Below are 72,089 nucleotides of genomic sequence, written 5' to 3'. Positions count from 1 at the left end.
ATCATGAACTCCTCAAGTAAATGCATAAAACTGGAAAATATATTGAGTGAGGGATCCCAGATCCAGAGGCTACTAGCTCTGAATCTTCAGATGTGAGTGCATATCCTGCAGTAACTGCAGGAAGTGAAAAGGGATCATTGCCAGGTTAGGGAGGTTAGTGGCCAACAGAGAGGGGAAGAGCAGGGTACAAGTGAGAAGTGAGGGTATGCTGAGGGTGTCTCCAAAGAGCCTCTGCCGCTGACTTCACCGGAAGTACAGCCGTGTTTTCTTTTCTTTTCTTTTCTTTTCTTTTCTTTTTATGTTTTGAAGGAACAGAGAAATTTCTTCTGACCAAATTCTAGATGATTAGACAGCCAAAATTATTTTTGTCCAAATCACTTTCTACCTGGAAAAACACAAGGGGTCGATGAGGTAGCCACACCTCAGTGTGTCCACTCCACATGCCGTCCCTTTATGTCACTCTCACGCAGCTGGGTGGGCCCAGTTCTTCAACACCACATTCCACTTACTGTTTTTTTGTTTGTTTGTTTGTTTTTTGTCATCTTCTGTCACAGGCATTTTTATATCCCTTATGTCGTTTTATTCTATCAATGATCAAAATTACAATGATTTCGTTAAGTCATTCATTGACCTTGCCTTTCATTCTAGAATTGGGCAACACTGCGATACATAAAATAGAAGGAGTGTTCCAACAATTCATTCATGGTTTCATACACAGAGAAATGCAGAAGGAAGCAGAAATGAAGAAGCAGGTTGGTCATTGCACATGACTTCCCTTATGCAGGGTCGGAGGAACAGCAATAGTTGGCTAGCATCAGCTCACTCCCGGTCACTCTCAGTGATGAGCAAAGGACATGAAGACTAGGGCAGAGCTATTGCATTACCATGCCCAGGGACGCTGCTCTATTTATGAAGTTCGCTTGTGTTCATTCATTTCTTCTCATTGTGGGAGATTCAGACCACCACTTAGACTCGGTTCCATGGTGCTGACCTAGAGCATAGGTGACTCCATTTTGATTTTTCATAACTGATCTGTTGAGCCAGTGCAGGAGCCTAATCTAACATCATAGCTTCCTATACGTTTTATGTTAAATCTCCACAGTAAGTTAAGTACAATGTGGTACAGTAATCCCATTTTATAAAAGAGTCAATTGATACTCAGAGATTAAAGAGTGACTCCAGACACATAGCTATGAAAAGGCAGTTCCAATGTTGTAACTCATGTTTTCCTGGCTTTCCCACTCTTATGGGGCCTCATGACTAAGGCTTGGACTTGCACCCAGATTATTCTCTGCTCAGTCTCAGCTAAAAGACCATTGCCTCTGATGAGAAAGCCGCCCCCAAGAGCACCTCCGAGCTTCTCTAGTATTCCCCATTAGCTGTGATGTATCGGAAAGAGTCTGGTCTCTCCCAGTAAGGAAGCAGAATAAATTCCCTGTGCTGTCCCAGGATCTATGTATGCTTTAGTGGTCAAAAGATAGAAACAGCCTAGAAAGTCTCACAAATGCTTCCAGTTGTTTCCCACCGACTCCTGACCTGTTTTGAGTGTTTGTAACTTGTCTACCATTGGTGGGCAAAGGATGTTTGCAATGAGAAGTCCCTTTGCAGTGGCACCTTTTGCTCTAACTTGGATTCTTTGTTGTAAAAATCAACCAGCCATCTAAGTTCCACACGGAGTGGTGAGATAGTTCATTGAGGTGTGGAATCCAGGTAACATCGCTACCATGGGTAGCCTCCATCATCCTCTGATGCTGGTAGAGAGGCTGGCTTAAGGGAGGACCTGTCTGTTCTGTGGTGTTCTTTCATTCAGTGCTCCAAGTTGACATGACCCCAATGCTCTAAGAGACCCCATGGGTGAAAACAACCCACCATCTGACTTGCAGGCCAGAAGCTGGAGGCTTGGTGAAGCAAGTTTGGGGTCACAGACTGAATACAATCAGAAAGAGATCCAAAGCCTGAAATTAAACCTCAGATGTTTGGGTGTGCAGACCGGAATACCTCCCCAAGCCCAAGATAGGCTCTGGTGAGGGCCCCTCTCAGATAAGAGAGGATCCCAATGTCCCCAGCCTCACTCCCAGCTGGCATTCAACACCAAGGAGAGGGAACCCACTCACAAGGATGTAAACACAACAGATTCAGAATTTTGAAATGTAGCCTTGTAGGAGATCCTCTTACAAGAAGCAGTAGGGAAACCACCTGCAGTTAGAAGCCGGAACCCCCTGACCACACCACTGTCCTTAGCCCACCTGTTTATAGGTTGGCACTGACATAAAGCTGGGAGCCAGCTCCCGCCAAACTTCCAGTAAATGCTGCAGGGACAGGATGAGGCTGCCTTGTAGTCACAAAGCACAGAACTTCAAAGACCTTTTTGGAAGGGGAAAACTGATAATGCACATTTGAAGGGAGGTCAATGTCACTTGAAAGAAGGTCAAAGGACAATTGAAAACACAAGAGAGACTGTTTGTTCCTAAGCGGACAGGGGTGTGATGGCCTGGAAGATCTGAAGAAAGATACTGACCTGCGGTTGAGGGGAGAAAAGGTGTCAGATCTTAATTTCAGGGGAGGTCTAAACTTCAGGGTGTGTGAGGGAGAGTTCTGTTGATAACAGAGTCCTGGATTCCTAAAGACCTGAGGAAAAATCCCAAATTGATCTGGATGTAAAGGCATCCAAGACTGTAAAAATCAAGAACTCACAGTCTTAGACTCAAGCTATTGAGAGCCGCTTTAGTGACTCAGAGGACTCCTCAGTCTCCCCACCAGGGTCAGAGACTGCCCCCCACCCAAAGGGAGATAGCGTGTATGGAATCATTGTAAGGCTTTCAATATTCAAGGCATTAGATTATTTATTTTTCTCCCAGTCGTCGGGTTTTTGGGTTTTTTTGGTTTTGTTTTATTGGGTTTTTTGTTTTGTTTTGTTTTGTTTTGTTTTGTCTTCAAAATGTCACAGAAAGGTGAATTTCACCTAACACCATTCAAGAATTCTCTGCACAATTCTAAGAAAGTGAAGGTGACTTGTTTCGGTGTTGAGGGGATTTCTTTAGCAGAATGACAGCCCCATGATGCCAATCCCCTCTTTTCTAAAGAGGAAAAGCAGGCACCTAACTCAGAGTTTGTATAAAAAAACCTTCACCAGAAGGCACGGTGGCAAGTGTGTCAATGGATGCCAAGGACAGCAGGTCCGAAGTCCACGGGAGCTCTCAAGGATGAGTTTGAAGCTTCTCGTTCCAATCTGGTTTTCTACTTTGGATTCTTTTCCACAGTGGCAAACACCTGAACATTCCTCTTTGTAATGCATTGCCTTCCAGAAAGTCAAGCATGGGAGAGACAAACATAATCCCAATGACTACTCCCTGCTGAGTGGCCATCGGGACTACACCAGAGCATCCTTCTGGCTACTAACAAACAGTGAGAAGGCTGTGACACCGAGACAAACCCACACTGTTGGAGCTGTAGAATGAAAGGGGACATGCCACCCCAGCCTTGTCAATCTGATGTGAACATCTCCTTGGCTTTAGGGACTAGTTGTCCAGAGAGGAACACAGGATGTGGGCTGGGTTCCTTTAGCCAGACATACAGGGAGGCTTTTCTGTTCTTCTGTGGTTTGCTGTGAAAATATTACTTGAGCAGCCACGACCAATGTGCCTACCATTTGAAGAGAACCTGCCAGAAAGACGCTCAGATGCGACCTCCTAATGACCCTGAACCTAGACATGCCTGAATTCTGTTCTACTTATGAATCTCCCACTCCAGCTGAAGTGAGTTGTCACTAAAATAAAAATGTCACCAATATAGATACTCAGTTATGAGGGATGGAGTTGTGTAAAAATTTACAATTTTATTCCTCTGCATAGTCTGACTCTGAAAAAAAGTACAAAAAAATTATCTAAATGAAAACCATACAAAATTTTGAAATATGACTTTTTTTAAATCTGTTAATAAGAAAAGTTACCTGTTCTATGGATCTAAATCTGAAGTCAATCTTTGACAAAACAATCAAACCAGAGGCTTTACAAAGTTTTTATCTTCTGGGTTAAATATTATCCAAAGGAAACATCCCCAAAGGAAAGAATGCTCAGTCCAGCACAGCACCTTCAGCGCAAGGAGAGACCAGTTGTGCTGTGGTATTGAGAAACCACAAAAGAAGCTGAAGGCCAATATTCTCTGGAAAGTGACTTGGGGCCCCTGAGCCCTGACCTAGATTCCCAAGCCATTTTCATCTTAATTTGAAGCAGCAAGAAGGAGCCAAGGCTGTGGGGTGCTGGCTGCAGCACAGCACTGTGAGCCAGATGTAATGGGTAATAATAGCCCCGTCCTGCAGAGAAAGACCCAGAGATGCAGCTGACTTCCGTGCCCACAGTCAGAGCTACTCAGTGAAGGAGATGGGGTGACAGCTCTTCACTCCGTATTCTGTCTGATTTCCTGGGACTGTCACCTGGAGAGAGAGGGTGTAGGAGAGCCATGCAGCAGGTGTCAGGCCTCTGTTTTCTGGTCTCTGCACTCTTAGAATAGACTCAATCCTGAGACTCACCCTACACCGAGATTCTATCACGTGCTTTGGGCTTTGTAAGGACTGCTTAGGAGAACTCTCATTTCACAAAACAAAACTGGAGGCCTGGAGAGTGAAGGTGATGTGTCCGAGGTCACAAAGGTACTATCTGGTGGCAGAGCTCAGACTGGGGGGGGGGCTGCCCCTATTTTTCCCCCAAGGTACTCTTGAGCAGGGAGAAGTGAGAAATATTTAGATAGACTATAGAGAAGAGAGACAGATAGAAACACAGGATAGCCTCGGGAGGGCCTGGGTCAAAACCCACCAGCCCCTTCTGTCTCTGCTAAAGGGATTTTAAAGGAAAGCCAAGGGTGGGACAAAAGACCTCCCCCCAGCACAGCCAAGTGCGAACATTCCAAACACCTGGTACCCATGCACATGGTCAATCCATCCCCTTATGCAGCCCTGCTGTGCAAAGCAAGCTCAGATCTCACTAGGAAACCTCTGTGGACCCCAACAAGACTGGACCTGACCATGCCCTGCAGAGCAAGTTGCCTCTGAACTTTCTAATCTTTCCAACTCCTTCTCTAAGCCTAGTGCTCGATTTTGTCAGGACACCCGCGTGGGGTGCTGCAGATGGCAGCTGTATGGATTCAATGGCAATGGGCAAGACAGGGCTTTGCCTCACCCCAGCTTCCCCAAATTTTTAGACACTCATTGTAAATGTAACATCTAGATTCTCCTGGCAACACCAGAGATCAGAGAGCTTTCTTTGCACATGCTTGGTAAGCGCTCTACCACTGAGCTACATCCCTGGCCTTCTATTTCTGTTGGTTTCACAAGTTGGTTTAAAGTTTTTGGTAAATACTGCTATATAGATCATTTCTACAGCTTAAGTTGCCATTTTATTCATGTTTGCACATAAATAAGAATATATATGTTATGTATATATATGTAAACACACATACCCACATATACATGCACAGACTCTTTGAAGGGAAAAGGCAAAAAAGATCATATCATATCGTAGGAAATAATAGCTTGATCCTGTCCTTTTCTGCAGTTGGTTCTGTCCCTCCCTGTTAAACCCTGCTCACATCCCTTTCCCTGACTCATACTGAAGACAAGGCAATCTTCCCTCTGTGTGATTGTTTGTGATGGTTTCCATATAGTGAATCCCTCAAAACTTTGAAACCTGTGGTGGTATTGGTTGATTTGGAAACTTTAGAAGGCAGGGCCTGGTGGGAAGTCTTTTAAGAACTAACTGGTTCTCCTTTGTTGGTCTCAAGGTCTCAAACTGTTGCTCTAGAAACCCAAACCTGACTCTGTCTGGCTCTCTGTCTTCTCAGCTGGGATGCCATCCCTCATCCCCATGTCTTCCCACCATTTCCTCCCAACATGGAGTAACAAGGCTGTGGTGGAAGCGCCTGCCAGGGCCTGAGCCATGTTATCTGGACTTTCAGCTTCTAGAACTGTTAACTAAATAGACCTCTTTTCTTTACAAGATTAGCCTGCCTCTGGCATTTCGTGGCGATGATGAAAAACCGAGACCGTCCTGGATGTCTCTAGAGGAAGAGCAATGGTGCTGTCTCTCAGAGAGTGAGCACAGACCAGCCAAGCCTGAAAATTCCCTTCCAGAATTTCCACCCACTAGCAGAAACTTTTAAGTAAGTTTCTTAATAAAAGTTTCTTATAAAAAAAAAAAACTTATAATTTGAATGGGGGCAGGGGTGGGGAGGGGAGGCTGAATAAGAAGAGAAACCAAGAATGCCTCAGGGTTTCACGAGAAAAATCAAAGAAGTCGGAATTGGAGAACGAACTCAACTGGCCAACAGCAATTTGTGCCTGCTGTGGTCTGAGTGTTAAATGCCACCCACAGGCTCGTGCATCTGAACACTTGGTCCCCAGGTGGTGGTCCTGTTTTGGAAGGTTATAGAGGTCTACCTTCCCTGGAACGAGTGAGGTGTTGAGGAAGCCCCACTTCCTGTCTATCCTTTACTTCCTGGTCGCCCATGGAGTGTGACCATGTGACCTGCGTGTTCCTGCGACCATATCTTCCCACCATGGGGGACATGTGAGCCAAAAAGAAGTCCTCCCCTCCTTACGGTGCTTCTGTCACGCACTGCCTCAGTAAAGGAGAGTAACTAATACAGTCCCCATAGGAAGGGAGGTAAAGCGCAAGAAGTGACTGGCCTTACTTAGCATCAAGGAGCAAGGAGAAACGAAACTCTAATCACCGTGGGATGTAGGTTCTTATTTACAGTCTGCTGAAGCAGATGGAGAAGACAGAACAATCCTGAAGGTCTGAGCTATATATTGAGATCTCTCTACCCAAAGGTCCAAGGATCCTTCCTCATCCGGCTCCTCAAAATTCTCCAGAAGAGTCTCACGGAGCCCTCCATCAAATCAGCTGTTTCTCCACTAAAGAGGTTAGGCAAGTCTAGAGGTGCCTCTCAGAATGGTGTTTGCATATGTGTCTGGCCAGAGTAGGTCGCCAAAAGACCTGTCCTCTTGTCCCCGTCACAATCTACAGATGAGAGTTGGAGTATGCAACCGCCCCTGAGGCCAAATCAGGTGCTCTGAGTTGCAGACTAGAAAGGCTTAAATGAGAGAGTGTTGAGAGAGGCTTGTGGTTGGTTGTTCAAGACCTCAAGATGGAGCTGGAGAGATAGCTCAGCAGTTAAGAGCACCAGCTGCTCTTATAGAGGACCTAAGTTCCAATTCCAGCACTCACACAACGGCTCACAACCATAGGTAACTCCAATCCTGGGGGGTCTGATAGCCTTTTCTGGCCTCTGCATGTGGGACACAGACATGCATGCAAGCAAGACACCCATAAACCTAAGTAAAAATGAAATAAAAGGCCTCACACTCCAGACGCCGTTAACAGTGAACCTTGTGATGACCCATATTAATAAGAACATTAATCCCTCTCTCTTGTCTCCTCTGTTTTAAATAGTTTATTTACTCTCCCTTTCAGATGCCTCGAACATTTCTTTTCATTTTTTTCTAAATAATAATTGTTCTGGAGAAGTAACAGTACAATGATAGACACAAGGAGCAAGCCTTAAAAACTGCCTCCTTTTGTAGACGGAAAAGCGGAGTAAAGTCATGAACACTGAAGTTTCCATCCAGTTCAAAGCGGGTGGGGGTGGGGAGTGTGTGGCTTCGTGTGTCCATGTCGCTGCTGCATGCACAGACAGACACACAAATTATCACTTCACCAAATCATCTCTTCTCGCTCAGAGACTACACAGTTGGCCTGTCAATCACAGCAGCTCCATAAAGCCCATGTCATAGCAGACTCATTTGAAAAATTAGTAACCCCTGCCCCCCAAGAGTTGACAGCACTGATAAGAAGACATTAAAGGCGATGGCCCTGGAGTCTCCTGTCTTCGCCCTTGCTTTAGTGGCTTCGCTGGCAGCTTGCTCTGAATGGATTCAGTGGAATGCCCAGCCACCACCCCTGACCTCTGTAAATCTAGCCCTCCTCACTCAGTGTCACTTCCAACCAGAGAACAGCCACGTTTGCATTGCCACTTGGTTCCCTGTCCCCAATTCTGTGTGGAGCTTTACAAAGTGGAACCTCTCTCTCTAGGGACCATGTGCCATGGTGAGAATTGATGCTTGGCACTCAGCACTGAATGCTGCCTAATGAACATCCTAGGGAGTGCGTGGCTCTAGCATTTCTCTTAATCAAGCCACTGAATGTCGCCAGAGGGCTGACGTTCCTGAGTATTTACTTCTGCTTTATAGACTTTTCTTCATTAACTCAATGGACCATTCATATACCTGTCACCCTATCTGCTTCCAGCAGCTACTGAGTGTTTTAAAAGAGATGGTTTTGATTATCGCTGTATCGGGAATTGGGATGAATGAGCATCAGAGGATAAATAGGCTCCTTGCAAGAGGCCCTGACAGTTCTTCCTTTGTGAAGAAACCCAAGAAGAGAGGTATACTGGGTAGGTCCTCTGTGTGTTTTCAGACTCCTTCTTCCTGGGTTCTTCAAACCACAATCCTGCTGTGCTGGTTGGCTGGTTTTTGTTTTACTTTCCAACTTGACACTAGCCACAGTTATCTGGGAAGAGGAAACTTCCACTGAAAAAATGTCTCCACCACATTGGCCTACAGGAAAATCTATGAGGAAATTTTCTTGATGAATGATTAATATGGGAGATTCCAGCTCCATGTGGGGGTGCCACTCCTGGGAAGGTGGTCCTAAGTTGTATAAAAGCAAACTAATGGGCTGGAGAGATGGTCCAGCCATTAAAGGCTAGGCTCACAGCCAGAAATATAAGAAAACAAGCTAAGCAAGCCACAGAGACCAAGCTAATAATCAATATTCCTCTGTGGCGTCTTCAGGAGTTACTGACTCCAGGTTCCTGTCTTGACTTCCCTTCATGATGGAGTTGATGCTGTAAGATGTGTCTCTTTTTTTTCCTGAGGTTTTTTGGTCATAGTGTTTATTGAGGCAATAGGAAAACAAACCAGGACACCTAGGAAGCCTGGACTTTGAGCACACACAGCCACAGTAAGGACAGCACTCCCTGTACTGACCCAGTTTGATCTGTTTCCCCCTGCTGGATGTTGACAACAACCCCTGACACATTCGATTCCTCCTAAGGGAAATGGCAAACCTGTTGAGCTTCTCTGCTTTGGTAACATGTGAATCTTTCTATCCTAAAGTGTTTTCTAGAGAAGGCAAACCAGTCAGCCATCCACACTGCATCTCAGAGTTCCGGCTGCTGCCAACTTCCAGTAAGAGGAGAGCTTCTAGTTGGTAGAAGATTGAATCATGTTCCACGTGTCCTGATCAAACAAGCTGCTAACTTCTATCAGCTGCTTTCCTGAACCTCAGCTTTTGGCTTGACTTAAAAGGCCCTGTGGTTTCACTTGTCACCTCAGGAGATCTGTCACATATATCTGTTGTCTCCGGAAGTGTTGTGCTGGCTTCCCACTTTGCCTGATATCAACAACAATGATGTGTGACTGACCCTCCGAATGCTGGTTGTGTTAGCTACAGGGAAACAGACTTTCCCAGGGCCAAGAGGCATTTGGCAGCTGACTTTGCTAATGTAAGCATCTCAGATGGGAGACAGTCAAAAAGACAAACAAGCATCTTAGGGTGTTTTAATCTTGAAAAAGTCATCCTGAGAAGCTACAAAAGATGTTTAAAAGGTCTCTAACTGAAATCACCGCTGTGTAAGTCAGAAACATGACATTCAGCCAGGTTAAGTTATATGTGACTAAGGTTACATAGAATCCCTAACAGAACAAGAGGAATCTAGTCCATTCATCTAACTGGAAAAGAAATGCATGCAGTTGATTAAAACTCAGTGGAGTGTATTACTGGTACCCAACCCAGAAACCTTGCTATTCTAGTCTCATTTATGTTGTTCTGATAATTACCATGACAAAGAGCTACTTAGAGAGAAAAGAGTTACAATTTCAGATTACAGTCTACCATAGCAGGGATATGAGTAGCAGGAGCTTGAAGCATCTGGTCACAGGACATCCATAGTTCAGAGCAGAAAGGAAAGAAATGAATGCATACAAGTTCACTTGCCAACTTCCTTATGCTTAGCTTGAATTCTTCACTCTTACAGAGTTCAAGATTTCCTGCCTAGGGAGTGGTACCACCTGCAGCGGGCTGAGCTGTGGTTACACATCAAGATTCATGGCGACTGTTAAAGTAATACTCCGCTTAAGTTTGTCTCTGTATTTGGGTGATAAAACTTGACCCAAAACTACTTAGGTACTAAATAAGTACGGCCTAACTTGGTATATAAATAAGCTGTAAAGCAATTTAAACATATAATATTACAAAAGACAGCTGAATCTCAGTCAATAACAGCACCAGAGTCAATAACAGTTTGTCAGCCCACCAGACTACTCCCATATAAGGCAAATGGTGACTACAACCAAGCAGCTGATTTTCCTGTCTGTTCTTTTTCTCTGGCTCTATCTATAGCTTAGATGTATGGTAAAGAGAGGCATTCCAGACCTACTTTTTGCCCAGAATGCTGCAAAATTCTAGAACTTTTTCCTCATTCCGGTAAACTTTATAAAACTTTAACTGGTGTCTGATTTTCTTTTGTGAGCCCCAGAGTGCTGTCACGGATGTACCTAACTGATTTAAGAAGCCCTTCTTGTGACACACACTCATTCTATACCACATTCAGTCTCCAGAGTAACCATGTAAGACAGGCAGCCTCCTGTGGGGTTTAAGGGACCCATTCACTGTCAGGTCCTAAGGTCTGAGCTGGCATTTGAACCTGGCCATCCTGGTGCTAATCAGTCACATTACCACATCACTTCTTATCTGATGCATTCCATTTGGAAAAGTGACTAGATGCCTGGAGGTGAAGACTGAGCTAAAGTTGTTGCTACTTTTTTTTTTTCCCAGAAAGATAAAATGAGTTTTAAATAGAGGAAACAGGTCACTGGGGCAAATGACACCCTTGAGTCCTCTAGCATGCCTTTTTATAGACATACCAATTAACCACCTCCATTAAGTGTTGGTTATGGTTAAGTTTAGTTACTATTTTAATCATTTTTACACACAAATTTTAACTGTGTTCCGTACTTATCCCTCCTGTCTGAATTTTTTTCACCTTTTATTAAAAAACTCCAGATCCTGATAACTCCTTTCTAGGGACTCTGGCCACTTTCATTCTCTTTTCTTTGCTCAATTCAAATTAATGAATGGATTCTCCATATAAATGAGATCATGTAATATTAGTCTCTTTGTTTCTGGCTTATGTCTCATACCATAATGTCATCCATTCTGTCACAATGGCAAAACCCCTTCTTTTTAAGTAGCATTTCATTACATTCAGATACTATATTTTCTTTCTCCATTTACCCATGAATGGGCATCTAAATTGGTTCCACATCTTGGCTCTTGTGAGGAACATGAGAGAACAGATGTTGATTTTTCTTCCTTCAGATGTATACCAGCTGTTATGAATGACTACATCATGTGTTGCTGTAATTTGATGCTATCCAGTGAAAACAAGCCCCTAATTCCAATAAGTGATTCCTTATTCATGAATTGCCTGTGACTAACTCAGACCCCAAGTGACACTTTGGTACCTGACAATACACTACCTCATTATGAATGACTCTCATATACTTCCTTAATAATGAAATCCACTGGTGAGGCGGTGGCAGCACATGCCTTTAATCCCAGCACAAGGGAGGCAGAGGCAGGTGGATCTCTATGAGTTCAAGGCCAGCCTGGGCTACAGAGTGAGTTCCAGGACAGGCACCAAAACTACACAGAGAAACTCTGTATCAAAAACTAAAAAAAAAAAAAAAAAAGAAAGAAAGAAAGAAAAGAAAAGAAAGAAAGAGAAAAGAAAATCCACTTTATTTTCTTGATCAATGTCAGAGTTTGTGGGTTTGTAATATATAAATCTGATTTAAATGCCTCATGATTATACATATTTATGATATGCATATCCTCGGTTCTGATTTGCCTGAGAAGAAAATCCTAGATCTTGATAAGCTACCCTTATGTGGAAACCATCACCCCCTGCCCCAAACTCAAATTCTAATCCTACTTCAGAGTTACTTCCATTCTAGCCTGATGAACCAAGAGAAATGCAGACATCTAGTAAGTCTAGACAGGAAGTTTGGGAGCCAACACAACCTCCAACATAAATGAATATTTCTCCATGGTCTACTGAAAGAGTGCACAGGGAACTCTGACCTGCAGATGACTCTCATCCCTCAGATAACGTGATGCCAGGTCGATAAGCTTTGGGGAAAGATCCAACAATGTAATAAACAGTTGGGAGGAAATGGCAGCTACACTTCTCGGAGAGTGTATTTTCTGGTTATAGTTTTCCCTTAAAATTTCTTCCAGAAAAGTCATCGGCACTATTTTTATAAGATAAAGTTCTCCACCCTACTCATTACGGTGCTGAAAACAGACCTGGAGGTCACCGTCGTGGTTTCATGGCAACGTCCCTCCAACTCCCCACTCTTGTTGTCTCATCAGAGTCAAGAGGCTGCAGAAGCCACTGTCCGAAACACACCCAAGTCACCATCCTGTGTTTCCAGACCCAGCTTTGGCCATATTTGGAAAGCTGCATGACCACATCTAAAAAAAAAAAGTCATGATGAGGCTGAAGGAAGTTCTCAGAAGCATGGTGAAAGATTGTGGGGTGTTACCCAGAGAGGAAACGCCAGAAGATAGGAGACAAGGGGAGACTATGAGAACACCGGCCCTGAGTGAGACTCCTCGGCCTCAGTTCCCTCCTGAGCCAAGAGGACCGCCACGGGTGACAGGCAGTCCCGGAGAGGCTCTTCATGGAGGCTGGTCTACAGAGCGGGGGCTCAGGAGAGTTGGGGATGGGGTGAAGTGCTTCTTCTGGGTGGCACAACACGAGAAGGTGGAGACCCTTCAGCCAGAACAAGTTAAGACACTGATGACATTAACATTACCATCAAAGACAGGGAACAATGGCGTCTGTGACCAGTCGCCCCAAGAGGACATAGAAAAACCAACCCAAGCCCTCCTCCACCTTCACATAGCCAGTACTCGGCAGGAAGGATGGATTGTCTCCAGAACCGATCAAGGCAAGATGGCGGAGTCACAGTGGTCAGTAGCATGAGGGCAGCAGCCAGGCTTGAGACCGTCATCCACGCAGCAGCTTCTTTCTCCTTCTCTCCTACAGCCCCAGCCACCCCAGGGCTGTGCGCTATGGGAGAGAGGCTAGAAAGCCAAACACATGCCGCAGATGCACTGTGACAAATAAACGAGACCTCATCCAGAGTCACACCTGAGTGGGAGGCTCTAGGACCCTGGCTTCCCCAGCCAGCGGCCCGTGCCTGCTGGATCTCAGAGCATGGATAGTTGGAAATATGCAGACACTCTGCCCTCTAACTAAGCCCATGATCAGAGACAGGGGCAGCCTCAAGTCCCAGAACACTCATTAGATAAGACTTTGTGTCTTGATCAGTAAGGATGAGGAGTTTGGAAAAGCAGCCACCCTAGAAGAATGGAAGATTGCAACTCTCCGGAGCACCAGCCTATGGGAGGGAGAGGGAGGAGTTTCTCACACTTGGAGACTTCAAAAACTACTGTCTTGTACCAAATCAACACATCAGCCATTTTGTCTTTGTTTTTTTGTGTGCTAATGTCCTTTTCTGAAGAATGTCATATTAAAGTGTGTGTGCGCGCACACACAATTTAAATGAAGTTATGGCACTTGGACTGACTGACAATGCTCCCCCCCCAAGAGCCATATACTGTCTAACAAAAATCTCAATACCAGGCATGAGAAACTCCCATTTAAGTCCTAAAACCATAAAGACTATTGCTTTTGTTCTTGATTACCTCCCAGAGGCGGAGCATAAGTCTCTATTGCTGAAGCTACCATCCACTTTGGACACAGGACCCGGAGAATCAGAGCTGGATTTGGGTCAGACCTCCCTGAGGACTAGCTTTCTGGTACCAGAATATGCTAAGCAAGTTTCCAAGGGAGGGAAGCAAGCAGCAGTTCTACCCAGTTGTGACGTCTCTAAACCACGTCAATGACCAGCACAGCACGATATCCTAGAAGTACTGCACTGGTACTCATATCTTGGGGGTACCCACCAGCTGTCTAATTAGACTTAAGAGCAGCTCAACAGGAGGGAAGTCATGCTGGGTACTGAAAAGCTAGCCAGCTACCATAGGCTGGTGAGGTCATGAATCTAAAAGGAGAAGCTACTACTGCCAATTTACTAAAATAGCACAATTCCGAACGGAATTTTAAATACTTAACCTTATAGTCACATCTAAGAGTAGCTCTCACCCTTTACCAAAGAAAAAGCTTCTCTTGGCAGCAGACAGAGACCATTACAGAAAACCATGACTGGTCAACATAAAAAAGATCCACAGATTTTTTAGGGTGTCTAGCCCCAGTGGACATACAAATCCTGCATCTAAGGTTCAGAGAACACTGAGGACCTTGTTGAAGAAAGATTTTAAGAGTCAGAAGACTTGGAAATTTGTCTCCTAGAATTGACAGGGAAACTTCATCCATGATATCTCAACAATATGGCTACCTAAACAAGACCTGAACAGAAACAAAACCAACAGGTGCGCTAATGTGGAAGAGGTAAATTCTCACAGGGCTCTATCCCTAGACCCAGATCTACAGGCAGCTAAGGAACACTGAGAATGGGAGACTTAGTCTTCCCCAGGGATGGGCCCCTAATTGGTTATCTAATAACAGGTAGTGAGCCATGAAATCATATACACACAAGCAATACTAAGTGGACTCGTGTGTGTGTGTGTGTGTGTGTGTGTGTGTGTGTGTGTGTGTGTGTGTATAACAATCACAGTTAAAGAAAAAGAGTCCATGGATTTGAGAGGAAGTGGGATATGGGAAGGGTTGCATGGAGGAAAGCAAAGAGAAAAATGATGTAATTATATTTTAACTAATAAAATAAAAATTAAAAATCTTTTGCTTTTGTTAGCCCCAGTCTCTTGAGTGTGGTGCCGCAGAGCAAGGGTCTTGTTTCTCACATTCACAAGCACGCAGCAGTAAGTGAAAAGGAAGGACTGAACCATGTGACTAAGATGTTAAGATAAATGGGACAGTCTGAAAATCAGACAGTTCTGATAAGCCAGCATGACTGAAAAGTGAAAAGTCACAAAAGCAGATCAAAGAGGCTTGTGGGAGATCCCCACCCAGATAAAGAACTCGGCACAAGAGGGTGACTAGAAATGATCCAAGTCATATCTGTGCCCCCGAAGTGGTATGTTACTTCACTAAATCAGGGTAACCAATGAAAGCAATGTCCCCCTACCCCCCTACTACAGTACATACATGACTACCCAAAGTTGTTGCTGAGGTCACAGGGAACTCAAGTGAGGGTACCTGAAAAGTGAGGGGCCATGATCTCATCTTCACTCCCGTCTCTGTCCCTTGGACCTCTGCCTACACAGGACACCAATGCCTCCTCTAGAGACCTTCCTCCTCCAGTCTCCATGTGAGCTCTGCCTTCTTCACTGTGAGAGTCCCCTCAAGTTTTATTCTGTTTTCTGCTTTACTTTTTGGAAAACACACCTATCTGCTTTCCTTACCAAGAGCTCAGGGGAAGCTGCTCTCAACAGGGACAGATTCGATGGCTCTACGCGCTTGCATTTAAAAGTGGACTTTAAGAAGTGCAGCCACGGGGCTAGCCTGGTCTACAGAGCAAGGTCCAGGACAGGCACCAAAACTACACACAGAAACCCTGTCTCAAAAAAACAAAACAAAAAAAAAAAAACAAAACACAAAAAAACAACCCACAAGAAGTGCAGCCACCAACTAAAGCTCAAAGATAAGAATGGAGTGTGTCTCCACCCACCTATGTGGGTGGGGGGCAGGTGGTTCAGGCCCCTGATCCAGGAATGGTACTAGTTATAGAATGCATGCCTTGAGTGCATGCTGCCCTAAATGAAGTCCTCGTCCTCGGCACAGCAAAAGAGTAAATGAGTAAGTAAGTAAATAAATCCAGACACCGTTTAGAGAGAAGTCCAACCCCCCCCCCCACACACACACACACCCGCAGTGGTTATTAAATATCTGATCATCAGAACTTAGTCCAAACAGTGGTATCTACCCAGCACTTGGCATAAATGAAGAGATGGTCTGTACTGTCCTAAAAAGCGTGCTATGACAGTGAGTAAAGGAAACAGAAAGTGAGGCCATGTTGTCTTTACCTACTGTTAAATAACCACCATGGAGCGTGAAGGCTTACCATAACAAGGGTGATGTTAACCTCTCATTTCTCTGGGTCAGTAATTGGGCAGGTCTCAGCCTGCTTGATTCATCCATTCTGTGTAGCATCAACAGTGGTTACTTGGTGGCACTCAGCTAGAAGGGGCCCATGGTAGGTGTTTCAAGGGCATTTCACTGTTTCTTTGTCCATTTCTTTGAAAAAAAAAATTCCGGGAGTCCCTCAATTATCCCTGAGTATTTGAGACTTGCTCAACAGTCACTATGCCATGGACTAGACATCAAAATCCCCAGCTGCCTGAGCGTCCTCTACAGAATGGCTTGTGTGCAGACAACCTACAGGCACAAGATTCATCTCAAGATTACTAACTGTAACACCTAGCTCCTGTGCATGTTACAATTATCACTTTGTAGAGTTTGGAGAACAATGACGACAATAAACACTGCACGTGCTCAGTATATGTCATACATGGATGGTCCCACCTATGTTTTTCTCTGTCCTTGCTTGAGTCTATGATGTGGTGGGTGTGGTGATGGTCTTTGTGTCTACGAATCTATGATGACTGTGGTTTTCTGCACTGTCCAGAAAATGCCAGCAGACAAGAGCTTCACTGCCATGGTCAAGAACCGTCATCCATCACCCTTCATCATCCTCCATTCAGGCCCATTCATCTGTCTTCCTTTCTTCTGCTTCCTGAAATTGCTGCTTTCATGACTACCAAGCGTCCAAGTCTCAGGATCTGCTCTCAGGAGAACTAGAGCTAAGGGAACCTTAGCTTACAGGATTGCCTTAGCAAACCTTACAGGATTACTCAAAGCGTAAGAGAAGTCCAAATATGAAACATAACTGGCACAGAGCCTCATGCCGCAGGCAGTTATCCCAATCTGTTTATTCTCTCCCTCCCTCCCTCCCTCCCTCCCTCCCTCCCTCCCTCTCTCTCTCTCTCTCTCTCTCTCTCTCTCTCTCTCTCTCTCTCTCTCTCTCTCTCTCTCCTCTTATACATTACATCCCGACCACAGTTCCCTTCCCTCCACTCCTCCCAAACCCCACACACACCCACTCTCCCCCAGATCCATTCCTCAATTTCCCTTTAAAAAAGAAAAAGAAAAAGGAGTATGCCTCCCAGGGATATCACTTTCAGATATCCAGGGCATTTGCCTTTCCCATACCCTGTCAGCTCTTCCCAGAAGTCCTGTGCACTGCTCAGCCTGTCCTTTCTAATCGAAATCTTCCCCTCCTACCCTATGCAGATGTCTCACTCATCTTTGAACACCCTCTGACCTCCAGAGGACGTGAAGTCCTTGATTATACCCAATGTGCGCCGTATTCTCCTCCCTCACATTTTCCATCTCAGGCTCATTCTGTTATCATTGTCCTCGGGGAGACATAGGCAGAACACAGGACAGACCCCTTCTGTAGGGCAGGGAGCCAAGGAAGAAAACTTTTATATTTGATGAATGAGTGAATGAATGAATAAGTGAATGGACAGTGAACAAGATGTTCTTTCTTCTGTGATACATGCACTGGCCTCATCTTCTCACTCGCCTCCCTCCACCTCTGAGTCACTCCTCCCTGCTCTGCCTCATTTCACACTGTGCTGACCTCATTTGTTGTGTGTGTGTGTGTGCGTGTGTGTCTGTCTGTCTGTGTCTGTGTTTCTTCTTTGATTTCCTTGTTTCTCTCATTCTTCTCTCTTATCTTTCACTTCCCTTCTCTTCCCCTCCCTTCCCTTCTCCTGCTTTGCTCCTTCCTTCCTAATAACAGGAATTCCAGGGTGTCTGTGTCACCCCATTGCCGTCACATTCTTGAGTCCCCTGAAGTTGATGAGCTGCTCACAGGTCTGACAGCTAGCCTTGCCCAGATTCACCACTCCCCCAAATCAGGAAGCACAGGACACCCCATAACCTTCAAATTAATGGCCTCATAGGAAAAGAAGTTGCTCCAAGAGAAAGAATGTCAGCCTGGGTACCAGGCGGGGGATGCTCAACCGAATAGTGAGAGCAGAGGGACACATTGGGAGCCATATGGTTCATGTACCACCTGCTATCTTCATATACAGCCCCGGGGAGCTTTTCCACATTACAGTCATCTCTGGATTATCATAACACCCAACACATATACATGCTATGGAAATAGTTGTTACAGTACATTACATTGGGAATAATGACAGGCTAACAAAACATAGCACCTATCCATTGTAGATGGCCCTAAATAGATTACTAATCTGTGCTTGGAAACTAAAAAGCCGAGCGTGTAAATAGCTGAAAACCAATGGCCTTCAGAAAAGAAGGTAGGGAGAAAAAAATGAACATGAGAGACTGAAATATGACTTTCCGACCCTTCCTTGGAGGAAGTGGATCCTGAGAGAGAGTTCTAATCAGCAGTACCTAAGCACAAGTCTGTTGGGAGCTGAGGGACAGAGAGGCCTTTAGAAATAGTAAGAGTAGTAGTTCCATTTCCTCGTAACTTGTCTACAGTGTAGATACCATGACACCCCAACAGTCCCTCTGTGGCCTGGAGGAAAAGACCAAAATTGAGAGCGGCCACAGCCCTGACATTGTTAAGCTGCTAAATGCCCAGGGGTGGGAGAGAAATCAGCAGGACTGACTTTTAAGTGAATCTATTCCATGTCCTGTTACCTGCTGCCAAACCAGTCCCCAACTGCTACAGACCTTGACCTAAAGAAAATTTCAGCTGCCATTCATGCAGCCTCGGAGAAAGAACATGCCTCCTGTGGGGCTCTCCTGCCCACTCCTGGTTGCAGGGAAACCACAAGGTTCACAGACACGCTTCCTTCCAAGCCCTTGGCAAACATGGCCTCCCCCTCACAATGGTGCCCATTCTGCTTCAAGGCAGGAAGAAACAGAGAATTCGCTTTGGTTATTGGAGGGGGTGAAATGCGATTTAAGCAATCTCCATGTCAGAGTGGTTACCTGTGGTCAAGAAGGTCACTCCCATGTCACTTCCAGCCTACTACCACATGATCTGGATTTAGGGGGCAGTAGGACACAGAGAGGTGATGGAAAATTCCTTTGTGGATTTCCTCCTGACAAGTTGACATTTCCAGCATGTTGCTGGAAACTTCTATTTAAAATGTTAAATGAGGAGGCCAAGCCACACAAACAGATAGCAGCAGGACCATGGGCTGTCTTGTCGGGTCCGTTATCTCCAGGAGATGTCTGAAATCGACTCCCACTTTAGACTTTGAAGATCAGTGTCCCGAATTTCCTCAGGATGGGCATGCTGAGTAGGAGCTGACTCAGAAAGATGGGCAAGTCCAAGTGTTTACCGAGAAAAATGTGCTCGCACTTGGCATGACGCCCAAAGGAGTCTCCTAAAAAACATTTTCATTAGTGTCTGAAGGACTCAACCGGAGACTGTATTTAGCCAGAGCTCAGCAAGTACTCTGTGCCCAACTGTGATACTCCCTCAGACCTTTTTTCAACAGGAAACCCTGAGTCCAGAGAACAAAAAACACTCAGAACCATGCCAGAGGTGGCTGGGAAAGGCTACCCACCCTGCTTAGAGCAGACTCCCCGGCGTCCCCTACTCCACTGAGAGATAAGTTCAGCCTGAAACCAAAGGGAAGATTTGGAATTTCCTTTTACAATGCCATGAAGGACTTACAGGTAGCAAAGGCTGGAGCTGAAGGAGCGAGAAACTGATTTCTGAGGAGCAGCAGTTGCCTGAAAGAGGACCCACATCTCTATCACAGGTAGCTCTCTAAATTTAACACCCCCCCATGGCTACCATGTTTCATTCATTCATTCATTCATTCATTCATTCACGTGTATACACATCTTTGACGTTATGAAACCTGTAACACTCCCCTTTCCATATGGAGATAATGGGCCATTTGACAGGGGACCTACAATATAGACACCCCAACTAGTGCTGAGCATCCTGCATGGACAGGGAGGTAGAAGACGGGGCTTTTACCCTTCCACCCAGAACCTTCCACAACCCTCTGCTTGTTCATTGGCTCATATCTGTTGAGTGCTTAGAACACACGAAAGATAGTCAGCAAGGACAATCCAAACGTGTATAAGATAAAGCCCCAACCTCAAGAAGCTCACAGCCCAGCAGAGACAAACAAGGGCACAAGTAATGTTAGTGCACCAGTACAAGCTGAGGTAGCTTCTTGGTGCTCTGGAATCCAGTAAGAAGACTTTCCTGCCAACTGATGGAAGGGATCCAGAAGGACCTCCTAGGTAGGCCCTTAGAGGAGGCTTTATCTTTGGGGCCACCAACCGGCTCACAAATCATGACACAGAGACTTATTATTAGTTATGAATGCTCAGCCTTAGCTTATTGCTCATTTCTAGCTAGTTCATTTTTTTTCTTTAACTTAAATTGACCTGTTTTACTTCGTCTATGTTTTGCATCAGACTTTTTACCTTTCTTCCTTTATGTCCAACTCTATCTGCTGGCTGGTGGCTGCCTGACTGGCCCAGGGCGTCTCCCTCTATCTCGCTCATTCTCTCCTCTTCTTCTTCTCTCCTCCAACCTAGATTCCTCCTCCTATCTGTTCTTCTTGCCCACCAGCTCTGCCTATCCTTCTCCTGCCTAGCTATTGGTCTTTCTGCTTTTTTGTTTGTTTGTTGGTTTGTTTGTTTGTGTTTTTTTCCAGACAGGGTTTTTCTGTGTAGCTTTGGAGCCTGTCCTAGAACTCGCTCTGTAGATCAGGCTGGCCTCAAACTCACAGAGATCAGCTTTGCTCTGCCTCCCTAGTGTTGGGATTAAAGGCATGGGCCACCATGGCCCAAACAATGTTTTATTAGACCAATCAGATGCCTTAGGCAGGCAAGGTGAAACAAATGTAACACATTTTTACGTGGTTAACAAAGGCAGCAGAAACAAATGTCACATACCTTCCCATGGTTTAAGTAATATTCCACAGCATAAACAAATGTAACACATCTTTGCATAGTTAAATATTCCACAACAGACCCTAAACAGAAATGGGGGGGGGTCAGCCAATGGACCGAACGGTACATGACTTTCCAGATGCAAGGAATACATTTCCTAAGGCTCCAACACAAGAAAGAGAGGAGACCTTAGGGAAAGCACCGGTGTCTATGACTAGTCACAGGCTGGAGCAGAGAGCAGTACCGTGGCAAACGAAGAAGCCGAAAAGCTGAGAACTATCTTCACACTCAGTATTTTCTGGCCACTGACTCTACGGCAAGAATTATCTTCTGGAAGCTGAAAGAACAGCAGCAAACCCTTCTGCGATCTTACATCCTAAAAGAAACAAAGTGGACCAACTACACGGACTAAACAAGAAAAAAGGCCATCTTAGCTTGGGCATTTAGACTATGGGCATGCAGCAGCCATTCGGAAGTCTGAAGCAGAGGCGTGATGCTATCAGGTGTGGGCTAGACAGAACACTCCGGCTACCCTGTGAGAGATGCTGAGGAAGAGGGATAAAGAGGGTAGGAAGGGGATGCTGCCATCTGATAGACCAAGGAGAGAATGGAGCTGCGCCACAAACAGAGCCAGAATGGAACAGTGAAACTGTGGTACACTCAGCAGTGGTTCTTGTGTGCTACCCCCAACATGTCTCTAACCTCCTTCGCTTTAGAGTGTTCAGACTCCCAGCAGAGTATCTGATTGGTCAGCTGGTCGTTCCCAGCCCCATAGGCTTTATCCCTCATCAGAGACCTGTGGTCCTTCCGGCTTCCTCGGAGTGTGGCGAGCCAGAGGGAGTTTGTGTCTCCCAGCCTTTTTCCTGTGTCACAGGAAATGTGACTCTCGGGGCCTCTGCAGTTACTCTCCTCTCCCTCAGTGCCTTTACCTGAGCGCATCCCTTGCCTTTACCCTGTGACATCTGACAGGACGGGTTCTGAGAGGCAGAGCTCAATCAAACCTTGAACCTGTTCTCAACTAGCCTACACTCCAACCAGAGCTGAAGAAGGAAAACAAAGTCGACATCACAGGAAGTAGGAAGCACAGGTGCTCAAATAAGATACAGATGAGGTGCTCGATGGGAACCTGACCCCAGCCTTTGCAGAAAGTACTAATGACCAATGAAAAGCTTTCTCATGTCCCTTCCCCTCAGCGTAGAAACCATTCATTGTTCATGCGTGTGTGCAACCAATCAGCATTTGTTACCTGCCTCCTGTCTACTAAACCTCTTTTCTGGATGCATCAAAGAAAGAATATTGGGCTCTAGCACAAATGCCCACGGTATGAAGATGAGGCCACATAACATGGGGGACAGGAGCGTGAACAGTGGCTTTTTAAAGACTCCTGTCCCACTTGCTAGGGCCTGGGCTCCAAAGAGATAGCTCAGCAGCACTCAGACTTCAAAACCGCATCCCAACCACTCCTGTTTCTGCATGCCAGGCGAGAGGCCAAGAGGCACTATAGTAATGAAGAACAACAGAACAGGAACCGAAAAGCCATGGCACAATTGCTAGAAACAGCTGAGACATGCTTAGTTTCTGAGGAAGTCACACTTGGTCCCCTTGCCTGGTGTTTTCTTCTACATGGATGCTCCTCCAAGAGAGGAGGGTGGGACCTTCTTGGGGTTTCAGAAATGAGCTAAGTTTATGTGCCTTGCTCTCCTGCTCATGTGCTGTCTACTGGGAGACAGGTCATGATTAAGAAGCCAGATGTTCTGGGGTTCCATTTGGCCTCAGATTCTCCAGGGAGCTTTTGCCAAGCCTGAACTTATGGATTTTTATCAGTCACACTGAAAACCCATGTATGAGACCAAAATCTAGAGATGTTTGTTAGAGTAGGTAAAGGAAGAAAGGACGGATGGACAGATGAGTCTACAGTACAGACGGAAGGACAGGACAGCAGCCCACAAGAGCTAGAATGTCAAAGAGGTTAAGCTGAGCCAGGCCAGGGCTTCTTCCCAGGCCATTCATTAAAACTGCCCATGAAGTTTTGACAACCTCCCGAGTCCTGACTCTGTAGCACACCCCTGGAGTGATCGGGATTACCCACTTTCATCTCCCGGTGACTTCATTTCGTATCCAGGGCTAAGAACCCCCCACTCACCCACCACACAAGCGCTAGGGAAGTGGGCCCTTCACTGCTAAAAACTCATTTCAAATGAGGAATGTAGTGCAGCGTTCTGACCACTCAAATACCCAAGACAAGCCACATGTAGAGGAACATATGGTGACAGGGACATTCTCACTAGAACTCAGGGACACAGGTGGTGGGGGTGACCTGATAATGCAGCTGGAGTGGGGCTAGGAAAGAGCCATCTCCTTGAGAAAGTTCTAGAAGATCTAGAAAGTTCCCCCAGCAGAAGGGCATATGGTAACTGACTACTAGCAACAAAATGGGGAGCTCTGTCACCAGAGAAAAACCAAAATGTGGAGTCCCAGGTAAAAAGCATGGTGCCAAGGGAGAAGAAAGCCACGCAAAAAGGCTGAGCCTGGACATAGGTGTCTAGCCCTGGGTGTGTGCTATCCACAGCAGTCCAAATCCTACTTGCTGGTGTGAGATGCGAAGTGGAATTTTAGCCAGATGTGATAAACACAGTGCTCTCATTGACCTCTGTTGAAAAGAGAGGGTCAAAGAGATCTTTCCATCCCAGCTCATGGGTTCTAGACCGACCACAGAGGCCTGATGCTCAGCCTTGGTGTACAAGCATTAGCAGAGGTCGGAGAGGATGTTGAACTACAGGCCGCCCTAGTTTCTTAACAGCAGTCCTGTCATGTCTAAAAGTTCTTTAGGGCTGCTGATGCTGGCCCAGGGTCCACACATGGAGAAACAGCAGCTAGGCTGGCATCCACCTCCCCCTCTTCGATCAGAAACCCCCAGTCTCTGCTGTGAACACTGTTGACTGACTGCTGACAGTCAGCCAGGCCCTAGGAGCTACATGCCTCTGGAAATCTGCCCCAGGGCTGCAGAAGGGCTTGAGTTAAAATGTCATAAAGATGGAGGCAAAGCAAAGCAAAGCTAATCTTGTATTAACACCGGTTAACACCGCAAAGGGGGCAGGCGAGAGGCCATTCCAGAGTCCAAGATCTGGAGCCACAGACTTCCCAGCAGAAGATGACAGCCCAGACTGCCCTACTCCTGGATGAGGTGCAACAAGAAGAAACTGTGGAACAGGATCTCAGGCTCTATTGGCCAAGCTACAAACCCAAGGTCATGTTTCTACGCAGCGCCCTCCCTTCGCTGCCCATGCCTGTGAGATTTTAGTGTGACTAGTCTACTGTGCTTGGTAAAAATGATATTTGGTATTGGGGACATAGTTATTTAGTTGGCTTTTTTTTTTTCCAACACTGGGGATAAAACTAGAGTCTTGCATATGAGAGGTGAAGCTCCACCCCAGAGCTCTAACACCCACCCAACACTATGTTTGGCCATTTGAACTTCTTGTTTTGTTCCTCATGCACCATCTCAGAAAAAAACTTGTGCTAAGCGTGTGTTTCTGATGACTTGGCACGGGAGCCTTGCTGACCCTGGCAGGTCTGCTTCTCCCAGGTTCACTCAGTTCCTACAGGTAATAACTCATCCGGAAAGTGAGCCATTCAAACGCACACCAACTAAGCCTAGCCCAGTCTTGAACCTCCCACTGGGGATTCACTCCCCTGCAGAACCAGAGGCAGCCAGCCCTCCACGCCAGAGGTCACTATTCTGACAGGCTGATCCTGAACCTGCCTCCTGCTCTGCTCTTCCGCCCCAGAGACGTCACAAAGGCGGATGCTCACATCTCTCTGCTTTCCCAGACACCTGACTGACCTCTCAGTCTCCCATGCTGCCTCACACTATGCATGTCCTGTATCTTTATATAAGAGCATGATGCTGCCTCTCCAATGGCACCTGCCTCCTGATCTGTTTGCCTCACCATACCTGGATAATAATGTCTATATTTTAAAACAGTCATCTGAGATAAGAAATGCAAGATGAATCGTCAGCCTCCAGGGTAGTGGGGGATTTTGATACTCATTTAGTTCACATACTGTTTTAAATATTCAGAGCTTCCTGGGTGGGGGTGAAATCCAGATTTCTCTCCCAATAGCTTTAGAACGGTCCCAACAGGCACAGCTGCATTTCCCTGGGAAAGCAGGCCACAAAGGTGGCAGCCAAGCTTGGCTGTTCTATCGGATGGCTCATCTCCATACCTGCAGATGCAAAGGTGGGTGTCCTAACACGTCATGAGCTTGTCAGGTGGTCCATCCAGCTTAGGGAAGCAGAACTACAAAAAACAGTGTAGGGCAGGACTCTGGCTCCTTCCCTGATGCTTCTTTTTTCAGGGAGAGTTCTTTGTTAGCCACCCTAGTCCCTCATAGATTTGCACACACATCTGCTAGCTCCCCCTAGGAGTGAAAACATTGACTCTGTCTTTTCTAGCAGTAACAGGGGGTGCTGAGAGGATGGTTTGGTGGGTGAAGTGCACGCTGCGTGAGCACAGGGAACTTGGAACACCTACATAAGAGCCAGGTGTGGGAGCATGTGCTGAAGGGCGGAGCGAGGCATACCTCCAGGGCTGATTGCCAAGCCAACCTAGATGATATGGCAAGCTCTGAGTTCCAGATTTAGTGAGAACACTGTCTCAAAAATATAAAATGGAAAAGAGGTTAAGGAAGACATCCTGCTGTCATTTACACGAGCACACACACACATAAATAGACAAACAAATAAATAAGCAAATAAATAAGCATCTGTTTCTTTATCTCTAAAATGTGAGTAACTGTATTTATCTACTAGATTCTTTCTTCTTCTTCTTCTTCTCCTCCTCCTCCTCCTCCTCCTCCTCCCCCCCCCCTTTTTTTTTTTTTTTTGGTTTTTCGAGACAGGGTTTCTCTGTGTAGCTTTGGTGCCTGTCCTGGATCTCGCTTTGTAGACCAGGCTGGCCTCGAACTAACAGAGATCTGCCTGGCACTGCCTCCCAAGTGCTGGGATTAAAGGTGTGTGCCACCACCACCCGGCTTAGAGTCTTACATATTGTAAATTCACGATACTTTCTCTTTCTCCTCTATTCCTTTTCTTCACCCGAAGCTTTCTCTCCCCTGTCCTTGGAGCTGGTCTCTCGTTCCTTGACCTGATAACTCTGCCTATAGCTATGACCTGGGCAGTTTCTCGGGAACCAGTGAACAGTGGGCTCTTCCAGTCTGTCCACAGCAGACTTGTTTTGCTTTGATTTTCTGAAGATGTGGGAAGAAACAGGGTTTGCAGCTACCACCACCACCCTGGTTGGGAGTCTGGTTGATCACATGAGCTTCAGAAAAAAGAACTTCCCTGGTATTACAGAGGGTGACCTAGCTGGCTGTGGTTGCAGCCAAGGGTGGCAGCTGAACAGCTTGTCTCTGAACACCAAGAGGCCACATCCCCTGTGGGTGGCAGTGATCCCTTGGAGCCCAGGAGCAGTCACAAGTGGACCTGAAGAGGTGACAAGGATGGCAGATGCCCAGAGGGTGGAGAACACATGTTCAGGAAAACAACAACAAAAACACAGGGAGCTTTGGTACCCAACTGTTGGCAGAAAGTCAGGACAAAAGCCAGCACAAATTTGGATGGGAACAGTTTGTCCATGCTGCAGACAAGTTGTAAAGGTCTACGCTGTGGCAAGGCGTTGTGCCCAGTGCTGGAGATGTACCCATGAGTAAGAGTCCTCCTGTCTTGAGACACCTGCAATAAATCTCTGCCTTTTCTATTTAAGAGTCCCTCTGTATTCCCTTGGGCATTTGAAATATGTGAGGCATCAAATATACCTTTAGTGCATCAGTCACTTTGGGTAACTGTTGTTGACACCACTGTTATCCTCAGTTACTTCCCTTGGAGGTGCCATCTTATCACATAGGGCTTGTCCTTTTCCCATCAGTAACACATGGAAATGTGATGTCCCCAACAAGATCTGCCTCCCACATCCATATTTCATACAGGAAAAAAAAAAAAAACACCTTCCAATAGTTAAGAGAATCAACTTGGGATAGATGGGATCAGCCACATTAAGAAATCAACTTGCTGGTGTATTTAATTTGGACACAAGTGTGTGAACCTGTGTTAGTCGTGATCTTTGATTTATCACACATATTTTTCCTCGTTCCCTGAATGGTGTGGTTTGTAATTTGCTTATTTGATCATAGACTAAGCAATTATAGTCTACTACCCAATGTGAGAATGAGAACTTGATGAACCTGATATCTTCCTATTCTTTCCAACCATTGATCCCCAACTTGTTGCCTGACACAATCACTCTTCACACACACACATATTTATATTTAGAAATATATGCATGACAAAACTGTACTCATTGTAGACATGTGTCTGTACATGTGTGTGTATACAAACAGAGAAAGAAAAAGAGAAAACACAAATGTCCAATTTCATTGTTCCTGCTTTCCCTAGAAGAGCAGCATGGTGTGAGTGGATATTTCTTGGACTTTACTCATTAACATACTTCTAAGACCCAATAATACTGTTGCATGCCATTTATCTATTACAGGGGCTTCTTTATCCTCCCATTGTGTAATCCCACCATTCTACTCACTGCAGTTTTCATATCCACCTCTTGCCTAGTAGATACCTGCTTGGTTCTACCTTATATTTTATTCTCCAAATATGGAAATTTTCAGACTTATTCAGGAATAGACAGGATGGCATGGAAAAGCCCAGAAAACTATGACCAGTGACAAAACTTGTCAACACATGATCGACCTTATTTCTTTTATTCTTCCACCTAAAATACTGTCCTTAATACACTATGTCTTTTAGAAAGGTAACAGCTTTTTCCTTTTAATGTATTGACTTCATCATGCTTCCTCTTTGACATGAATACAAGGTGCTCAGAACCCCTGTCTCTTATTCTTCTAATGCTTGAGGAACACAGTTTGAAGGCAGTATGTTGAAGGCATGGTCACGTGAGTCTGAATAATAGCCGACAGTTCCTTCTAGTCATGGTCAGGTTCTTTTCTAGGATCATTACTGAAGCCGCCAAAATCTGCAGGTGGGGACCCCGGAAGCTGAAGGGACTAACGAAGGGTACACAGGGCCCAAGCCCCTGCTGCCCCAGTGGCTTGTAATGCGCTGCCTGGTCCTTCCATCTCAATCCATATGCTCTGCCTTCACGGGGAAAGCCTAGATGCTCAAAAGCCTCTGCTTCCTCTGCCTGTTTCTTCTCCCTCTCAAATGTTTATAAAACAGGATGACAAGGCAAGAGGAGATAACAACAGGAAAATGTCAAATAAAGGTCAAAATTGGTCCTGGTTCCCCTTGGTCCAAATCAGCGGTTGTTAAACTCTCTCTGCTAAGGGCCAGATAGTAAATGTTTCAGGCTTTACTGTTTGAGCTGCTCTGTCTGCAAAGGGCAAAGACAGCCAGTGACAATCCATACACATGCAGGCATGGCTGCATTCTGATAGGAAGTGATGTACACAAATCAACAGCAGACCAGAGCTGTGGCACTCTGTGGTTGGCTTGAGTGTAGGCTACACAAAGCAGCCGTTCTGATTTCTGTGGATGCTTCCTGGGTTTGAAACTTTTACGTTTTAAAAAGCAAAGGTATAAATATACCAAATACAGCTAAATAGTTAATAGAGTTTTTGTTATCATCCCAACTTTTCAAGTGAGCAAAGTGGTAGCCTGCAAGATTAAAAGATTTGCCCAGGATCACAAAGCTAACACAGGCCACTGCTTGAGCCCACATAGCTCTCTTTCAGTTCCTTATTTCCAGCTTCCATCTCTGTCTAGATGCAGTTTAAGAGCATTGTAAGGAAGGCAGTCAAGCATGGGGAATAGCTTAGTCACCTGGAACCCCACTTGGCTCAGCCTATGCACACACCCTATCCAAACAATGAGCCTAGCAACCCTTCAGCAACCTGGGACCCAAACCTGAGTCCAGCTATGTGCACACACCCGACTCTGAACAATGGAATATGTTCTCCCTTCTCTTATGACCAGCAAACTGAGATTCTATTTATTCATGCTCTGCTTATGTCTAGGTATGAAGGTCGAGCACCAATCGAGCCTAGATTGGTTTTGGATGCATTTTGTAATAATGCAAAATGTGTCCCTACCTGAACTCCTGGGAAGAATCCTCTGTTTACCATCTTATGCATATGCATAATTGGGTGTGCATATGATTATAATCAGATGCATTAAGGAAAGGGACGCACCAAGGGAAATGATTATGCAACGAAACCAGTCAATCGAAATAGAGAATTGCTCCAACTATGTTTGCCCTACTAACCAAACTTCCAACTTCTTTTGAATATCATACAAGAAAGTCCTGGAAAAACAGTCAGGCCTTTAAAGACTTCACTCATTTGGACCACTGTCAATCTTAACAGTGTAGTGTCGATCTGTGCTATCAATGTGCTTTGAATAGTTTCCCTGCTACCTTTGTGATCTATCTGTCCCGATTCTGACCATCCTTAGTAATAGAATTCCAAGGATCATGCCAAACACTATATAATTTTCCATTAACATTCTCTTTGTCTTACAATATGGGCAGTTATAACTGATAATTGATGCATAATTTTTTTTATCTTGAGGACATGCACTTGTATATCTCTAATCAACTCCCCTTTCAAAGGATTGCCTGAGATAAATTGCTAGGAGCAGCACTACTAGCACCTCTTGGAGCCTGTCTAATCTTTGTGGCAGCTGGGGAAGGAAAGTGCTTGTTTGTGGCACTTGCCATTTTTTATGGTGAAATAAACTCACAATGGCTCTACATTACCAGCATGACATCACTGAGCAAAGAAGGTAAGAGATACTTGGTTCTTGGAAACATGTTCAAGTTGACCCCAGCACCTCACTAGCTTTAACCATATTGCCTTTTTCTTATTCTCTTTTCTTTTTCTTTTTCTTTTTTCTTTTTTTTTTTTTTTTTTTTTTTTTTTGGGGTTTTTCGAGACAGGGTTTCTCTGTGTAGCTTTGCGCCTTTTCCTGGAACTCACTTGGTAGCCCAGGCTGGCCTCGAACTCACAGAGATCCTCCTGGCTCTGCCTCCCGAGTGCTGGGATTAAAGGCGTGCGCCACCACCGCCCGGCGCCTTTTTCTTATTCTCAAATTACTAAAGGAACTATGGGGTAGAGGAGTGTCCGCATCCAAAAAACCTGGACCTTACTCTTTAACACCGGATAGGGTGTGAACGTGTAGGTAACTCAAAGTTAGTTTGCATCTGATGATCACTAACACAAGCATTTTGTGTGTGTCTCCTACCCATGTTCTCACACTGACAGGGGTGTGGGTGCTACCAGATAGCTTGTGTCTTCCTAACATTCCTATGTTGAAATTCTAACCCTCAACAGAATGGTGTTGCGAGGCGGGGCCACTGGAAGGAAATTGTTCTGTAGGGCAGCTCTCTGTGAACCAGGAAACACCAGCACGATGATCTTGAACTCCCAACTTCCGGAACTGTAAGAAATGAACTCCCATTGTTTATAAGTGCCTCCCTATTTATTGTAATTTGTTACAGTAGTTGTCCTGGTTAGTTTTTTTGTCAACTTGATACAAGCTAGAGTTATTGGGAAGAGGAACATCTACTGAAGAAAAATGCTTCCATCAGAATGACCTGTAGGCAAATTACCTTGAGTAATGATTGATGTGGGAAGGCCCAGCCCACTGTGGGTGGTGCCATCCATGGGCAGGTGGTCCTTGGAGATATAAGAAAGGGAGCTAGATGTGACCCTAAGGAGCAAACCAATACGCAGCACTCCTCCATGGTCTCTGCTATTTCCAGCCTGCAGGTTCCTGCCCTGAGTCCTGCATTGCCTTCCCCTTGGTGATGGACTCCAACTGGCCAGTCAAACAAACTCTTTCCTTCCCAAGTTGCTTTTGGTCATTGGGTTTTATCATAGCAACAGAAATCAAACTAAGACAGTAGCAAAGCATACTCAGAATGAGGTCGCTAAGCTAAGTAACTGTAAATTTAAAGTTTAAACTACCCCATTGTTTGGGGAAAAAATTAGTGAATTTTTTTTAAGCAAGCTATATTTTAATGTCCTTTTGTTCATTACATTTTTTTTTGAGACTTTCATACATGAGTACTGTATTTTCATCATATCCCCCACCCTCTCCCTCATTCCACTCCTTCCGGGCCCCCAACTCCCTCTCAAATTCATGATTGAAATTTTAGTTATTATTTTATATGTGTGTGTATGTATGTGCATATGGCCATATACAACCTGCTGAGTTCATTTAGTGTTGCTCACATGTGTATGTGTTCAAGGATGACCACCTGGGGCTGAGTAACCTACTGGGAGCTCAGCCCTGGAGAAGACTGACTCTCCTCCCTCCCTCCACAGCCATTAATTAGCTGTGGCTCTTTATCTAGGGATAGAGACTTGTGAAATGCCCCAACCAACTGTTGCCATGTTCAGGTCCTGTTTAGAAGAGAATATTTTTGATATTTCATAAGTACAACAACTTTCTCGTCATATCTAGAAGACACTGGCCCAGAGCAGATGCCCTGGACTTGGGTTTCTCATGATCTTTACTCCCTCTCTGAGATGTTCTTTGAGCCTTGGTCTAGGAGCTGTGTTGCAGATGTATCCGTTGGAGATGGGCCTTCTACAGGCAGTTGTTCTCTGCCGTTTTGACCAATGGAGAGTTCTTGTGGTGGTTTCTATCTGCTGCAAAAGATAATTGCTAATTTCGAATCACTAATCCTTACTGACTCTCCTGTTTAAGTATTTCTAAGTCATCCTTCCAGAATCCAAATTAAAAGCACCCTTTCTAAAGGCACATTACACCTTAAGCATCTTTGTACCTCCAGTAGGTCCCATCAGCCTAACCAAACAGACTTCTAGCACACTTTAATTAAAAGAGTGGCTGGACTTTCAGAGTATGCTGGAAGGTTTTCGCTCTTATTCAAAACAAATGGCTCCTGTTTTAGTGGTTGTTTGGAGGGGTGAGAAAGGAAGTTATTGTACTAAGGATCGGGCCCAGTGGTCACATGCTCCACAAGACCTCTACAGCTGCTGTGGCTCCTCATGCCTTGTCCTCATACATGGACCACAAAGGGTGGGGCTGCTCCTACTCCGGGCACTGATTTTCAAGGAGTGTGCAGTGTGGACTTCCAGCATCTGCTACAAACAAGGAGCTTTACTAAGCAACAGAGGACAAACCAGAACCTCTAAACAGCACATAAGAGACGACACAGGTCAGCCTTACGTTATTTCATTTCCTTTATTTGGTTTAGGCTGGAAGAGAAGTCCTGGTTGTCAGTCCGTAGCTTGGTCAGTCCATATGTCTTTCCAGCCCTCTGTTTACACCGTCTGTGCATCCATATTCCCCCCACAGCCAGGATGACCAGCGACAGAGGTGCCAGCGCAATGCCCCAGGAGAATGTGGAGGAGACTGTAGAGAGGAGAGAAGGGTGTGAGAGGGAGCGTCTCTCTGCAGAACAGGGCAGCACAGGGCGGCAGGGGAGAAACAAATCGGAGTTTGCTTTCCTTGATAAATGTGCACTGGTTTCTGGGAAGTTTGTCTCTTCCACCAAAGCCAAGGCCATTGGAGGATGACGTCTGTGCCATCAGAGAACGAGAAGGTGGGCACACCCTGATTAGAGGACGTCACAAAGTAAGGAGCCGAGGCCATGGGGCTCGTGGTAGTGCATGTAAGATGTGCTGTGGGTAGTGCATGTAAGATGGAGCTTGCTTTTGTCTCCATTAGCTGTCTGTGATGTGCCAGGGGACAATCTGTGCCTTGCCAGTAACCCCAGGTGTCATGGGGATTAAATGGGAAATAAAGGCAAAGACAAGAAACTTTTGGGGAAAGAACTTTGGGTGCCAAGATTATTTCTTGGGTTCAGTTATTGTATATTTGATTGCTAGACATCTCTGCTATAGACAAGAAGAGATTGTGAATACAATAATAAAGTGTCTATGAAAATGGTGCTATTAGATATCATGTTGAGAGGGCCAGAATTCCACTACATTTTTTTTTTTTTTTGAGATAGAGTCCAAAAAAGATGTAGCCCAGGAAGACCTCAAACTCTTGAGTCCCCCTCACTTCAGTTCAAGGACTAGGGCTATAGGTATGTAGGATTCCACATTGGTAAGGGTGTTCCCACACGTGTGTGTGCCTGTGTGTGTGTGTGTGTGTGTGTGTGTGTGTGTGTGTGAAGTGTGATAGTTCTAGGGTATGTGTGTGGGTATATATACGTGGGTATGCATAGGTGTAGATATGCATGTGGAGGGGATTGTAGGGTCAGTGGGGGTGGGCATATGTGGCGATGTGTAGGTGGATGTGTGTGATGTGTGTGTGCAGAGACCAGGGACTAACTTGGGTGTCTTCCTCTATCACTCTCCACTTTACGTTTTTTTAGACAGGGCCTCTCACTGAGCTTTGGTTCATCTACTGGCTGGATTGAGTAGCCAGTGAGTCCCAGGATTCTTCTGTCCCCTACTCCCAGTACTGTGATTATGGGTACATGTTACCATTGCTGGCTTTTTATATGGATGCCCGGCATCTGAACTCAGGTCCCCTTCACCTGCAACCTTCTCCCCAGTGTCAGATTACACAGTTGGAGCTATTATTTGCCATGCTCTGCTCAGAAATTAATAGGATCTCAAGCCAGTTCCATGGGGGATTCTCACACTAACTTACAATTCCACATGGATGAGAACAATATGAAGCTGCAATTTTCTGAGAAACAAGTTGTATATACCTCGTAATCCTAACGTGCTCTTGAGAAGCAGCCACAGCCTCCCCAGAGACAAACACACTAAGTTATGGCCTGGTGATCCAACACGTAAAAGGACTCCAGGGCAGGGACCACACACACACAGTCCAGGTTCCTTTGTTAATTTGATCCCCAGATAAGGAAGCCACTTTCTGTGGAACTCTGATTTCCAAATCTCTACAGCTCCTACATCACCAAGTCCCTCCCAACTGGAATGGCATTGAGATGACCTGAGACACCACCCCCAGGCACACAAGCTCTAGCTATCCATCCTTCAATCTGGAAGGAGCCAGGGCAGTTGCAATCTGGGGCAGCTCAGGAGAATGTGTGTGGAGGAGGTACCTGGATGAGGCAATAGATATGCCTATGGTCTAATAGAGGCTTGGGTGGGCAGATGCCGGCAGGGTACAGAGCTCAGATGGAAATGTACTTAGCATCAGTTACCATTCCAAGGTGTGGCCAAATCAGCATCTTCCCAATTTAAAGTACATCTACAGCTACCTTCCTGGGCATGCAAATTGAGGTAGAACAAAGGCATTTCACTGACCGGTGCAGCCTGTTCCAAAGGCTGCATTTAGATTCCTCTCCAGAGTGACTGTGACCTACAGGTTAGCGTATCCTAAGGCTGTTAACAGAAACTACATTAACTGTACCTCACTTTCCTCTTAGCCATTCAAACAATAAGATTAAATCATTGAGGTTTGTTTTCTGTGTCTTTTAAATGTCTTTGTATACTACATTTATTTCCTGTTGTTTGGTGACTTTGACCTTACAGCTGCCCTGAAACCCTGGTCCTCACAAAGCAGGGTAGAGATTTTCAACATCAAGTTCAAGATAAAGAATGATGTATCACCTTCTAGAGACGATGTGAGATGTCAGGTCAGCAAACCCTGGTGATTCAAGGCACAGCCCCAAGAGGACACAGGGTATTCAGTTCATTGCAGATTTTTGTGTGTTTGCTAAAAATCATTGCAACTTAGTTTTCTTTTTATCTAAGTATAATTTCCCAATGCCAAATGTCCGCCCTACTGACAATTCTTTTTCAAAGTAGAGGTTTGGAGGTCAGGACAGTAACTTAGTAAATGAAGTATTTACCTTCACAAACGTGAGGACTAGACTGCAGGTCCCAGCACCTACATATTTACAGGGTGGACATGGCAGCATGCTTATAATCCCAGCACCCAGGAGAGAGAAAAAGGGAACCCTGGAGCTGGCTGAGTAGCTAGACTCCTACAAGCAATGAGCTCTGGGTTAGAGTGAGAGACCCTGCCTAAGTAAATAAAGTGGGAGTGGTTAAAGAAAACTCAGTCTCTGGCACACACACACACACACACACACACACCCTTGCATATGCACTCATATGAACACACATACGTATGTGCACTTACAACACATACATGTGTCAAAAAAGAAAGGTTTTGGAATGGGGAAATACCTTAGTCAGTAAAGTGTCTGCTGTGCAGACATGAAGACCTAAGTTTGAATTCCCAGCTGCCACGTAAGAGCTGGGTGCAAACATTTATTACCTCAGCTGGGTGGGTGGAGCCAGCCTAGCCAAATCAATATGCTCTATATCTAGTGGGAGACTCTGTCCGAAAAAATACACGGTGGAGAGCAATTGAGGAAGGCATCCATCATCCATCTTTAACCACTACACTCATATGCACACCCCCACATGAACACTTATATACAATACACACACATTCATGCACACACACACACACACACACACACACACACACACACACACACACACACACACACACACACACACACACACACACACACACACTTGAGGTTCATCAGTGTGCAGCTCTGTCCAGCATTCAACAAATTGGTTTTCCTTTCAGTGTCCCCCAGATACATTACCTTCTTTGACTGTGGTATGGAGTGACTGAACACTCCATGGATTCCTGGCAACACATTTAAAATCTGTGTTCAGATCGTCCCTTGTGACTGGGTCGAAAATCAGGGCCACTTCCACATAGTTCTCATCATTCTCCGAATATTGGCTGGGTGAGAAAACATTTGATTAAGCATGATGTGTCTATGGCAAGTAGACCAGCCTTTTACAAGCTAGCCAGGCAAACACTCTCAAATTAGAAACATCTGTCCTATATAAACTGACCGACGACTTCTCTGGAATTTGGAGAACTTGCCATCATGTTCGATTCTCATTTGAGAGACCCTCTAGCCTGTTCCCGGGGGGACAATGTATCCTTGAAGATGCTGTTCATTGTGACAAGACATTTGCTAACAATGAAAGCCCATACTCTCCTCTTGGTTTGGATGGAAAACTTTAGTTTGAGGAGAACAAAAATACCTTCAATAATCAAGTAGAAAGAGAAAATTCTAGTTTGGGGAATTTGGCTTTCTCACCAGTCAGTTATTGCATGGTGAGGCAGAGGGAGTTTCCAGAAGCCCAGACCCCCTCAGAGGTGTCCTGCCTCTGCTCTTGCTACCCTCATGGCGGAAACAAATCCAGGTCACAGGCAACAGCCAGCCCGGGGAAGGCACTAGTCAGGGTGGCTACCATTCCTAATGTTAGCAGAAGCCAAAGATATTTTACTACTATCCACTCATAAGAGTAAAGGCATCCCAGATATGTTAACTAGAACTATTAAGGAAGCAGTCTGAGTCGACGAACACTGGACATTTATTGTGACTAAGTCTTTGGCAACAAGGAACTGAAAGCAAATGATTATGCTACCATGCATCATCTTCATCCACTAATGGGACCCATAAAGAACTTTTTGTTAATCTTCCCCAAAATGCAAAAGAGTGACAACCACAAGTCCAGGCTAATTCAAAGTATCAAGACTACAACTTAAAAAGTAGGGGAAATTTTGGACCATCTGTCTCCTTTCCTGTCAATCTTCAGAGTGCAAAAACTATCCAAAAGATGGATGCTTATACACAACTAATTCATTCTCTCTCTCTCTCTCTCTCTCTCTCTCTCTCTCTCTCTCTCTCTCTCTCCTTTAGAACACATCAAGCTACAAGGCTACCATTCTAACACAGATACTATGGCAAGGCCTCACAATGTTTATGAGGGCTTATGAAAATCTTTAAGTGCAATGAATGTGACAGAGTGGGAAATGGGAATATACCAACTCTGAAATATTTTAAACATGCAAAAAATCAAGAAATAAATGTTCAAAGAGTCAACTAGTGAACTGCAACTCATACAAGTCTAGAGGATGTTTGGTTCTCAAGATAATTTTTGGCAAAATTCACTTTTTAAAGTCTTAAATTCCCAACAGTTTGTAACATTTTTAAACATAACTTTTATGTCCTATTAACAGGCCCTGATTGTAACATTACCTCCAGAAGGAAGTACATCACGGCAGAACACTCTCACCCACTTACTGGTATAGCCCCTCGGTCACACGGCCTCTTGGGTAGGCCACTGAGATAAAAGTGCTGTTAGCCATCCACCACACAATGGTGTTGGAAGATGTATCAGTTCCCAGAAACACCTTGCACGGGACTACCAGTCTTGACCCTGGGTATAGCAAGATATAACACATCAGCCATCAGAACTCAGCAGGGAAAGGGGGCCACTTTACTTCACGTCTCTCAGAAAGCTCTCAACACAGGGCCTCCCTATTCTTCTCAAACACCCCTCACAAGTCAGTCCCTTCCTTATGAGGAAATTTAGTTTCCACAAAAGGTTCTGCTCAAGTCAAGTTTGCATACTTATTTACCAAATGTCTCCAGGACTGTCCGCCGGTCTGTGCAGGCAAAAGCCCCAAAGCACACGTACTTAAAGGGCCCCACCAAGGCCACTCAGTTCCTATGGAGCCGTCAATGCTCATGGACTGTCTTCTTCCACACTGATTCTAACTACAGAAAATCTAGCCATACGTGATGCTTTCTTTCGGCCCACTGCTGGCCTCAGCTTTACTCTTTCCCTGTGGGAGGCTCCGTTCCAAGAGGGTCCGAGTTTAGAATTAACCCTTTGAAAGTCAACTGCATATTCAAAGGACAGCGACTTCTATACAGCTGTGCATCGGGATGGAGCCAATGCCTTGCCTCAGTCATAGGAAGTCATCTTTCTTTCTGAGTCACCAAAGAGTAGACAGTGAAAAAGATGAGCAAATCCCATTCGCTCCGATCTTACTAAGATACACCTCCTGCGGTTTGCCTGTGAGTAGGTCTGGTCCCATGTCACACTCAGAGAAGGCATCAGCTCTCCTCCATCACTTCTTGTCCCCATGGCCTTCAATACTCACCATCCCCACCCCTTGCTATAATATAGCCCATTATATCTAGTTCATGCCTAATGTAGAGAAAGTCTGGCCCTGTGCCCAGAACTGGGACAAAAACAAAACAAACAAACAGTAGTCACGTGACTCCATTACTCACTGCAGCGCCTTCAAAGCAACAGATTGGGACTGGGCTTCACTTAGCTGGCTGGGTAGCACCTGAGATCTAGGAACCTGGGAGCCAGGCAGTACCTACCAACCACTGCCTCCACTACTCTGGCTTTCAAGTAGCTGGTCAATAGGCAAGCATAAGGGATTCAACCAATTCCAACCTCTGCACAGGAGCCCCCTATTTCTATGGCCTCAGGGTTAAACTTTAATATTTGAATCCAACACTAAACAGAATTAATAATAATGTTTTGTTTTAAAAAGGACTCTGAAGCTAGGGCTTGATGAATGAATATCAAAATTATATAAAAAAAAACCTATATTACTAAAAAACCAAGCACATAAAAAGGGTATATACATGTTGGCTGGCTTCCCAGGTATGCAGACCAGAATCTGCATCCAAATTTAATACCAAGTGTGAGTTTCTAAAGTGCACTATATCTCCATGACTCCTCCGTGGCTTTTCCTTGAGGTAAACAGTAGAAATAAAACCTTCCCCTGGAGTTGGTGTTGGCATGGCATGAGCGCCCACTGGTCAATAAATGACCACTGGCCACGCACTATGGACCATCCAACCAGTGTGTCGGTCAGGACATCCTGCAGCAGCACAGGGTAGAAATGGAAAGCCTTGTTATCAGACCATTGAAGGGCTAGAGCAGCTACTCTGATAACAGGAAGCAGTCTCGGCAGCTGCGGCCGGCTTTGTTTGACAAATGGATTCTTACAGGGATTCGGAGCAGCTCCTAAATACTGAGAACATGAATTAAGTTAAATGTACTAAAGATACTGGCTCTGTGGACTCTTTCCTACAGTGAATAACTGTGACCAAATCATTTGCCTCCTTACATTTAGCTTTTTGTAGGTGTAATTTTGAGAGCATAAAGTGCCATTGCTCTCAGATGTAATCCTAAAAGTAGTTGGCAAAGACAGAGGTCCCCTACATTGCTTATGTCAGCCCCCTACATATTGTGGCTTCTGGGCTCCCCTCCAACACTCTACACCCAAAGGCATGGTGTGGTCAGCAGACGCAGGCCCCCAAACCTCAGATAGGCACATGGGATGCAGATCCTTACCCAGAGATGCTGGTATCGTCTCTAGGGGGAAAATAATCACAGGGATGGACTCCGTGGTTGTTTCTGAGAAGGTGGGAAAGAAAAGATTGCGTTAGGGAAGGCTTGGTTTCCAGCTGAGATTTGAATTCCATTGTTTAGTTAATTAAGTGATCTTTCCCCATGTGGCCAGGCATTTCGAGAATCGGCCTTTGTCTGGCAACGGAAGTGGACTCTCCATAAAACTGAGCATCTTAAGCCAATACTTTTCCCGGCAGAGACATTCCTGGAAGAGGCCACAGTTACACATTCCTCTGACAGATGTCTTTTTATCTGCTCTGTGATGAACAATTAGCTAGTTTTCTCCCAGGCTTCCTGAATGCACCCTGATGCTATCCACAGGATGGTTTGTGCCTAAAGGTCTGCCCTACCCATCAACACTAAAGAGCCACTTCTTCAAGAGCGGGCACAGGGGTCACAAAGTTGCCCGTGCATGAGACTAATCCCACACTGGTCACTGATGTCTTTCTTATTCACTAAGGAGGTAAACTCTTTAGGAAGGCTGGGGTGGACCTCTGAGGGATTTGAACCAGCTTGAGGAACTGGGTACCTGACATAGAGCAAAAAGGACAGCTGGGGAGGGAGGGAGGAGGGAGGGGGGGAGGGGTTGGAAGCCATCCCTCAACTGGCCTCAAGAGGCCCCTTTCGTCTGCTAAAGAGCACTTAAATTACCACTGAAATGAGCACTGGGAAAGTGACATTGTTACCTATAACAAGGCTGGGACAATCAAGGGAGAAAAGCCAGCCTCAAGGATGGTTCCCCAGCTTGAGGGTGCACCTGCAAGGCCTTGATGGGTGGGGAAGGGCTTGGGAAAAGCAGATTTCAGCACAACTCCTAAGCTCCAGTTTAGCAGATCTGCACAGGACCTTAGATTCTCCTGTGTGGGGACTACTCAGAATTCGCTATTTGAGAACCACTGAGCCTCCCCAGTTTCACAGCTCAATACAAAGTGCAGGTCTGCCGCCCCCTAGTGTTTCTATGCAGTATCACACAAACAAGCCCTGAAAAAAGCTAGTGTTCTCAAGCACTACTTTGAAACAAGCAAGGAGTTATGAATGGGTTCTCACAGGACAGGAAAGAAAAAAAAAGTATAACCCAGAGGCTTGGTTTCACGGATGATAAGATATTCCTTATGACACAAAAGAATCTCTGGTTTCTGTGAGAGAAGTTCTTTTCCCCCTCACAGAAGTTATTTAAGCCCCCAATGTTTCCAAAGCTCTCTGAAGTCCGCCTTTAATTAAAGACTCCAATTGTGTCTGCTCCTCAGTATAAAGAAATACTGCATATTCCCCAGGTTTTATGCACAGAGTTATTTGCAATACTGTGATAGCCATCTTGGTGGCGTTCATCTGTAATCTCAACATGGGAAGGCTCTGTACTTAGTAGGTTCTCTAGTTAGAAGCCAGGCTATAGCCCCTGGACTACATAGCCTGAGACCCTGTCTCAAAAAGAAATACAATAATAAAACTTCACATCAAACTATCTTTGGGTTATGCGTAAAAATATATGTAAAGCATAAACCAATGTCACGTTTAAACTTGTGCCTGTCCCCAATATATTTCATTATGCCAGTGCAAACATGCCAATTCTTTGGGAGAAAAATAATCAAGATTCTGCAGGTTTCTGCAGTCAACTTTCAGTCAGGTAGTGCTCAACCTGAATGAAGGGCCACTAGGTATATACTCCACAGACAACAGTCAGGGCACTTTGAACGGGCCATGTCCATGCATAGCGCTCTGGCCAAAACCCAGCAAAACAGCGGCTCTCAACCTTCCTATTGCTGAGACCCTTTGATACAGTTCCTCATGTTGTGGTGACCCCCAACCATAACACAACTTCATTGCTACTTTCATAACTGCAATTTTTTATTGTTACGTACCTTAACGTAAATATCTAATACGCAGGATATCTGATGCGTGACCCCCAAAGGGGTCAAACCCACAGGCTGAGAACCACCGCAGTAAAATCTTTGTACCTTAGAAGTATATACTAGAGCATGGCAAGTATGTCCTGACCGGCTCAGTTTGCACCTTCCATTTTCCAGAAGGATACCTGGGTTTGGCCTCCTCTAGTGGTAAGTTTTAGGCTTGCCATTTTCAAGTACCCACTTTAACCCTTTACCTGCCCAAGAATTAATTCTCCTTCTCTCAGAACTCCCTGGTAGATACTGTTCAAAGTATCTTGCACATATCTTAGTAACCTTTAGACTAGTTGACACACATGTTTTTCTTTATGCCAAAGACATTCCAGGGCTTCTATGTGATTCTGAATTTATTCTCATTATGCTGCTTCTAGGCATGGCAGGTACCTCAGTGGTTAAGTACTTACTTTTAACCCGGAGTTCAATATTCCTAGTGACGTTGTAGTCCTTGCCCTTGTGGGAAAATGTCGCAACACATCTGTAATAGCCCGCGTCTTCCATGGATGTGTTGGCTATCAGTAAGCGTGTGGGGTCCCCTGCTCTTATAAATTTCTTATTTCCTTTATCCAAGAGGACAGAGCCCTTGAGGGGAAATATGTAATAAAGTTACATCATAGGATAACATGACTCTCAAGCACTCGGATCATATCATCACTGTCAATCAATGTAGAGCCTACAACCCAAGAATTTCCCTGGTACATGTTTACATTGACAATTTTGTCTTTGGGGCACACTTTTAACTGAATTTTTAGGAAAATTATTTTTTTTTCTTGAGGTAGGATCTTATCATGTAGCCCACATTGGCCTTACACTCCTGGTTATCCTACCTTAGCTTTCTGGATTCTGGGAGGACATGGATGTGCCCCCATACCCAGGTAAGGAAAAGGAATCTGTTACCATCTGATTTTTTTAAGATTAACTTATTTTAGGCCACTTAAGTACAAATATATTTAAGATCTAACATGAAGACATGAAGACCAAGGATGGGAAGGGAGCACGTTGCAGAAATTTCTTTAAAAAGCATTTTTCAATTGTAGCACTTACTACAAGAGAAAACATTTTTAAGTAAATAAACAGGGGATCTGGGGTCCATCTTCCCATATAGACACGGAGTCCCGTAGGTTCCTATGTAAACAGAACCCTCGAGAGCAAGGCCTCCAGTAAAACCGGAGAAGTATATAGGATGAAAACGATCCTCAGCAAAGCATGTCCTCGAGAATATTGCTTTCTAAACCATGATAAACCTATGCATGGTGTTGTGTACCTGTAATCTCAGCACTGGGGAAGCTGAGACAGGAGGATTATGAGTTTGAAGCCAGACTGAGCTACATAGAGAAACCCTGTCAAAAGGAGGGGGAGGAATGAGGCAGAGGGGCTGAGGAAGAAAAAAGGGGGGAAGAGAGGGAGGGAGGAAGGGAGGGAAAAAGAAAATGTGATCAAAGCTCAAAACTTTTAGTAATCAAACATAATCTTGAGTGACATAACAATCGCACTCTGGGTGGAACACAGACAAAACAGACAGCCAGTAGCTTGTCTTCAAATACACTTCATTAAAGGGCGGGATTTTACAGCTCCTAGCATGAATAGACAAACATGGACAGAGGGCACGATATCACAGAGGTTCTGCAAACTGCGACTTTGGGTCACTTTCATCTGTTCCTGTCATCTGTAAAGGAGAGAGATGAGCAGTCCCTACCGCGGTAAGCTATTTATTGAGGTCGGAACAGGCTCATCATAGTACGTACTCAGAAATGCTCAGCATGACCGCGGACGGAGCAGCGATTGCTAATGCTGTCATGCTAGCCCCATTTATTAAGCATGGGATAGATGTAAGTATCAGGTGCTTCCTGCAATCACTCCATTCATGACCTTCAAAACAATGGCAGGGGGCAGGAATGGCTAATCCCCTTTTTACAGCAGAAACAGACTCAAGAGAGGGAGCAAGTGGACCAAACTAAAAGGAGTAAGGTTCCTAACCCAGGCACACTGTTTACAGACCCACGTCTGTCCTCTGCAGGTGACATTTTGCATGTGTCCTCTGTGTGCTCTTTCTAAACCTAGCGAGGGCCCTCTCCAGCTCACCAGGCTTGTGCACAACCTACTTTCCGAAAAGCATTTTCAAGTTTCCAGTATTGCATTGCTGTGACGTACATAAATGTGTGTGTGCCCATGCGCACATGTGCATTTTGTCATTATCATACCAGTCAACTGGTTAACCTATTGATTAAAGGACCAATTCTTATCCATGACTAACTGAATACTAGACTTCTCAGCATCACCCTATGATCTAGATCAGAGGTTGGCAAGTTCTTTCAGACAAGAGACAGATAGGACATGTTTTAACGCCACCAGTCTGCCAGGTCTCTGTCACCACTGTTCAGTGGTACACAGACAATCCATGACCTGATGGTATGTATGGCTGTGTCCTAACACAAATGTGTTTATGGACACTGAGATTTGAGCTGAGGTCAACAGTCATGTGCTCTGAAGTATTCTAATTTTTTTCAAGCATTTAAAAACTGAAAACTCTCTGTATTTGATGAGTTACATAGAGACAAGTGACTCTAGGCTATAATTTGAGGCCTGTGCTCAACATAATGATGTCTGATGACCTCAGAATCCACACAACCCTTGCTATTTAAGAAGACAAGAGGGACATTGTAACTGAATTTACTCCTGCCTTGGGCATTGAAAGAGACTCCTTTAACATGTATATGAATTTTTTTAGAAATGAACAGAGTTGGGTATTTTCTTTTTCCCTGCTTATTTGTAGGCAAGTGACAGTCAAAAGCTCTTTCATGGCTATTTACCCTGGAATCATTTCATAGTCTGTCTACACGAACCTTACCCAAACCACACGAGGACCAATAGGCAACACTAATCACCACCATTTTAATTAATACTACAGTTCTAAGTATGGACGTGTATGTGTGTCTACATGGAGATATTGTCTTCAAACAGGTTTTTGTATGTATTCTAGGGGCTGTAAGACATGTTTTTGTGGCGGACGTGTTTTGAAGCGTACCTTATACCACTGTACTCTTCCACCAGTTTTGTTGGGGATGAATTCTTTCAGGTCAGGGCACACTAGTAACCCGGTGGCTGCGACAGTAGAGATTTGCAAGTAGGAGACAAGTGGCAGAGACGTATCAGTGTCCTTAAAAACCTTGAGTTCCACGGACATTTCCTCACAGTGCGATGCATTTCTAATTGTTTATCGAGAAAAAAAAGAAAGAGGCAATGAACGGCAAGAACAGAAGGACAAAAGCTAATGCACGTAAGAACAACTCTCCACCCCATTCAACCCTGCCTGCATTGTCTTGATGACTATTGCTTAACTCCCGATTGCTCTAAGTTCTTGGGATACAAAAAGCTTCATTCACATCCTAACTGCTATATAGAAGCTGCATGCCCTGTGCTTTTCATGAAGGACCCTGCAGAAGCTTCATTCCAGAGCCCAGGACACTAAGAAACCCCCACGTCTTCTCCAAAGAGATTCAAAAGTTGAGAACCTTGAACCCAGCCTGGATATGATCCAAGGAACCATGCCCAAACAGATGGTTTCCCAAGAACCACTGTCTCCATTAAAGAAAAACCTCTTTCCTTCCCGAGGAATCCTTTACCAACTGATTTCTAGTTTCAGAAAACTGCTGAGAACTTCGTGTTTGAACTTTAAAAGACACGAACAAAAATGCATGACGGGTTGGGGGGAGGGGGCGGGGCACAAGTAATTTGGTAAGATGTTTTTAAATGTTTGTCAGCCCACCCATAATCCTAATATTGTGATTCCATCAAGCCCTTGGGACTGGGAAAAGGCCAGGGGTAAAAATATTGCTGGAAATACAAAGGGAAATGGATGAAGGGTAGAAGAGATTAATAAATGTAATGTTTAAAATAGAAAAACAAGGGATTGGAAGCAAGAGCACTGGTAGAGCATGCGTATAGAGCATGCGTGCAGAGCATGCGTGCACTTAGTGTGGACGAGGCTCTGCATTGAATTTGCACCATCCAAAAAAAAAAAAAATGAAACAAACTAAAACAGAAAAAATAAAATTGTATCAGCTAAGACCCTAAGATGAACAGCTACCTAAGATGAGTAACACATCAACTGAGACCACGAGAATCAATTGCAAATATAGTATAAAAGTTACTTTCACAAAAAAGTCTAATAATATACATCCAAAGAAGCAATAACGTACGACAGATATACATGAGAGATCTGATCATCACTTAACTGAATGAAAGCTTTAAAAAGGAATTACAAACATAAAACCAAGAAAAATTAAATTAGATGGGTAATTTATGCACAAAGAAAATACAGAATGTTAGCTCTCACTTTTTAAAAGAAAAATGAGTAATCACACTTGGGATTTGAAGGACACTGAGAAATCAAGCTGGATCTATGCTGGAAGTTCTAGCCTCCCCACTGGCTAGCCTTCACAGAGAGTACTTTGCAAACTGTGGGAGGAGAAAAGTCACCACCAGTCTAACTGGCTGTGGACCCCATAAGCTGCAGCTTCCTGTCTGGCAAGATATGCCCACTGATCTAAGAATGGCATGGCTCTTATGGAGGTAACCAGCTGCTCTCTGGTTAGATCGGAGGCTTCCACCACAGGAGGAAATGCATGCTTGGTTCCATAAGCCTATCCTCCAAGGCTAGAGTAGTCATAGGCCCTAAGGGGAAACTTGCTACTCTTGTTTTGTAAATGGGCATGATGTCAAACTGCCTTCTAAATATTTATGTTTATACCCAACGATGAATGCTGCTCTCAGCCTTCATCAGAGAAGCCTCCTTTTGCAGCGGGTGGCAACACAGAATGCTCGTACAAGCGTAAAGAAGAGATGACTATGGAGTGCTTGGCCCTAAACGGGACATTCATAGCACCCACTCCCAGACTCAGAGAATGCTGCAGAAGAAGAGATGGAAAGAATGTTAAGACCCTAATGCCACGAAACAGCATCTTCCGCACATGACACAGCCACTGTATTCATGTACTCATAGCAGCTGTGGTCTTCTAAGATCGGGTGGTTACAATTGCACAGTGCACTGGGGAGGAGCCCCTGAGGCCCGCTCCTCACTGAAGAAGAACCATGGGCAATGACTGGGTCCCAGAGGAAGCGGTTGTCCTTTTCTTCAATGGTATGGCCACTGATAAATTACCCGTGTTCTACTAGTAAGTAACGACCCACTCATGCTTTTATGCAAGCAACCATGATTAAACATAATGGGTCATGCACACAAAAAGTCACCAAAGTTGGAAGAGGATTTGGGGGAAGAAAAGGGATTTCAATGGCAAAAAAGAGGGGGATGAAGGACAGTAATGGGAAATGAAAACAACCACAATTCAGTAAATATGAGTATGAAGTTGTCTAATAAATCGTCACATTACAAGTTGAAAAGAGGCAAATGAGAAGTCTGGAGAGTGCTCACAGTAGCTAGTTTTAGCAAAGTGATCATCAATTGAGTAAGATTCATGGGAGTCATGATAATTACAGTGCTTTCAACTAAAATAAATTAAGTACACATTTAAGTAACCTTAAATTAACCATATATATATATGTATGTACATATATATGGTAATAGTAATTATTATAGTGTTTTCAACTAAAGTAAATTAAGTTCAAATTTAAGTAACCTTCTAAGTCTCTATAGCTATTAAAAGGCAAAAAATTAAATGCTCTTGGAAATCCCATGAACTACGAGAAGTCTCCAGAACCCAAGCTTGCCAGACATATTGAGAGTCCCGAGCTTGGTCATATTATTGATCTGGTATTTATTCCAGATTTTTTTTTCTATTTTTTCCATTCCATTATTTCCCCCTTGGGCAAAACATTAAGACTGAGGACTGTTTGTCCTGGCAACATTGTTTTGACTACTCTGAGCGAGAGAGAAAGGTCATGTAAGTTCCCAATAGCAAGAGCACAAACAGAAGAGCCGGGCAGTCTCGTGTCCTGGAACTGTAAATGCTGAAGTTTGTCCTAGCAGTGGCTGGAGATTTCCACTCTGGTGGAAGCCCAGTATTATTACACAGTTGGAAGAGAGAGCAAGCATTCCCCCAGGCAAGGAGCACTTAAACACCGGGGTCTTCACCACCCCACCTCAATCTCAGTGCTCCCCTTTACCCTGCAAAAAATAAGTGCATTAGCTATATCTCTTAATCTAGCATAAAAATTAACTGCAAGGCCAACATGCTTCTGTTCACCCCTCCCTAACACTTGTACCTCTAGGCAGTAGCCCTGCAGGGGCTCCATGCTCCTATTGGTCAAAGACCAGGAGTCTCCATACACCAGATCCTTCCCATGCTGCGGTTAGCGTACTTAACCCTCCCACCAAACCTCTCAAGGGGGAAGAAAACTGAGACTTGAGTATCAGGATATAGGGTCGGGGGTGGGGGGCAGCTAAAATTCCCATTTATGTCTTTCTGATTCCAGATTCAGTTGTTTTTATTTTTTTTTTCTACTACACTTCCTGGTTTTCCTGGGAGTATTCCTCAGAGAGAGTCAAATGAAAACCTAGCAGAAAAGAAGCTGCAAAATTAGATGTTCCCATTTCCCCAATACAAGGAGTAAGAGATCCCTGGCCTGCTTTCCTCAGCAAGAGTCGACAAGTCTAAACCGGTCTCTAAGTTATTTATAGGGGAAATGAGGCGCATAGACCATAGTGCCAAGCTGGATTTGATCTGAAAGAATGTTCAATGCCACGAACACATGCATGTTTCTTACACACCCCACCTCAGACTGGGTCTGGTGTTGTCTGAGCTTCCTCCATTCCTGCTAAGAACATCAGCTTGTCTGGATCTCCTTCTAAGTGTCAATATCCTGGTGGATCTCTCCATAAATGAGCTAATGAAATCTAGAAGGGCTCTAAAGCCAGCAGGTGGGTGGAACAAGCAGAGGCTGGGGAACAGAAGTAGCCATCTGGAGAGAGAAGGCTATTCTCCAGTCAGGTCAAGGGTGTGTCCTAATCCTTTCAGAAGAACTGCACCAGGAAAGATAAAGATTGTCAACATGTGGCCAACAACTTCACCCTTCAGGAAGCAGCAGGACACTTCAACACCAACCACTGCAGGAAGAGCCATCTTTTTAACAAACGGTGTCGAGAAAGCAGCAAAACCCCATGCAAAACAAGGGCCAGACCCTTAGCTCACATTGTATGCAAAAATTAGCTCAAAAATGTACCAGGCACCTGAAACATAGGAATTAAACATGTAAGAAGAACATATCATATAGGAAGAAAATGCAGGGGAAAGCTTTATCACTTCCAATTCATCTGTGATTCCCTAACCCCAGAGAACACAAACAATGGGGGGAAAGTACATAATTTAGAACTCACCAAAATATAAATGCATTTATGCAAAGGACACTACTGATGAAGTGAATAAGCAAGTCAGAGAGTGAGATAAAGCACCCCCAAGTCATACAGCCAATAAGGAGTAAACATCTCAGACTCCTCCAACTCAATAACAAGGAATAAACAGCGCCACTCTGAAAACTGGCAAGCCTTGAGTAGCTTGAGTCGCCATTTTCTCCAAGAAATATACACAAGTGGCCAAGAAAGACATGGAGAGCTGAAACCCCAGGAAATGACAATCAAGGACACGAGTCACCCTTTCACACGCATTAGAACAGCACTGTGAAAAATAAAAAGCGACCAGCATTGGCAAGAATGGAGCTATCATCAGGACCCCTGTGGGGATGGAAGTCAATGTGCTGCTGTGGGAAACAGATTGGTAGTTCCTGAAAAAAAAAAAAAATTAAGAACAGATATAAATTGCCAGGTGATCCAGAAACATGAACAAAAGCTTCATGATGGCGTTACTGAAGATAGGCACAAAGCAGAACACGCCTGAGTGTTCACGGCAGGACAAATGGACAGACAGTAAGATGCTTGCACCATAAAACAGCAACGATCAGCCTTGAAAAGGGAGGGAATTCAGACATGGGCTGTAATGCTTGCATGGAGCATCTAGAGATGCAGATCTATAGAGATGGGGGGGGGTGTAGAATCGTGGCTATCAGGGGCTGGGGGTGAGGAGTGGATAGACAGCTGCAGTTTAATGAGGACAAGCTCCCATCTGGGAAGAAGAGGAAGTTCTGGAGGTGGACGATGTTGATGGTGGTGCAACAATATGGAAGTACTTAACTTGCTTGAGCTGTACACTTAAAGATAGGTGACATGGTAGGGTTTATGTTACACGTATGTTACAACAACTTTTTCCAAAAGCAATAGGGACATACAATAGGGGATATTGGTCCAGATTCATGGTGTATCCCCTCCTCCTGCCCCAGAAGAACTTCCTATGCATACTGATTTTCCTCATCTACATAATAATCAATTGGACTCATCTACTTCTAAGACTCCATCCTGTTTTAAAATCCTCCTTGGGACGTCCCATCTATGTCCCGTTTCTCTATCAGGTGGAGTCACCAGTGAAGAGCACAAAGTAGGTCTCCATCTTTCTGGGGCTCATGTTCTGATGGTAGATAAATATCATGTACCTGTGCACAGAACAGATGTGTCTGGTGGAAAAAACTTCATAATAATAATAATAATAACGTGAGGGTAAGGAGAGAGGACCAAATGTTGTGTCAGCTAACATGACTGGGGAGTTCTCTCCAGAGAGGTGACATCTGAGCAGAGATCAAATACACCACAGGGGGGAGGGAGGGGGAGGGGGGGAGGAAGGGAGGGAGGGAACTATCATAATGTCCTGGCTTGCTCTCTATCACTGATAAACATCATGACTAAAAAGCAAGTTGGAGAGGAAAGGGTCTATTTCAGCTCACAGCTTATACAGTCCATCATGAAGGGAAGTCAAGGCAGGAACTGAAGCAGAGGCCATGGAGGAACACTGCATGGCTTTCTCAGACTACTTTCTTACACAATCCAGAACCTTCAAACCAGGAAAGGCATTGTCCACAGTGAGGGTGGTGGTTTGAAAAAGAATGGCCCCCAGAGGCTCATGTATTTGAATACTTGGTTGTTAGGGAGTGGTGTTATTTTGAGAGAGATTAAGAGACATGACCTCACTGGAGTAGGTACAGCCTCGTTGGAGGAAGCATGTCACTGGAGGGTGGACTTTGGGGTTTCAAAAGCCTAAGCCAGTCCCAGGGTCTCTTCCTGCTGCCTGTGGATCCAGATGTAAAACTCTCAGCTACTTCTCCAGCACCACATCTGCCTATATGCCATGATGCTTTCCACCGTGGTGATAATGGACTAGAACCTCTGAAGCTATAAGTAAGCCCCAATTAAATGCTTTCTTTTATAAAAGTTGCCATGGTCATGTTGTCTCTTCATAGCAATAGAACATTGACTAAGACAGTGGGCCGGGCCCTTCTTTATAAATCATTAATCAAAAGGTGTCCCACGTTAACTGCCTATAAGTCAGTCTGATGGAGACAATTCCTCAATGGAGTTTCCTTTCTCTATGAAGCTAGCTTATGTCAAGTTGACAAAATAAACAAATAAATCCTAACCAGCACAGGAATTCTGCAGGGACATCAAGGAGAACATCGTGTGAACTGCCATCTGTATGCTGCTGAAAACCTTGGACTCCAATGTCCGGAGCCACACTGCCGCAGTCCCAGAGTGTCTTACCTGAATGTGCAAATGTAGGTACCAGAATCCTGCTGCACTGCTGGCACAACCCAGAGGGTGGCATCCTTAATCCACAACCTTGGCTCATCTCCTGGGACCAGCTGAGAGGAGTTCATTTTACGCCAGGTCAGAAGGGTGTGGGAGCTGGCAGAGGCATCTGAATGAGGCCATATCAGGGGGCACCTCAGAGCCACAGGCTCGCCTTCCAGCCTGAATTCCGATTTGAAATCCCTGCCACGAAATCGGCAGTTGTCTCCAGGCACTGATGGTCAGAGATAGTAGGCTTTAGGTCCCAAACCTGCTCCCATCACCAAACCTCGAGTCCCCAAACTGAGGGAGGTCCCCACGGAAGGATACGCAATCTGATCTAAGTAAGATTCTGTGTGTTCCCAACAAAATGACCTGCACCCAGGGTCTCATGAGCAGTACCACCTGTTTCTATGCTTTAGCCTCCCCAAATGATAACCTGGGGACCATCAATTTCAATTTTCATCCTGAGGAGGCAGCTAAATTGGATTTACAATATGATTTTTTTTAAAACGGGGGACTAGAGTGCCATTCTTCAGCATCTACATCAGAAGGCTCACAACCATCTGTAACTCTAGTTACAGGAGATCTGACACTCTCTTCTGGCCTTCTAGGGCACCTGCACACATGGGTGCACACACACACACACACACACACACACACACACACATACAAATAAAAACAAAATTTTAAATCTTCTTTTAAATATTTAAATACATGGTCATATTTTTTCATTTGTTGATATTAAAAGTTGAACTATATTAATACAGATAAAACAGATTGGTTGTGATCAAAAGAAACTATTTTACGCTAAGCCTCCACCTTTGGTACCCACTAGCCATTTGTCTCTGACCCCAGTCCCTGGAAGATAAATTCTTAGTAACCCTAACTCCATGAATCCCACCCAGAAATATACACCCATGACCATGACTTTTATGATATGACTGACTGCCTTTTTTGTTTTTTGTTGTTGTTGTTGTTTTGGTTTTTTGTTTGTTTGTTTGTTTTTGCTTCTGCAACCTTCTTATGCAGACATTCAAGGACTATTTTGCGGTCACCTTGATTACCTAACCTTGGTGGAACAGAACACTTTCTGCTTGCCTGTGCAGATACTTAAGGTCTTCTTGTAGTTTTCACCTTTTAAAACTCTTCCCTTACCCTCCTTGGAGCAGCAGGCTCAAGCTTGGCTCAGAGATTCCTGTCCTGCTAACAGCTTCAATAGACTTAACTAATTCCAAACTGGATTAAATTTGTGGTCTTTTTCTAGGGGTCTCAAACTCCATAACAAATGTATCTTTGAATAAGGGCAGATCGATCAGCCATGTTCTAAATATTTATAGTTTGCTGTCTGAACAAAACCCCATTGGAGAATCCCATTGGAGCAGAACCCCATTGGAGAACTGTGTTCCCCAGACCTTTTCCAGCTGAAGTGGTTTTATCTTACCTGTGTGCTTCTCTGATGTAATGGGGGATCCAGAAACCCCTTCTGTGTGCACCACTGATGAAGTGGTGAGAGCAGAGACCCCAGCCACCAACACACACAAGATGAACATTGTCTGCACCAACTTCCCGGGGGTACGGGGCTTTCGGAGCCTACAAGAGGAGAAAGAGGCATTGGTAGGAGTGTGAGTTTCCATGAGAAGATGGCCCTGGGGCAGGGGGTGGGAAGCGGGGGACAGAACAGGGTCTTGAAACTGCACCTGACAATGGGAACATTTGGTCTAGAGATTTTCAAATAAGAAAATTCAGACCATTTGTATCTGTCTCCCTGTGGCTGGATTTCTGAACATGCCTAACATTAAAACCCCAGGCACCTCCCACAGACCTACCTGGAATGGAAATTTCAGGTCCCAAGGGCCTGTCTCTCCAGAAATGCACGGCAGCAGCTCCAGCCCTGGGTCACTGTTTGCACCCTTTCCTCCTCCGGGTGTGTACCCACACACCACTCTGCGTGAGGTCCCTCCTCACCCCCAGCATGAACCTTGCACCCCTTTCTGACCCCAGTCCACCCTCCACCTCCTCCTCTCTGGCTCCGTGGTCTTCTGCAACAATTCCCCATTGAACACACAAACACAAAGGCTCTATGTAGATGAGGACTCCCTTCATTTTAGTCGCCACCCTACTGTACCCCAACTCGCTTGCTGAAATTGTGAACAATTCAACAAATCACTAGAAGCCAAATGTTTTCCTTGTCATGGAGCTTTTCCTGGTTCCATGTGGGCAGATTTAACAGGTCATAGATGGAAAACCAGTAACAGGAATGCCTCTCATTATTACCCCTCCACTCAGCCCTTCCTGTTACCTGTTCACCCTGCCAGTGGCAGGACCACAACTCACAGGAAGAAGCTACTATGCCTCCTCAGTGTGCGTTCTTCTGCTCCGTTCAAGGTAGAAAGCAAGCAAGCAACTCCGTCTGAGTGAGGCCGTGGTAGGGGTTATGCTCGGGTAGGCATACGAGAGCAGAACACAGGCTAGAGTCCCTGGATCACTCTGAAGGGGCAGGGGGGAAGCCTGTACCAACAGAGACACTTGCCTTGGACACCCGGGACTGCTCAGAACTGAAGTCCCTCGGTGAGGGAGAGGGCTTAAATAGTGTGATCCTTAAATAGCAGAGCCTGGTTCTTGTTAAAGACAGAAAGCAAGATTGAGAAATCAGCACTTTCTTCAGTCTCTCTCATCCCACCCTCCACCCTCAAGATTATTATCTACTGAGATTTTTAAAGGCTCCCAGCTGACATTATCTGTTTCTGGCCACTCAAAGACCAGAGGCATAGAAATCTCTCCTTGACTGTTCTGGTGACTTGTGGTCCTGATGCCTCTCCTGAGGGGTTGGTTAGAAACCTATAGTTTGCCATGCCTGGGGAACACAGTACTGTCCCCTGGATCCTAACAACCACTCTTATCTCTGTTTGCAGCCTGCTCCCCTTTCTTAGAATAATTTTCCTAGCGGTTTGGTCAAAGCATTGCCAAAAAAGATGGCAGCTGTCTCCAACCCTGAGGAAGCGCGGTAGCTTCCTGTGGGTCCTCATCACACTGTGAGAAGGCGCGCACGATTGTGGCTCTGAAGAGATTCCAATTTTGGATAAATATTGGGTCCCAGGGACCCGAGATGGTGCTCCCCTTTATCTTCATGGACAAGGGTGGGGTCTACGGAGTCCATGTCCAGGAAATCCCACTGGCAATCCCAGAGCCAAGATGTATTTTCATAGACTGTCTATTAGGAGTGTCTATGAATTTAGAACTGGGATCATCAAAGCAAGCTGGCTGACAAAGACTTTTCCGGCTCTACAGAAACCTACTATCCATTCTCTCTAAAGAGAAATCGAAGCAGGTGTCCACCAGAAGGAAAGTAAAACTCCTTACCTTAGGCTGCCCACTTACACCCATCATCAGGCAGCTGATATTGGAATGAGGGCCAAGAAGTTGGGTTAGGATAGAACAGGAAACTCTATATACACTAAAACTGCTTCCCTGTTTGCCCGTCAAGGGTTACGCAAGTCAAGGCTCTGCTGGCGTGATAGTGACTCTGTGGGGAAGGTGGTAGAGCCTCTTCAGTCCAGGTGGTGACATTCCCCCTTAGGGGACCAGACCTGAGCTTGGGCTCAGTGTGGGATGCCACTCAGCTTGCCCTCTCTGGGGCGACCAGAGAGAGCAGACTCCCTTCCTTTAACAGTAGCACCCTGGTTCTGACCTGGTGTCCCTGTTCCTATTGGAGCTGGCTGTAGATCTCCAGGGACCGTGTGGGGTTGCCCTGAGGTAGCAGTCAAGCCAGGGAAGCCAGAGCTTCACAGGTTTCTCTGATCTCCTAGTCCTCTCACACCTTCCACCGACTCTGTGGTTAGAAGCCGTAAAGGCCTCTACCAGAGCTGACAAAGGGTCAGCGTCTGCCTCAAGCTGTGTAGCTTCCTGTAAGAACCTGGGGCAGCCTGTGTCATAAGATGGGCAGCTGCTGAAGCCCCTCTTTCCACTGAGCTTCGGACAGTGTTGGCTTGTTTTCAGGAGTGCCCGGATACAGGTTCAAGAAAACCTAACCTGATCGTAGTGGAACAGGCTTGACCCTAAAGCCCTTCAGTCTTTCAGAAACACGGGTCACGTGATGTTCTATTCTCTGCCTAGCTCCAAGGTGGAGTTCTCCAGGTCTCAGAGGGGACCCACATAGGGAACTACATCTGCTCTGGGTCGCTGAACACTAATTATGTGGCCACGTGTTGGTTGCTGGTCCATAGTGCGGTAGTAACACACCTCCAAGGCAAGACAAAAGTCAAACTCTCTGAGAAGTTACCAAGCTTGTCTTAACACTGGGTCATATCCATTGCTGAAAGGGAGCCCTGTACCTTGAGCATTCCTCTGTCTCGATTTGTCATTTCCAAAGATGGAGACTGATTATCTTGCCTGGGGTAGAGTATTAGCTGGTTTCCTGACCTCAGTCTCATTAGAGATGGGGTAAAGGGGGTAGGTGGTCAAAGAGGAAGAAACACCTCAAAACTTGAAAGCTGGAATGGGAAAATTCAGTACATCACTCTTACTTTGATATGTCAGTGTGACTGCATATTGTACTTGGAAGCAGGGCCAAGCATTTTTACTAAGACGGTCCTGCTAAAGTACATGGACACAGTGAGTAGAGGTGACAGCCCTTTACCCCTTAGCCCTTTGTGTCTTCAGAGGCATCTAAGCAGGACTTGCCATGCATTAACTGACTTGCTTAGCACATGTTAAGTGAGGAGACTATTGTGCCCCAGATTCTGATTCACAGGTGTCTTCTCAGGAAGTCCCCACTCGGATTCATGTTTCTCAGCATTGCTGTGTCCTAGAATCACCTGGAAGCTTTCAAAAAGTACCTAACACCCTGAGAATTTGCAGCTGAAGGGAGTTCCCCAAATCAGTAATCATTCTCCCCCCACCCACCCACCCCAGATGACTCCAACCTGCAGTCAGCAAGCAGCTAGATCCATGTGCCCTCTCAGAGATATGCTTAAAGATGTGCGACTGGAATTCCTTTCTAGACAGTTTTGCTTTTTCTAAATTCCAACAGAAAAGGGGGTTTGAAAAAAAATTACACATCTCTGCTGCATTCCCAAATACAGCCTTCCGTATGGGAGGAGGAGGAAGAGGGAACAGACTGTGGTGAGGTACCAGATTGGGGGGTGAGTCCGCTTGTCTGAGTTAGGGAGTTGTAGACCTAGGGGGCTTGGAGACTTGTACCCATACAGACCCATGACAGAATAGAGTCCTAATGGCATTTCATAAAGGCCTGTACTCAGGGCTTTTCTTCCCACCTTCCCTCTCTTTCACAGAATGGTATTGTATCTGAAATGCCTATTTGCTAAGACCACTTTTTAAAGTAAGAAAACATGGTTGGGAAACTTGGCCTTTCTTATTCTTTCTCAGCATCTCTGCTATACATGCACAGACATCGTTCTTGTTATTCCCTAAGCCAGACATTATAGCAACTACACATCTAACATGTGCTTTGTGTTTGACGTCATAAGTGACATAGATATGATTCAAAGTATACAGGAGGATTATATAACTCATAAACAGGTATTGTACCATCTTTTATAGGGGTCTTGAGAATCCTCAGTCTTCAGTGTCTAGAAGATCCTTAAGTCAATGACCCATAAACACCGAGGAACAAATGAATTCCCTAAAGAATAACTTTTCTTTTACACAATTCTGACCTGCACTTAGAGATTCTACACACTGGGTCTGAAGTATTGGGGGAGAGGGCAAGAGTATCTTGAATGAATGAGTATACAAAAAGTGAATATCATATACAAGTTCATGAAGCATTCCTCCCCTAAGAACGGTCCACCATTTGCTCATCTAATCTCCCTATGGCCCTTCTCACACTATACCACACAACTGTTGGTTCTACCAGCTAACCATTGCCATAGCAAGGCAGCTTAGCAGATTATCCCCAATGCTGGTGACAGAAAGTGATCATTTGCTCTGACTCACAAGTCTTTATGTCATAGAGATGCTGACTAGCCAAGCCCAGGCAGGGCTGACAATGATGCCAAGACACAGGCGGAGTCCCAATCGGCTCCATGTTGCTCTCGGCATCTTTGAAGCAGTAAACACCCATTCTCAGGAATGGCCGAGCAATGCAGGCAGAAGCCAGCAATGCTGTGCTTGGAACCGGCCCCTTCTCACTGGCCCACATTCCACTGGCCTCAGCAGGTCACGGACTCCAGGAAAGAGTTACACACCAGCAGGGGTAATTATGGGAACATCCATGTCCTCTGTTGCGCTTGCTCTTTGCCTGGTTCTCCATGGGTGGTGGCAACAACTTTCAGGTCAGAAGCTGTGTTGTGTTTACAAGCCTCTTGGCCTCACAGTGTCCAGCCATGGAAAGGACCAGGGAATATTTATGACTGAAATCCTACCTGGGGTGTAGCCTGAAAATGTGGGCCAATGTAATTGAAATGTGTAGTCTTCCTGGGGAGGTCCCTTAAAATAATATTTATGAATCTTACAGCCCCACTATTAGGCATCTATTCAAAGGAAATGAAATCAATATGTCAAAGAGACACTCGTGTTTATTCACAATAAGCAAGATTTGGAGTCAACTCAATGTCCGAACAAAGAAAGAATGCCTGGCATATATTTATATAATGGAATACTGTTTGGTTATTTTTTTTAAGTATACATTCTTCTATTTGCATCAACATAGGTAGAAGGGATATCATGTCAAGCAAAAGAAGTCCGACATAGACACTTACGATAAAATCTCCCTTGTATGTGGAATCTGAAAGTGTTGATCATATAGAAGTTATAGGTAGAATAGTGGTCTCTAGAGATGGGGATAGGGACAGAAAAGATGTGAAATAGTTGGTCAACAGGTACTAAGTTAGAAGCAGACAGGAAGACTAAATGCTACTACTCTAATTACGCAATCAGATGACTATGGTCAATGAAGATTTATTGTGCGTTCCAAAGTAACCAGGAGGTTTTCAGATGAGAGCTATACTATGTGATCAATATGCTAATTGCATAGAATTGTTCATTATATTATATATATATACAAATATCTATGTGTATATATATATATGTATATATATATATATATATATATATGCCACACCATGTATCCCATAAACATGTACCATTATCAGTTAGAAAAAAAGAACATCCCTAACAAAGCCTCCACTAATCATTCTTCCCTTTGTCCTCAGCGTTCACACCCACTGGTAGCTACAGTATATATATATATCCACCATCTTGGACCACAAGTTGAAAGGATTCATGGAAAGTACTGGATCAATGAGAAGAGGGTTGACTCCTAGACCACCTTCTTTTATGTGCTTAAGCTTTCTATAATGTGTAGGCAAACCTGATAAATAACCTGTCTGGAGTTTATTAAATTATTTTTTAAAAATACCCAGGGAGCCGGGCGGTGGTGGCGCATGCCTTTAATCCCAGCACTCGGGAGGCAGAGCCAGGCGGATCTCTGTGAGTTCGAGGCCAGCCTGGTCTCCAAAGCAAGATCCAGGAAAAGGCGCAAAGCTACACAGAGAAACCCTGTCTCGAAAAACCAAAAAAAAATACCCAGGGAAAGGAGCCCTGAAAGGTAGCCTGAGGGATGCTGTTTCCACAGTCCTCCTTCTGACACCAACTTGTTCCAGATCAGACGTTTTCTGATGGTAGCATTCTGCAAAGGGACTTTTTTCATCCCAGGAGTTGCCTCTGCTGGGATGAAAGCAGTCCCCACCCCAGGGCTCACACTGTTCTGAGTCAGGCTTTCCTTGGGTTTTTAGAGAGGTCTATAACATGAATAAAATTGCTCTGAGACCCAAAAGTCGGGTCGTATTGACTCGTGCGTGGTCTGTAGCTGATGTATCGTAGAACCATGAAGCTGTGAAGTCAGGGAAGTGTGGTTTAGGTGGGAAATGTCCCAGGTTTGTGTGTCTGAACACTGAGTCTTCAGCTAGCGACACTGTGTTGGAAGGCTGTGGAATCTCCAGGAGGTGGGTGCTTGCTGGAGGAAGCAGGTCACAGGGGCAGATCTTGAGGTTTTTACGGCCTGGCCTCACTTCCTATGCACGCTTTGCTTCCTGACTGCAGATGCAATGTGACCAGCTTGCCTCTTAGCATCCTAGCTGCCAAGTCTTCTCTATCGTGATAGACTAGATCCCCTAGAACTGGAAGTCAAAAATAATTGGCTTTAAATTGTTCTTAGGTTTGGTTTGGTTTTGTTCCAATAGCAAGAAAAGTAACTAATACAAGAATTCTACCCCAGTACCTTCCTTGGACAGGAAACCAAACAGAATTTGGAGTTGACTGTTCTCTCCAGGTTGTCCATCTGGTCAAGCAAGAAGATAACTGTTTCCAGAAGGAAAGGAAATCCTCCAGTGCTGTCCTTCTTGAGCTCTGCTAGCCCCTGTCCATGCCCCGGGCCGCCCCGAGCCAAGGGGTTATCTTGACTTCTCTCTCTCTCTCTGGACTTCAGCAAAACAACTGCTTCCCTGTGACTTCCCCCAGGAAGTGGCTTCTGACAAGCAAACCACAGGCCCATAGAAGTGACAGTTTTCAATAATCAAAACCTCATAAAAGGCTGGAACGAAAATTGTTGTAGTGTGGGAAAGAGCAAGTCCTTGGCAGGCCCCGAGAGGCGAAGAAATCATTTGCTGAGGCTCCCATCCAAACACACCCCATGCCCTACTTTCTCTAAACACAAATCACAGGCAACTTGATTTTTCTCCTGGAGTCTGAGTTGACCTTGTTACCAGGAGGAAATTTCAAGGGTGCCTCATTCCAAGCATCTCAGTTATAATTTGATCTCTATCTTTTTTTTTTCTAGATAAATAATCATGTTTCACACCTCCCATTCCATTTAAGAAAATGGGGATGTGAACATGAGGAGCATGTGTGGAGAGGAGGCAAAAAGAGAAAGAATACAGTAAAGCAGAAGGCTCAAATGGCCCGTCCCTGAGCAGACAGGCATCGTCCTCCCTCGGTACTCACCCAGGCCTGGGAGACTGCTCTTGTGCCTTTGACCAGCTGTTTTTGTTCCCTGACCTCTGTGTGTGGACACTGCAAACAGCCGAAGAGCATGTAGGTGATTACATCACCTTTCAGTCTAACTTTCACAAGGCACAGACTGGAAATGAAAATTGGTGTGGGGCACTTAAGAGTATATCTCACCTAGGCTCACTGTTTCTCTCTCTCTCTCTCTCTCTCTCTCTCTCTCTCTCTCTCTCTCTCTCTCTCTCTCTCTCTCTCTTCTTTCCCCTCTCCCTCTTTCTCTCTCTCTATCCCTCTATGTATACAATAAACTTCCATATACAGAAAAATACACTTAAAAATTACAGGTATCATCAAACTTCTAAATACTTCAGAACATATAAGAATAAATACATTTGAACAGACTGAGAAGAAATAAGTAAAAAGAACTGATGGCCGGAAAGTCATTAGGTCTAGGGAAGGACCTATGGTCATTATTTGGCTACACAGACATGGCATCAAACTGGCAGCTCTCGGCCCCCATCACAGAAGATTCTTCTCACAGTGGGTGGCAGTTGCTATGGAGATAGCTCACCAAAGTGCACGATGGGGTGTTCATTTCCAAATGGGGCAGCCATATCAAGCCACTCCTCAAACGGCTCAGAGAACTTCTTGAAAGAGAAGAAGGAAAGATCGTAAGAGCCCGAGGTCAGGGAAGACTGCGGCTGAACTGCGTCTTCTGGGTGTGACAGGAACTTTGCACCCATGAACTCACTAGCCTCTGGGGTTGCCTGCAAAAGACTGGCAGCTGTCAAGCCAGTCAACATTGCAACGTGGATGAAGGAGGGATTCATGAAGCCCCGCTACCAGCTGATGAGCAACTGGCAGGTAACGGCTGCTGAGAGAAGGAGGGTCAGCTTTCTTTAGAGATGCAGCCCCTGGTAGATTTCTCACGCTCCAGAGGCTGGCTCTACACCATATGCATCCAGGATGCACTAATTGAAAGAAAGAAAGAGGGAAAGAGAGAAAGAGGGAAAGAAAGAAAGAAAGAAAGAAAGAAAGAAAGAAAGGAAGGAAGGAAGGAAGGAAGGAAGGAAGGAAGGAAGGAAGGAAGGAAGGAAGGAAGGAAGGAAGAAAGAAAGAAAGAAAGAAAGAAAGAAAGAAAGAAAGAAAGAAAGAAAGAAAGAAAGAAAGAAAGAAAGAAAGAAGGCTTGGACCTGGGAGAGAGATGTAGAGATGGTCTGAGTGGAACCGTAGGTGAGTATACACACAAAATTCTTTTTTAAAATCCATTAAAATGCTTTTTTTTTTTAAAAAAAATCCTCCTATACAGTATTTGAATGTGCCAGGACTGAATTAATCTGGGAGGTTAAGCTTTTGTTTGTCATTATCCTGATTTTGATGCCCAGAGGTTTTGGGCAACTGTCCCACCTCTGAGTCAGACAGAACAGTCACCAAAAGAACAGAACAAGGTGGCAGTGTTGAATATTAATCAAGTTGATTAGCTATTGGCTCAAGCACCCATCACTTAGTAACATCCAGGGTGGTAAACAAAATCCTAAAAGCCCACACATGTCTCCCGCGCATCATCTAAATCCTTCTACAATTGGTAAGAGAATAAATGTTCACATCAAAAGTACCTCAGGAGGAACTGTCAGAACGTGAAGAAGTGAAGGTTTGGGAGCATCCTTGGTATCAGTCAGGATAAATATGTGACAGGATAGCAGCAGCTTTTATTGGCAAGTGTGCTGGCTGGAAGTAGAGCCCTTGATGAGCTGTTCACAAATTATTGCTGCTCCATAGAAAAGAGAAATTTTATCCCCAGTACAAAGGGAATTCTGCCTTCAAGCAGCATGATGGTGCTGTTTCTGATTGCATGATCATGTCAGAATGAACACCGACCACTCCTTAACCAGCGTCCCTCTACCACTGTGACCTGGAGAAGCCTAGGGAGAAGGTGACACTTCCTAGAAAACTCCTTCCATTGAGATCACCTGTAGATGATCACGAGCTTATCCCCTTAAAATACAGGCATTTTCCATCTCCAGACAAATCTATAGTCTGAAACTTTTCTGTCAGTTCAGAGCCCAAATTTGCCTTCGTCTAAATGGCATTCATTGGTCAGATTTTGCTATCTAGAACTGTTGGAGTAGTTCATGGAAAGCTTGTTCACCTTGGTCATCCTGGACCTCAGTGAGACTCTTTAGAATACACAGTGAAGCCAGGTGTGGTGGTGTGTGCCTTTAATCCCAGGACTAGGGAGGCAGATCTAGGTAGGTGGATCTCTGTGAGTTCCAGGACAGCCTGGTCTACAGAGGGAGTTCCAGGACAGCCAGAACTACATAGTGAGACTCTGTCTAAAAAAGGAAAGAAAGAAAGAAAGAAAGAAAGAAAGAAAGAAGGAAGGAAGGAAGGAAGGAAGGAAGGAAGGAAGGAAGGAAGGAAGGAAGGAAGGGAAAAAGAAAACACAATGAAAAGCATATGGGGACAGAAAATGGGAACACAAAGCTTGCCAGAGGCATGGCCAAGGGCCAGAAACATCACATGTGGGTGCTTCATTCTCCTCATCTGTAAAAGGGACCCAAGCTGGTGGAAATTTGAGGATGACGGACATGTCACATGAAAAACTCAAGACAATGGTGGAAAAGAGAACACGCTCAACACACGGTAGAGCTCACTGGCATTTTACAAAAGCTGGTGCTTGACGGGGGCTAGGGACATGGCAAGGACACGCAGTTGGCAGACATGAGTGAGAGCTCACAGAGTCCACCCTCTGCATTCTGCCTGGTTCCTGCTTTGGTTCCACTCCATAGCCAGGAACTTTCCAGCATCAGAGTCAAGAACTGAGCTAATACCAGTTACCATGCTAGAAATGCATATAGCATGGCCTAATGGGATCAGTAAGACCAAATGCATACATCCAAATTATAGAGTATGTTTAACATAAAAATATGATCTTAAGTACACAGAGAAAAATGCGTATGGATTTATCAAGCTGGTTGGGAATGCTAAGCTTTCTGGTACCTTCTTTCAGAGTGACCCCTTAGTGATGGAGTCCTAAAGCACAGGTATTTGAGATCGGAACTGGTCTCTGTCTTCATATTGCCATCACCAGCTATGTAGTCTTGGGCAACCACAAAGTCAATTACACAACCCCGGCCAGAGTTTCCTCATCTCTAAAATACACAGGCTGTGCTAATGGGGCCTCACTCCAGTTTTAAATCCCGAGGATCCAAAGTTAATCTGAATCTGAGCACAGGCCTCAGTCAGGCTTACAACTTCCATTTCTAAAGACGAAAGTCAAGGGGCTCCATCAGAAAAAGTATACCAAGTCAGCTGATCTACAGTAGGCCATTTAGGCAGCAAAGAACAGAACCAATGCTCAGGACTCCGGGGGTCTCCAGGCATTGGGGTTCTGCCTCTGTTGGACCACTTCTAGGCAATTGTAACTAGTGACCAGGTGTTCTGCTGGCATCGGGGATTGAAGTCTGGCTCCTAGCACACCCAACACCCCCCAGATGAAACGTGTGCTTCCAATCCCTCTACCATAAATATAGGGGACAACAAAAACACTCAAATTACCAGTTACCCAGAAAACGTATCCATCTAAAATACAACAGACAGAACGAACAAGGACCGAAAGATTGGAATAGTTAAAAGAGCCATAGGCTCTCAGCACAAGAGTCCATGTATTTACTCACAGCGGCAGCTTAGAAGCCCCCCTCCGGTATTCTTTCTCTCTATATGTGACCTTCCAGATGTCCATGAGCACGTCTGCCATCCCTTGTAAGTCTTCTGTAGTGCTACCATCAGCCTGCCATCAAGAGGTGGAGTCCAGCTCACCTCCCTTGAATGTGGACGGGCTAGTAACTCACGTGTGGCCAAAAGAATGCAGCAGAAGTGAGTTCACTGCCTGTGAATTCTGCAGCTAGGTGAGAGAGCTGAGCAGTTTCCACCTAGTTTCCTTGCAGAAAACCAGCCACCTTGGAAGCAGCCTGACCATCCCCAGGGAGGCCCTGTATAAGGGATATTGACTGAACTGTCAGCAACCTCTAGAATCTCCTCAGAGGTACAACCCATGTGAGGTAATCTTACACTCTACAAACATGCCCACTCATTCACTGATAACCATTATTGGGACTCAGATGAAATACACAGCACAGAAGAATTGTCTTTCTCAAGTGTGTGGCCTATCATGGAGTAAAGGGTGAATGTTCACTCAAAGCAAGGGTTTGTTAGTGTTATAGAACACACACTGAACATGTCTGCGCTCCTGGAGGGTGAGGGAGGAGTTGATTAGTGGTAGAAAATGAGATGGTTGATAGAAGAATACACACACACACACACACACACACACACACACACACACACACACATATATTCTGCAAACAATAGCAGATGGCTGCCCGGTAACAAAGGGGACAAGAGGGCTGGAGAAATGGCTTAGAGGTTAAGAGCACCGACTGCTCTTCCAGAGGTCCTGAGTTCAATTCCCAGCAACCACATGGTGGCTCATCTGTAATAAGGTCTGGTGCCCTCTTCTGGTCATACATGCTGTATATATAATAAATAAATAAATCTTAAAAAAAAATTATTAAAAAAAAAAAAAAAGGGGGACAAGAAAAGGTTGTTGAAAAAACAAAAACAAGGCCGGGTGGTGGTGGTGGTGGCGGCGGCGGCGGCGGCGGCGGCGCGGCGGCGGCACACGCCTTTAATCCCAGCACTCGGGGAGGCAGAGGCAGGCAGATCTCTATCTCCAAAGTGAGTTAGTTCCAGGAAAGGCACAAAACTACACAGAGAAACCCTGTCTCGAGAAAAAAACAAAAACAAAAAAAACAAAACCACAAAGCAAATGACCATCTGGGGCCTGGAAGAGCAGACACAGCATTGCCCTCCATGTTACTGGGTCCCAACAAGAACCTGAGGGTGTGAGAGCATAAAGTAGCTAAGGTTTTCAGTGATGGCCTTGGATCCCAGAGAACAGTTCAACTCTGGTTCAAGCCCTTTTCTGTGAGATGGAGCAGGGCATATTTTTAGTGAAGACAGTGTGACTTTCAGAGCTATTCCTGATGTTTCTCCAAGACGGCCCCAGGAGTAGAAACACAACACACTGCTCAGAAAGGAGGGAGAGATGTAGATAAGACATGGAGGAGACTCCTTCCCAGTAGAAAGACAAACAGAAGAGAAAGGTCTTTTGGGGTCCAAGGAAAATGGGAAAGGGAGGTACCAGATGAAAGAGATAGATAGGCCTAATGTGTGTTTGAAACCCGAAAGCCAAGGAGAAAAGAATTTTGATTTTTTTTTTTTCTTAAAGAAGCCAAAAGCAGAAGACATCTTGCTCACTACAAATGGGTCTGTCTAGGAACCCCACCTGGGTCTGGCTAGGTGCTCTTAGTAGGGTGGGAACAGCAGAGAGAAAAGGCAATAACGATGGGATACATCTGCAGAAGGGATGCTAAGCTGCTCCAAGACTGCCTGCTGCTTATCTCACTCCCCGGGTCGGCGGACAGTGTTCAGACCTTCCCCTGCACTTCCAGTGAAGAAGCAAGGGCTGGGCAGGGCTGGGGCTGCCGTGGTGAAAGGGATGGACCTGGATGAGGGTGTTGTTGGGAAGCAACAGAGCGGTCCAAGAAGGAACCAGAGCAGATCCACTTTGCCAAGGTTCTGAACTCTACTCTCTGGTGCTCCAGCTTCCCCGATGCTCCCAGGCATCACCATGGTTAAGCAACAGATGTGGCGGTATCCATTCAGATTGTTTGGGGTGGGTCCCCACCAGTTACTAATTACTCTGACTATCACCTGGACATTCTGAACCAGAGGAAAGAAAAACAGAGTTGTGGCCAAATGCAAAGGACTGGTAGAGTCAGTGAGGAGTACAGAGGACAAATTGGCCAGGACATTGGCTGTCACATGCCTTAGGCATTAGACTATGGGCTTTGCCAGCCAGGGATCCCAGCAGTATGGACTTTGTGACCAAGCAGATACAAGCAGAGCTATGAGGAAGCCAGTGAGTACCCCCAGGCCAGCAGGTGGACATGAAGCACACTTCCCCCTACCATTCTTTGGGAATGCATCTTTGAAGAAGGCTAGAAGGGACCAGATGAGAAACTATAATGAGCAGCTACTCAAAGGAATCTGATGAGCCCAAGAGGAATGAATGCAAGGCATCTGAGACAGAGATACATAATAACAGGCTGAATTTCCCTCCCCTGTGGGAAGGGATCTCAGAAAGCAAACCAGATTCTTCTCACAACAGCAAATAAAGGGACATGGAAGCGCAATTATTTCTGTGAGTGTAATGTTTTTCTATAATGCAGAAATACTTTCTTCTAGAACCATCACAATGTCAGGACAGGTAGGACTTTTCTTCTTACGCTTTGAAAGAATATTTTCCATTCTCCAGAAATTGTGCCCAACCTAGAATGGCCAATAGTCTAAGAGTAACCAAAGACAACATCTAAAATGTCCTTTCCTCTGAGGGCACTAAAGAAAGAAGCTAGCCTGAGCCCTGTGTGATGAATGTTTATGAGGAAAAAAAAAAATTAAGGTCAACAGTGAGCACACATGCATGCCACCCACCCACCCCTGGAATCCACGTATGCACACCACCCACGCACACACATGCACACACGGAATCTAAGAACTTTTCATCTACACTGTGTGGGGAAATCCCTTGCTGTAAGAAAATGCAGTCTTAGACTAGAAGTCATCCCAGACCCACTGTGTTTTCCATGGGCCTGAACACTCTTGGTTCTGCTCAAGGGCTGTGTTCCCTTCCCACACTGAACCCTCTGGCTTCTCTCGGCTGGGACACAACACCACCAGCATGTTCCTGGTGGTAAGAACATCCCTAGGAAGCTTGCAGTCTAGAATCCAATCCAGGACTTCCCTCCCAGCAACTCCCAGCTAACATAACTGAGCAACGGGACATGGTAGATATGCTATACCCAGGTTCACTAATGGCTGGCACTTACTTACTTTGGTATAATTCCTTTTCTCTGCATCCTTGAAGTTAGGCCTGGTACATCACTGGTAAGAACACTTGGATTTCCAGGCCTACCCAGTTCACAGCTAGTGCCCTCTACTCTCTGGCCATGAGCTCTTGTGAACAGCTCCCTGCAGGACGCAGCTGGCCACCCTGACAAGAGATGCCTAAAATCCAGCTGCTGATCCACACATCTGTTCCTACTTTGTATGTTTTAGGAGGTATGAGTCTCTACTCATAGACACAAGGATTTACGTTTCTAGGAAGTTCCCAAATGATGCTGAAGCCTCTAGTCCAGGGACTACACATTGAAAACCACTTCCGTAGGACATAAGAGGAAGTTTCATGTCCCGTATATCCTGTAGCAAGCCTGTGGGGTATTACATACACACACACACACACACACACAGAGAGAGAGAGAGAGAGAGAGAGAGAGAGAGAGAGAGAGAGAGAGAGAAAGAGAGAGAGAGAGAGAGAGAGAGAGAGAGGAGGCAGAGAGACACAGAAAGAGACAGACAGACAGAAAGATAGAAAGAGATAGAGACACCAAGACAGAGAGAAGGAGACTCAGAGACTCAGAGAGAGGACAAATGTCTAAACAATAATAATCCAGCAGATGTTCTCTGCAAATACTGATTTGAAAATGACCTGGGGAGGCCTGGAGCAGCTGTGAGGAGTCATCAGTGTCTGGTACAGTTGATGGAAGATGAAACAGCAGGAGCAAAGACTGACTGATACTGCGCCAAGCTATCGGGCGTTGTAGGTACCACTGCATTGTACTTTGGATTAGTCCATACAGGAGGCAAAGAGAAAAACCAGGACGCAGTTTTGTTTTCTATTTCTGTGAAACCAATGGCCACGCCCTCGGCCACGCCCTTAGCCCCACCTGCTGTAGGTCTAAAGCTCAGCTTCGATGGTTTCTCTGCTCAAAGTCCTTCATGATTAAAGCCGAGGGTCAGCTGGGCTATGTTCCTGTTTTGAGCCTGTGGTCCTCTTCCAAGTCTGCGTGATGGTTACGAGTGGAATACTGAGCCCCTCCTTTCTAGCAGCTGAAGGCCGGGAACCAGTAACCACCCAGTCTCTAGCCTTATGTGTCTCATCAAGGTCAACAGCCCACTCACGCTGATGCAGCTCTCTCTGACCTCCAGACCCACTTACAAAGAGTGAGGCTCTTCCATGGGACCCACCAATCTGCTCTTCCTTTTGCTTAGCTGATTAAGAGTCCAAACTGCACCCACAAAAGTCCTTCAGCCTTACTATATAAGGTGATGCAAGCCATGGCTGTGAGCATCCATCTGTTTATACATCCCAGCTTCACTCAATGAGAGGGGATTATACAGGGCATGAATCAGTGGGCCCCATTCTACAGTTCTGCCTATTACACATGTGTAAAACATCCCTATGAGTATTACCTCTCGAACATTCAAGACCCACCCAATGCTTTACATTTACTCCTTCCTCACGCTCAAGTAAGGTCTCTTCCAAATTCTTTAAAGCTCGGTTACTCAGAGTGTGTGGTCCAGCCATGCCAGCAACACGTGTGAGGAATGCAGATGCTCAGGCCCTGCAACGGCTCCCACGAATAAAGATCACCCACGTGATTACAAGACTCCCAGGGGAAACAGTGATCTCACGAGGTCCTTGTCCCTAAATAACTCCCTCCTAGGCTCACTGATGCTCATGAACCTTGTCTTATCTCCTAAGAAAATAGTCCTCAGACTGGACTTCCAATACAAGCAGTTCTAGTCTGTGATGCAAGTCCCTGAGCCCCGCCCCACACCTACTGAATCTGAATGTCCGTGGGGGCCAAGCAATCTGTGTCGTAGGCAGGTCTGATAGAGGCAAAGTTTGAGGACTTGCTGAGCATAGGTATTGCCACAGTGAAGCTCCATGAAAAAGCACCTGCATCAGTACCACTTGTAAGTACTTCAGCTCTGCGGACACCAGAGGCTGGCTGCTCTCCTGGAGTATGGGGGGGGGGGGCGCGGCGATGTGATCACAGCTCTAGGTGTCAAACAGTTGGATTTGGAGGATGATGATGGGGGAAGCAACAGGTCAACCTACAGCCCATGGGGGAGGGTCCATCCACAGAGCACTACCAGACCTACAGCTCCTGGGAAAAGCTAAGAAGCTAATAGAAGGAAAAGAATGCATTGAGACAGGCGAGGTTCAGAGGAGCCTCCGGGGAAGGCATTCTTCCGCACTTACGCCTGTAGGAACAAGACACTGATCCCAGAAAGCCAGCCTCCTGGAAAGGCAGAGTTAGAAGAGGGTGAGGCTGATGGGAGGTGATACGGAGTGCAGAGAGAAGAGGGCAACCTCTCACCTCAAGCAGAGCCCTGGATGGGACCAGGGAGGGCAGCTCAATCCTCTGCCTCTATTTACCCAGAGAGAAGTTCTGGCCAAGATCACCCTGTGTAATCTGAGGCTGAGGCCAGGGACTGATAAACTGGGGCTCAGAGTGGAGGGGGGGTAAGGGGGTGGAGGGAGAAGGGAGCTCCAAAAGGGAGTGGGAAGTCAAGAGAGGGGACTTTAAATAGCAAAAGAGGCGGGGAGACCATTTATCTAATACCCTCGTGTGCTAGGCAAATCCTACTGCCTGGAAGCTCTAGCTTCTGAAAGGCTTCAGGTCCATTAAAACTAACAAACAGACATTCCACACTAGAAAAGTCCCAGGAGCCTTCCAAAGAAGGGCTCTGCACTCTACCCCACATGTGCAGCCTCCCAAGGTGAGAGAGCCCAGCCCATTCACCTTCTCCAGGAGGACTCTAGGATTCTAGATGCTTATCTGCTGCCTGGAGTTGTAGACTCTCCTTAGACCCCACCCCCGCTATTATTTTAAACAGAGAAATCAAAGTGGGGAAGAAAAAAAAAAAACCAAACAACACTTAAAGTGATCTTCACACTTGTCCAGACACTCACTAGAGAGAAAGGTCACCCAGATAAAGTCAGGAGGAGCATAGAGAGTGGTCTGAGGTCCCATTTTAAGAAATGGAGCTGCTGTTCTGTTTTCTGGTCTCTCCCCGCCTCTCTGCAAGCTTACCTGGAGCTCTGCATTCTTGCACCTTGCTGCTTCTTGGCTGGGGAAGGCTGCCAGGCCAGACTTTCACCTTCAGCGATGTCTCCGCAGCCCCCACAGGGATTTATACGCTCCTGTCTGCTGGGATTTCCTCACTGGGCTGTGTCACTCGCTCTGAATGGGTGGCGGTGGACACACCTTTTCCCTCCTCACAGGGGAGCACTCAGGCTCGTGGCACTTTGTGCGTACATGCTTGCCAGATGGGGAAGTAGCCTTGGAAACTCTGAGTTTCCCTATTTTGTATGTGTGTGTATGTGACTGGCTAAAATGACGTACTTCTAGCTGAGAATACATTTCCAAGTGATTCTGGTTGTATATCCACAGTTTGTAAACAGTTTTGTGGATGGGATTTCACCCCATCAGCCGGATGCTGGTTAAAACCCAAACATGGTCCCATTACAGAGAAAAGGAAGTTTTTAATGAGTGGGAGAGAGGGTCCCCACTCCTACCTACAAGGAACTCTCTGGGATCTAAAGATGGTTAAGCTTCTGGAATTGTTTTAGGGGCTTCAATTTGTCTTTTTGTTTTGGGGATTTGGTTTTTACCTTCTATGATTTTTTCCCCCAAAGACAGGTGATGTAAAAGGTTGATTTTCTAATTCTTTTTTTTTTTTTTCTAGTTTGTGGAATGGCTCTAATAGTAGTTTCTGTTCTTAAAGAAACATCTCGGGCTGGAGAGATGGCTCAGAGGTTAAGAGCACTGACTGCTCTTCCAGAGGTCCTGAGTTCATGAGTTCAATTCCCAGCAACCACATGGTGGCTCACAACCATCTGTAATGAGATCTGGCGCCCTCTTCTGGCCTGCAGACATGCAGGCAGAACACTGTATACAAAAGAAAGAAACATCTCACTAACTCCCCCAAAGACCCGAATGATCCCATTGCCGGCTCTCTCTCATTCACAAGGCAGCTGGCTCCATACCGTGAGAGGGGCAGGGGGGCGTCCTACTGCAGCTGCAGGCCAACTTCACATCTGTCTCTCAGCACCACACCTCAAATCTATCCCCAACTCCTAGCAAGATCTCAAAGACATCATGGTCTACCACTGGGTCCTAGTTCGGGAGCCAAGTGGGAGAGAGCGGGGCCTTGGCCCTGGCCTTTCCGGAAGACAGGCACCAGGTCTTGACCCCTGCTAGTCTCCCAGCTCTCTGCAGTCCCAACAGCCCCTTAGCCCTGCTGTATAGATGCTGGACAATGTCATACAGCATTGAGGTAGGTGCATTGAGAGGCCCCCCATTGGAGGGTAGAAAATAAGGCTTTACAAAATGTACTTTAAAACCCAGCACTGCAAATAATAATCACAAACAATATCAATGATGGAAAAAAACAAAAACAACCCATGCTGTTGGCCCTGATGATATTTTCTACCTTGTTTATATCAGCTCATCATATCCCTACAGGTGAAAAATAGGTTCAAAAGCATTTAAAGAAAAGCGTTAAGACTTCCATACTCTCAACAAGAGTCTCAAGGCCAGGGCTGGAGGGATGGCTCAGCAGTAAAGAGTACATACAGTTCTTGTAGAAGTCCCAAGTTCAGTTCCCAATACCCGTGTCAAAGTGGCTCACAGCTGCCTGTAACTCCATCTCCAAGGGATCCAACTCCCTCTTCTTGCCATGGAGGACACTGCATTCCAATGTGCTTAACCCCACACAGATACACATACATGTAACTTCAAAAAAAATGAAATGAAATATTTTTTAAAGTCTCAAGGCCAAGTTAAAACTTACAGCCTTTGGACAGCAAAGAAAGCAATTCCTGGAATTCAAATTTCAGATTGAGTAACTAGTATCTAATAAAAACAAAATGTGAGAACTAGATGGGAACTTGGTGACAGTCAAGTTCATCTCTGGTTGAAAAAGAGCAAACTGAGATCCAGGCCTTTGTGGGGGCCATGTTTGACTTAACTATATTAATTTACTCACATACATAGTATCATACGAGGTGTCTTAGTTAGGGTTTCTATTGTTGCAATAAAACCCCATAACCAAAAGCAACTTGGAGGGGAAAGGGTTATTTCATCACATCATTCTCAGGTCGTCACAATCCATTACCAAGGGAAGTCAGGGCAGGAACCTAAAAGCAGGAACTGAAACAGGCCGGAGAGCTTGCTCCCCACGGCTTGCTCAGCCTGCTTTCTTATACTATCTAGTACCTCCCGCCCAGAGGTGGCACAGCCCACAATGGTCTGGGCCCGCCCACATCAATCACTCATCAAGAAAATACCCCCACAGTCTTGCCT

At 45.3% G+C, this 72,089-nt stretch overlaps 1 protein-coding gene across 4 annotated transcripts; it reads right to left on the bottom strand.

The window, feature by feature from the left end:
• Window positions 1-32,295: 32,295 nt before the first annotated feature.
• Window positions 32,296-70,033, bottom strand: Il1r2 (interleukin 1 receptor type 2). 4 transcript variants are annotated; one of them, XM_028865841.2, is made up of 9 exons: window positions 69,816-70,033; window positions 52,289-52,437; window positions 50,818-51,079; window positions 44,245-44,425; window positions 41,627-41,801; window positions 39,262-39,324; window positions 37,182-37,317; window positions 35,682-35,824; window positions 32,296-32,485 (listed from the first exon to the last, which is right to left on the bottom strand). In XM_028865841.2, the coding sequence occupies exons 1-9, from the start codon at window positions 69,827-69,829 to the stop codon at window positions 32,301-32,303; spliced, it is 1,308 nt and encodes a 435-aa protein (XP_028721674.1). In that variant the 5' UTR covers window positions 69,830-70,033; the 3' UTR covers window positions 32,296-32,300. The 4 variants fall into 4 exon arrangements, with proteins under 4 accessions (XP_028721674.1, XP_037055605.1, XP_037055606.1 ...); XM_037199710.1 differs by lacking the exon at window positions 69,816-70,033 and adding an exon at window positions 63,489-63,589; XM_037199711.1 differs by lacking the exon at window positions 69,816-70,033 and adding an exon at window positions 59,809-59,902.
• Window positions 70,034-72,089: the final 2,056 nt, after the last annotated feature.

Source organism: Peromyscus leucopus, chromosome 16_21 (assembly GCF_004664715.2).
Source record: "Peromyscus leucopus breed LL Stock chromosome 16_21, UCI_PerLeu_2.1, whole genome shotgun sequence".
NCBI lineage: Eukaryota > Metazoa > Chordata > Mammalia > Rodentia > Cricetidae > Peromyscus > Peromyscus leucopus.
Note: the sequence above shows the minus strand (reverse complement) of the source record. Positions and strands in the feature narration are given on the sequence as shown.

Coding starts and splice junctions, on each gene's coding strand:
- Il1r2 (XM_037199710.1), bottom strand. CDS start 63,568: ATGGCAGACGTGCTCATGGACATCTGGAAGGTCACATATAGAGAGAAA. Junction 41,802..44,244: donor GAAGAGTACAGTGGTATAAG/GTACGCTTCAAA, acceptor TTTCCCCTCAAG/GGCTCTGTCCTCTTGGATAA. Junction 35,825..37,181: donor GTGACCGAGGGGCTATACCA/GTAAGTGGGTGA, acceptor TTTCTCACCCAG/CCAATATTCGGAGAATGATG.